This window comes from Mustela lutreola, chromosome 8, assembly GCF_030435805.1.
Source record: "Mustela lutreola isolate mMusLut2 chromosome 8, mMusLut2.pri, whole genome shotgun sequence".
NCBI classification, from domain to species: Eukaryota; Metazoa; Chordata; class Mammalia; order Carnivora; family Mustelidae; genus Mustela; species Mustela lutreola.
Genome location: NC_081297.1, coordinates 36,147,883 through 36,219,971, shown reverse-complemented (window position 1 = coordinate 36,219,971; position 72,089 = coordinate 36,147,883). Strand labels below are relative to the sequence as shown.

At 43.1% G+C, this 72,089-nt stretch overlaps 1 long non-coding RNA gene across 1 annotated transcript; it reads left to right on the top strand.

The window, feature by feature from the left end:
- The first annotated feature begins 50,619 nt into the window (after window positions 1-50,619).
- LOC131839907 (uncharacterized) lies at window positions 50,620-56,491 on the top strand. The gene is made up of 3 exons (XR_009357070.1): window positions 50,620-50,698; window positions 53,129-53,248; window positions 56,067-56,491. It is a non-coding gene; the product is annotated as an uncharacterized LOC131839907 (long non-coding RNA).
- Window positions 56,492-72,089: the final 15,598 nt, after the last annotated feature.

Below are 72,089 nucleotides of genomic sequence, written 5' to 3'. Positions count from 1 at the left end.
TAAGATATAGAAAATCAATCTATTTCTTTAATTCATTGAAGACATTTTTGGCTTGTTTCCAGTACTTTCTTACTGGTTAAAAAATGAATTTGAAGTACTCTGAATTTCATTATTATATGGCACTTTCCCTTTGATGAATACAAAGATGATATTCTATATTAGCTATCTGAGAAGAATTTATTTTTTTAATTTTATTTATTTGTAAGAGAGAGAGTGAGAGAGAGCACAAGCAGGGGGAGCTGCAGGGTGAGGGAGAAGCAAACTCCCGGATAAGCAGGGAATCTGTTGCAGAACTGAGTCCCAGGACCCTAAGATCATGACCAGAGCTAAAGGCTCAGGCGTTTAACTGACTGAGCCACCCAGGTGTCCCAATCTGAGAAGAGTTCTGTATGCTATTCCTATTAATATGCAGTTTAAAGTCTAGGTAATTAACTTAATATTTTAGTGGCTATTACGTAGATAGCACTATGTTCCAGGCAGAGAGTAAGAAAGAAATATTAAATCAACCATATTCTATGCATTCTAAATGAAAATAATTAATCAATCATAATAAATCCTTCTATTTATGGAATATCAACTTATAAGCTTTCCTCCATATGAACAATGCCAAATACCAGAAAAAAGGGTCATCTAATACAAATAAAGGATAGAATTAAAGAATTCTGGTAAGCCATTTAATTTTGAAAAATGGTGTTCTATTGTTGCTGAGTTGTGGTTTTCAGTTACATAATATCTGATAAGTGTAGAAGTAACATGAGTGTTACGTGAGATGAGAAATGGTATATAATTAAGATATCTTTAAAAGTACAGATAAATACAAATTTGTAAACATAGCATTATGGAGGAGTAAAAAGAAATGATAGCTACACACTCTAAAGTGAATAAAACTTGGAAAGGTAATAGAGAAGTAAAACAAGGACAGTGCAAAATGTATGGTACATTTTTACGAAGTTCAAACAAATTCTGTGAAACCATAGATGGACTTAAAGATACTATTATGTATCAAATATTGTAAAAATTAAGCAAGGAAATAGCAAACATAAAATAACCAAAGCATACAAACTTGGGTAGATACAATAGGTGTGATCATGTTCTACTTCATAAAGAGATGAGTTAATAGATAAATAGAAGTAACTAGACTTTTTAGAAGTTAATAAAACTTTGCCTGTTATTTCTTAGTAATATAAAATATATGGTTTTCTAACAAAAACGTTTATCTTAAAAATATTTAAAAATAAATTTCAGGCTACTCCTAAGGTTCTATTTACTTTTCCACTGAAGGAAAAGCTGGATGTTGTAGTTGTAGTTGTATTTGTTTGTTTGTTTTAGTCTCCTCCTAGTTTTTATTATTATAATGTGGAATGAGGAATGTTAGATTGAAAAGTGAATTATTTTATAGACAAAAATCATTACATGATTCACCTCCTGGTACAGCAGATGGAACTCCTGAAAATATGCCCTTATGCCTTATGGAAGAGTAACAGTTATGCTTACTTCTGAAACATACTTGGTGGTGGCCCTAAATAGTGACACCATAGTAAACATTTTGAATATTTGCAATTAATTTTTATAGTCATAGGGCTCCAAAAGGCACTGCTGGTGTCTTAGCAGGTATTTCAATAAAGCGAAAAGTTGCCTGACTGTTTAAAAATATTAACAAGGCACAAAACATGGCAGAAGTATTGTCCTCAGATATTATTTTTTTCCATATGCTCCTGATTCCAGACAGGACAAGTTATTTTTTTAAATATTTTTTATAAAAGATTTTATTTATTTATTTGACGGAGATCACAATTAGGCAGAGTCAGGCAGAGAGAGAGAGGAGGAAGCAGGCTCCCTGCTGAGCTGATAGCCCGATGTGGGACTCGATCCAAGGATCCTGGGATCATGACCTGAGCCGAAGGCAGAGGCTTTAACCCACTGAGCCACCCAGGCGCCCCCATGACAAGTTATTTTTGATAGATATATATACAATGTATTTTCCAGTTATAAGAAAAATGGTTCTGCTATTTTTAACCTTTTTTAAAAATTACATTATTTATTTAATTAAAATTTTATTTTTTATTATTTACTTGTCTTTTCTTTTTATTTTTTTAGGATTTTATATATTTATTTGACAGACAGAGATAACAAGTAGGCAGAGAGGCAAGCAGAGAGAGAGAGAGGCGGAGCAGAGAGCCCCATGCAGGGCTCAATCCCAGGACCCTGAGATCATGACCCGAGCCGAAGGCAGCAGCCCAACCCACTGAGCCACCCAGGTGCCCCAATGTTTTACTTTTCAATATACTACTTAGAATATAAAACCTATTCCATTTTGTAAGAAGTTTACCATTTAAAAAATGGTAATTTTCTCATTGTGTCTTCCCCTCACACTGCTTTATTTTGAATAAAAAATTTCACAATAAACATAACTGATGCTTTCCTTCTGATGGTCCCTCTGTTGGTCATATTGTATATGAGCCATGACAATTAGTTTTACAAAATTTATTGATGTTTGTTGATATGTTTTATCATAACTAATTTTCCCTCCCTTATCTAGATTCCCCAGCTTTCAGACAGGTGGACACTTCAATAAACCATACCCAAGGGATGTATCAAGTACTTCTTAGACATTCTCTCAGATCCTTGAGGTCTCATTTTGCCTAGGGATTTGCAATAGGTTCTGCCAGAGGCACCACTGTGACAACTGATGTCCATGGTCTATCTCCTGCTAAGCTCAAGAGATCACTGGTTTCCAAGTTTATCTATACAATTAATGCATTCCAGCAAGTTCTTTTTTTTTAATATTAACAAACTTATTTTAAAGTTTATATGGAGAGGCAAAGACTCACAATAGTCAACATAGTGTTGAAGGAGAACAAAGACTGAGGACTGACTTCAAAGTTTACCATAACGATGGGGCGCCTGGGTGGCTCAGTGGGTTAAGCCTCTGCCTTTGGCTCAGGTCATGATCCCAGGGGCCTGGGATCGAGTCCCGCATTGGGCTCTCTGCTCAGCAGGGAGCCTGCTTCTCCTCATCTCTCTCTCTGGCTGTCTCTCTGCCTATTTGTGATCTCTCTCTCTGTCAAATAAATAAATGAAATCTTTAAAAAAGTTTACCATAATGATAATTGTAAGCAAGATATTGTAATACCACAGAAAGACTAGATTAAAGCAACAGAATATATATTATCAATTATATTTTATATTTAATAGAAAAGCAAAAGCAATACAAGAGAGCAAAATACAATCTTTTAAACAAATGGTTCTGGAGTAATGGTGAAGCTAAATGTAAAAATATAAAATAAAATAAAATAATAAAATAAATCCAGGAAGATATCATACACTCTTCACAAAAATTAACTCAGATTGGATTATAAACCTAAACATGAAACATGTAGAAGGTAATATAGAAGAAAATTTAAATGACCTTGGTTTTGACAAGAACTTTAGCTACAAAAGCACAAGCACTGAATTTAAAAATGTCTACTCTGTGAAACACAATGCCAAGAGAATGAAAAGGTAAAGCACAGACTATGAGAAAAAATTTGTAAAATACACATCTGGCAAAGGACTGTTAATCAAAAATACACAAAGACCCCTTAAAACTCAACAATGGGGGAAAAACCTGATTAAAAATGAGCCAAAGACCTTAGCAGATACCTCACAAAAGAAAATATTACAGATGGCATATAAGCATATAAAAAGATGCTTCACATCATATGTCATCAGGAAAATGCAAATTAAAACAAAAAAGAGACACCAGTACATACCCAGAATCCAGAGCACTGACAACAGAACACGAAATGTTGGTGAGGATGTGGAGCAACAGGAATGTTCTTCCATGTCTATAGAGAATAAAGAATGGAAAACAACTTGGCAGTTTCTTACAAAACTAAACATATTTTTGGCAGATGATTCAGCAGTAGCAGTTCTTGGTATTTATCCAAAGAAGATGAAATCCATACCCACAAAGATGTCTATAGTAGTTTTATTTATAACTGACAAAAGCTTGGAAGCAACCAAGATATCCTTCCATAGGTGAAAGGTCAAATAAAGTGTAGTACATGCAAACAACGGAATATTATTTAATGCTAGAGAAATGAATTACCAAGCCATGAAAAGGTATGGATATAAATATTTAATAAATATTTGATTTTAGGCTTCTACCAGTCTATCAATAGTATTAGTATATTTTAACAGTGAATGCTCAGCATTCATGAATTTACCTAATAAAATATTTTGGGCTCATTTATTCATTCTTCTACCCACTTAAGCCTCATTGGGAGGGAGACAAACCATAAGTGACTCTTAATCTCACAAAACAAACTGAGGGTTGCCGGGGGGAGGGGGTTGGGGAGAAGGGGGTGGGATTATGGACATTGGGGAGGGTATGTGATTTGGTGAGTGCTGTGAAGTGTGTAAACCTGGTGATTCACAGACCTGGGGATAAAAATATATGTATATAAAAAATATATGTTTATAAAAAATAAAAAATTAAAAAAAAAATAAATACATTATAGAGCTTTAAAAAAAAATATTTTGGGCTCAATATTTTAAATACTTCAACCTCTATGATTATATTCCTAATAATTTTGAATTGGGGTAAATAAACCTTAATTTTTTGTAACTTGTTTCTTATTGCAAAAGTGCTCAATGAAATTTTAGAAAATAAAAATTTACAGAAAAAAAGTTTAGTTTACTATTGCCAAATAATTTAAAACTTTATCTTATATTCAAATACATATATTTTTCTAAATTGATTTATATGCTACTAAAACCAAAAACTTTTAGTTATACTAGATTTCATATCATGCAATCAATGCCAGAAATCCATCTGGCAATGATTTGTCTTAAATAGAGTTAAGATGGGTGTTATTACAATGCAAGATGGAAACAAAGATAGTATAACAATTGGTGTTACATAACTTTTCCGTTTTGATCAAGTTACTAATCTACAAAAGGCTTTTATCAGTGACAGACTTGGGAATTTAACAAAACTTTTAAACTAGCATGTGTGACTCATTCCTAGAAAACAACACAATCAATAACACTTTATTTAGATTAAATCATGACTATTTCTCCATTTGAATAAAAAAGGTAGCAACCCCAATAAGTTTATTGAACATGAAAAGTTGAAATGCTATAATGCTCCTAAGGAATTAAATGATCCAGTCATGAATTACAAAAAAGGATATAAATTACCAAAGTGTTTGTATAATTGTAATGTACAACTGCCCATTATCGTTCCATAGTGTAGTCTTGTACAAGAACTCTATAAAAGAACTGCACTTCTAAACTGTGGAAAATATGTTCCCTTTCCCCCTATATACAACTATTAAGCCATTCATTTAGCTTTTAAAATATCCACTTAATACAGGCTTTTTACACATTTGAACAGGCAGCAGGGCTCTATTCTTATTGCTTACATCTGAAGGATAGACTTCTAGTGTAAGAGGAAAGCCCATAAAGGAGCCCAATAATAACAACAAAATACAGTTTAGTGAGCCCTTACAATCTGCCAGCTACCTTTCTGAGAATACTTCAATTAATAAAACATATAAAATACCTGACCACAAAGAGCTTACATTCTTTTGAAATATAATAGTGAAATAAACCAATAATAGAGGGGCACCTCGGTGGCTCAGTCCATTGAGTGACTGCCTTTGGCTTGGGTCATGATCTCAGGGTCCTGGGATGTAACTCCCCAGCAGGCTTTCTAGGCAGTGGGGTGTTTTCTTCCTCTGCGCACCCTCCCAATTCTCTCTCTCTCTGTCTCAAATAAGAAAATAAACCAGTAATAGAATAATGATTGATGGTTGATGGTGATAAGAGTTACAAAGAAATACAAAAAAGGTAAAAGCCATTGGAGAATGCTGGGATGAAAGTTAATTTTATTTTGTGTTGGGTGGTTATATCTCATTTATGAGATGTTATTTGCACAAAGACCCAGGAAGTGAAGGAGAGTGTTATACAAATATTAAAGGAAAAGATTGCTCTAGGCAGAGCAAGTAAGTATATAGACTTTGTGTGAACAGCTTGTCTGTTACTTTTGAGGAAAAGCAAGGAGGCCAATGAGGAATTCATAGTGGTGGAGAGAGGAAGAACGTATTGATGTATGACCTTCTAGTACATTGAAACGCCTTCAGTTTTTATTTAATATGAAAGGGGAAGATACCAAAAGACTTTCAACAGCAGAATAAAATCATCTGACTTGATTTTTAGGTTAAATTGCTGTACCAGAATAACTTTGCAGGGAGAAAGGAGTGCAGTATGTGTGGAAGTGGGGGGTTATCAATCAAGTCAATAATTCAGGAACATATGATGGTGTTTTTAGCATGCTGGGTGGTAATAGAAGTGGTGAGGTATGGTTTTCATTTTGTATATATTTTGATGGTGAATATTCTGGTGAACAGGATGGGGTATGTGCAGGACAGACAATATCAACATTTATTTTACCTGCACAAACAGAAGGGTGGAGTCTTCATTCCTTGATATGGAGAGAACTCTGAGTTCAAATGTTCTTTCTCATTAAATGGCATAGTGATGATGAGGATTTAGTCAGACAGTGAAAGAGAGCAGTAAGCATAGTGTTAAGCGGTAAGACATTATAATACATTTGAACAACAAAAAACGTTGTGTTGGATCATCTGTTTATGTGAGTAAATAAATAAATAAAGCTTCCTGGGGTTCTGATAGAGGTAAAGAAGACTGCTATATGATTCAAAGGGGCACGTGCACCAAATGTTTATAGTAGTAATATCCACAATAGCCAATCTGTGGAAAGAACCTAGATGTCCATCAACAAATGAAATATATATATATATATATATATATATATATATATATATATATATGATGGAATACTATGAGGCCATCAAAAGAAATGAAATCTTGCCATTTGCGTTGACATGGATGGAACTGGAGGGTATTTTCTTAGCAAAATAAGTCAACCAGAGAAAGACACTATCATATGATCTCCCTGATATGAGGAAATGGAGGTGCAATATGGGGGGTTTGGGGGACAGGAAAAGAGTAAATGAAACAAGATGGGATCGGGAGGGAGACAAACAATAAGATACTCTTAATCTCACAAAACAAACTGAGAGTTGCCGGGGGGGTGGGGAGGGTAGGGAGAGGGTGGTGGGGTTATGAACATTGGGGAGGGTATGTGCTGTGGTGAGTGCTGTGAAGTGTGTAAACCTGGCGATTCACAGACCTGTACCCCTGGGGCTAATAATGCATTATATGTTAATAAAAAGAAGAAGAAGAAGAAGAAGACTACTATATATCAAATGCTATCGTTCTCAGCAAAGAGTGTGTAATCAGGCATATTTTATTAAAGTAACCAAGTAAAATGATGGTCGAAAATTGGAATAACAGAAAACATAAAAATCAGAGATTTTAAAAAGAGATATGGGACAGTGTAGAGAATAGAGTGAATGATATTATAATAGTGTTATATGGTGACATATGGTGGCTATGGTGGCTATATGTGTAGTGATCATAGAATAATGTATGGAGATATTGAAAACCTGAAACCAATGTAACACTGAATATCAACTATACTCAAATAAAAAAATAGTAAAAAGAAAACATTTTAATTTAAAAAGATAAAAAGAGGTACAAGAATTTGAAAAGTGAATTTCAAAAAGAGTAAAGATGAGGCTAAGACATACTCTTTACCTTGAGGAAAACACCATTTTGAAAATTCTTCCCATTTTGAGAAAACTCAAATGAATCCATACCATAAAAGAACCCATTTTAACTGAGAGATGTAATGAATGCTCAAGAAATAATTTTATGACAGGATAATTCTTCCCTATGAAACAGCATACAGAAACCAGGGGAAACACCTGGAAGCAAAATAAACTATACTGACAATAAGAATTAGGAAAAAGATAAATGATGAAAGATAAGAAAATTAGACTTGCGACAGAGACCTAGTGAAGAGAATTTTTAGCTTGTGGTTTAATGTTTTTGAGGATAATCTAGAGTTCATAACTGCCTTGAGGCAGGCTGGTTGTAGGCAGTTTAGGCAGACCCCTAAGACAGGCCTACTTTGGGCAGGTGGTGTTGGAGGAGGCCATTGGGCTGGACAAAGACAAATCCAACCATTTGACTAAAGTGTCTGTGTAGATGTTGAAATCAGATGGAACAGAGAAAGACCTGTCAAACCTAATATCAGAAATGGAGATGATGAAGATGATTGGACAGCACAAGGACACCATCAACTTGCTGGGTCCTGCACACAGGACGGTCCTTCGTACACTATCATGGAATATGCCTCCAAAGACAACATACAGGAGTACCTGCAGGCCCAGAGGCCTCCTGACCTGGAGTACTGTTACAATATCAGCCACAATGCAGCAGAGCAACTCTCCTCCAAGGACCTGGTATCCTGTGCCTACCAGGTAGCCTGAGGCATGGAGTACCTTGCCTCCAAGAAGTGCATACACCAAGACATGGCCACCAGGGAAGTGCTGGTGACAAAGGACAACATGATGAAGATCTCAGACTTCAGCCTTGCCAGAGATATCACCACATCAGTTACTATAAAAAGACAACCAACAGTGGACTGCCTGTGAAGTGGATGGTCTCTAATGCCATGTTTGACCAGATGTACATCCACCAGAGTGACTTCTGGTCTTTTGGGGTGATCCTGTGCAAAATTTTCACTCTGGAAGCCTCCCATATCCTGGAGTGCCTGTGGAGGTGGTTTTCAAGGTGCTGAAGGAGTCATTTGATGGATAAGCCAATAAGTGCACCAGAGAGTTATATACAATAATGAGGGGTGGCTGGCATGTGGTACCTTCAAGCTGCTGGTAGAACACCTGGATCATACTGTGGCCTTGACCGCCAACCAGGAGTACCCGGACCTGTCCTTGGCCCTGGAACAATACTGTCTATGCTTTCCCAACACCCAAAGCTCCACCTGCTCCTCAGAGAAGAATTCCACCTTCTCTCATGTGCCGTTGCCCAGGGAGGCCTATCTGCCCTGACACCCAGCCCAGCTTGCCAATGGTGGACTCAAATGACTAGTATCCCTATTACTCCTGTCCAGATTCCGTCATAAGCTGTAACCCTTACCCCCCACCCTCCCTGCAAGACTCACTACCTTGTCCCTTTCCTACTGGCAGGAGCCAGCTGCCTACCTAAGGCCTTCACCCCTTGAAGTTCACCTCTCTTCCCCTTCCTCTTCCTCCTCCTTACAACCTGCTCATGAAAGAAAGGAACAGAGAGGCAGGTACTTGCTCGTGGCTACTTCCTTCCCTCCCATATCTTGGACCGAGACCCCTCCCTGTCATCTGGTACTGCCTGGACGTTGAGGGAGTTGGAGATGAGGCATGCCAGTGAAAGCTGTCGGAGCTTTCCTGTTTTGGTTTTGTCTGCTTAGCATAACATGTAAGACTGAGTTCTGGTGCAGGGACCTAGTCCTTGGGGCTATAGCACTAGCGAGGGGAGGTCAACTGCTCTGGGCCTTGGCTAAGAGCAAGCCCTGCTCCAGAGATATGGTGCCAAGGGATTATTAATTTTGATACTAATTTGCTTTGCTGACCAAATACCTGGTATCAAAAGATGGGAAGGCAAAGACTGGAAGCAGTGTTGTGACCATGGGGTCCAGCCCCAAACTATGAAGAAAACACAACTTATATAAATCTGAGTAAGTATATATTTACACACCTTTTTAAATAGGTTGTTATCAAATATTTAATCAATGGGTAATATGCTCCTTATGGCTGGGAAGCATCAGTTGCCATATATTAAAAACAAAGAAAAGAGGTGTCTGGGTGGCTTCCTCCATAAGTGTCCCTTCTTTTCAGGTCATGATCCCAGGGTCCTGGAATGGAGCCCAACATCAGGCTCTCTGCTCAGTGGGAAACCTGCTTCTCCTTTTCCCTCTGCCCTGCTTATAGTTCCTCTTCCTGTCTCTCTGTCTGTCAAATAAATAAAATATTAAAAAAAGAGAAAGAAACAAAATGTTTCTAAAAGGTCTTTTTTTTTTTTTTTAACTTTGTAGGGGTGCCTGGATGACTCAGTTGTTTAAGCAGATGTTTGCCTTTGGCTGAGGTCATGATTCCAGTGTACAGGGATCCAGCCCTGCATGGGACTACTTGCACCACAAGGAGCTTGCTTCTTCCTCTCCCTTTGCACGTGATTTCCCCTGCTTGTGTGCTTCTTCTCTCTCTCTCTCTCTCTTTCTCTCTCTCTCTCTCTCGCAGTCAATAAACAAAATAAAATCTTTTACTAAATAAATAAATAAATAAATAAATAAATAAGTTTCTAAACCTACTTTCAGTTTAGGTCCCTTAACAAAAATTGCTACTGCTTCATTTAAAAAAAAAAAAAAAAAAGATAATTTAGAAAGATGCTTCCAGAGTTAAAAAGCTGTTTTGTTTCTTTGTCAGGATTAAATATAGAAGTGCTTTAAAAAGTAAAGGAAAAAATATGCTATATTAACTCTAATCACACTATAACGTTGGTGGTTATATCAAGATAATGAAAAGTGATTTTAAAGCAAATTTCATTATCAGACATAAAGATCAAGTCAAAATTACAGAAGAGTAAAAGGATGAATTCATCAGGGAGTATAATAATTCTTGACTTTTAATACTTAATAACAGATTTGGGGATATATAGGGAAAAACTAAGAACAAAAATATAACTTCTACCTTGGAAGAGAAATGGAAAAAAATTTCAACACCCTTAATTTAAGATTATATAGACAAATGGTCATCACATTGGTAAGATATGTAAGACTTGAACAAAATGATCAACTAACTAGATATGCTTGATATTGCATTACAGTAACTGAACTAACAGAGGCCAGTCTTTGGTGAATCACAGAAACAGGTGGAGTTGTCAAACAAAGGAATCTTTGTTTACAACATACAAGGAGATCACAGGGAATAAGTTCCAAAGCCTTGACTGTTTGAACAGGAGAGAGATTTTTATTTAGTATTTAAGATGAATACTCAGAAGGGAGAGTTTTCTTATCCCGTGTATGGTTGGTCATAAGGTTGTGGATGCATGCACATCCACATATGTATTTTTGCAATATGTATTGCATGTTCACCTGAATGAAGCTTGTATTCCACCGAGGGCAGAAACTCCAACTTTAGAATAAAGCAGAGGTAACTGTTGGACAAGGGAAAGGGACTCTGCAGGCTTCAAGAGCAGATATAAACTAGATGGGGTCTTGGGCTCATTTTCTGGGACAAGGAATGCAAGGCCTTGATTACTTTTGAAATAGCACTAGGAGTTTTACCACTGATTTATTGTTTCTATAGCTTAGGCTATTTCCTGGTCTGGTGGTGACTGTTAGTTTTCCCATTGCCTTGTGCCCTCAAAATCCTTAATGAGTGAGGTTTTTGCATTTCTTTGTAAGAACCTCCCAGGAAGATTTGGAAGAAGTGTGCTTGGGCAAGTACACAGGTGGGGTATAGATCATTGAAAATAGCTGGGGAAAAAAATGACTTTTCTTATGTCAGGGAAACTATATCTCATCTTTAATTTTCTGGGAAACTCTAACTCTTTCTGCTGATGTTACCAGCAGGCATCTGAGATATTACTGATTGTTCTCTTGAACCTAAGGAAAAGGAAATGTAGAAAGCAAAAGACAAAACTTTAAAATCTACCCTGCAACTCATCAATTCACTGCAGCCACCTCTCTGTCTTTCCCTTTCTCTTTTCCTCTCTTTCTCTTTCTCTCTCACTTTCTCTCTCAAATAAGCACAACACACGCAAATCAACTTAAAACAATTTTTAATTTTCCCTATTCCATTTTAATATACTTGAGGCATGATCATTTTCTTAGTAAATACAAGAAAAAAAAATCTAGGATTCCATCATTCTGTATGATTAACATATTGAGGAATTTACTTCCAATAGCACTTATAAAAACATATTTTATTTAAGTTATATTATATAATCAGGTGCCTGCATTTTTCTTATTATCCAACTAGTGTTATTTGGCATTTAATATTTTGTCAATCAATATTCCCCTATACCTGAATGTGTGGGCAGTGAGAGATGAGTTAGAGGCAAGGATGGTTAACACTCCCAACAACTGCAGACTACATATATCTTAAGCCATGATTTTCTTTGCAAAGGTCAACATTGAGAATGTTCTAGTCATACATCCGTGTACCAGGAAAGAAGTAGCATATTTCTTGAAAGACACAGCTATCAAAGCTCCATTGAGAAACCGTAAACATGGAGAAGGGATTTGCAAATTATATATCTGATAATGGACATCTACACTGATTATTTAAAAATGAATAAAAATTAAAAACCTTACTAATAACCAAACAGAGTATCCAATTTTACATGTGAAGGAAATAATGGAAGAGACATGTCACCAAAAGTATATGGATGGCTTATAAGCACATGACAAATTTCTCAACATTTAGACATTAAAGAAATACAAATTAAAATCATAATGAGACATGCTTACATATCTATTAGAATGGCTAAAATTATAAAGGCTAATTGTACTTGGTCTGAGCTATATTGAGAAGCAACAAAAAATCTAAACTCTTGTTGGCATATATCATGATACAACCACTTTGGAAAATAGTTTGAAAATTTTTTTAAATGCAAAATATGTTGCAGTTACACACATAGCCATTTTACTTCTAGGCATTTCACCAAGAGAAACAAACCCTATGTTCATACAAGGACTTGTATATGAATTTCATATCAGCTTTATTTTTGAGAATTGAAAACAGTGGAAATGTTCATAAATGTCCATCAATAGAGAAAAGACAAATTATGATCTATTCATTAAAGAGATTACGATTCAACATCAAAATGAACTATTTACAATTGGAGATTCTCAAAGTAATGATGCTGAGAAAAGAAAAGCCAGGCAATGAATAGTATATACTGTGTGATTCCATGACTATAAAAAATCTAGAAAATACAAATTTATATATAGTCACAGTCATCAAATATATTGGTGAGATTTTAGTGCCTTCTTCTGTGCTCCCTTAGCTTCCTACACTTGGATCTCTGAGCATTTGTTACACCATGTGAAAATATGAACTCTTTATCTTTATTCTGTCTTACTAGAACAAGAATCCTTGAAATTTTATGGATATCTGAACTCTCAGTTATTAGCAGAAAATCTATCACACAGTAAGTTTCCAAATATAAAAGCCAGAGTTTTACAATGACTTCTAAGCTTTTACATGATCTAGCCACTCCTTTAACCTCTGTGACCTCTTTCCCTGCTATTCTTCAGTCACTCACAGTGGCCTCCTTGCTATTCCTCAGATATGCCAGGCATGATCCAACCTTATGGCCTTCAAGATAGCCAATTCCTTTGTCTGGAGTGACCTTATTGCTGATAGTTCTGGGCAAATTCATCACCTTTCCATACATTTGTTAAATTGTCAGCTTCATTGAAACTACCCTGATCTTCCTATTACAAATTTTAACTCCCCATCCCCTGCCTAGCAACCTTGATTTTTCTCACCCTGATCGAATTTTTCTTTTTCCCAATTGTACTCATCCTTTTTGAATGCACTATGCAATTTTTACTAAGGTTTATAGCTTTTAATTGTCTCACCCATTAAAATAAAAGTTCTACAAAGCCAAGTATTTCCTTTACCAGTGTAGTCTGAAGTAATATCTGCCATATAATAGGTTCAGTAGACAACTGGTAAATTTCAGAATAAATTAATGTTGAGTGTATATTGAATTTCAAAATTCATTACAATAATTTTTTCCAAAAAATAAACTATGTAAAACATACCTTAAATTTACTTTCAAAATATTTTATAGCAAAGAATGGACAATATATATAAGCCTTAAAGAAACAATCCTATAAATAACCATTTCATACCTACTTAAAAACTGCATAATACCACACTCCTAGATCCTCTCTGAACGCTCTAAAATAACCCTTCAAAGGAAATACATTTTTAAAAATAACAGATTTTTTGTCAAATAATTTAATAAAATAAAAGTTTCATTCATCTATGTAGAGAATAATAAATGTTTTTAATAAGCATGAAATTATAACTCTGAAGTGTGCTAAAATGAAACCACCTGCTAAGGGTGAGAGAACAAAAATAAACATCATTTTTCCAAATAAGAGGTATTTATAACCTTTGAATCAAAGCATGTGGATTTTTTCAAACTGGCAATAAAGGAATATGGAGACACAAACCATAGAAAGTCATATTTTAGATTTCTAAAAGACTTCGAAGTGAAGACTATACATTCATTTCTCACTTATTGCTCCTACATATTCATGAATTTGAGAGAAAAAATAGGCCCTGTGTGTCTGAGCAACTAATGGGATATATTTTGATATTTACATGCTTACACATATTATGTGTTATAGTCTTCTCTTTTACATGCTTTAAAAAGGTTAACCCCTTTTCTGCAGAGATCTGAAAATATGAAACAGTGCCTGAGTAGCTGAATTCATCTAATTCGAATTTCTTGCAGGTCTAAGACCTATTGTTTTTCACTTGACTGCCTCCTTTTTCATCTGTCAATTGGTTACAAATTCTGGTACTGAAGAGAATACATTGGGGCTGGTGGCTCAGTGGGTTAAAGCCTCTGCCTTCAGTTCAGGTCATGATCTCAGGATCCTGGGATCGAGCTCCACATCGGGACATAATGTAACGACAGATAGTTTATATGGGAGCCCTTTGGGTACTCTGGTGGATGAATGTTTTTAAATTAGTTTTTCATGGACATGGGGAGTTAGAGACGAGAAGGGAGGTGGGGGAAATTGGAAGGGGAGCTGAACCATGAGAGACTATGGACTCTGAAAAACAATCTGAGGGTTTTGAAGGGGCGGAGGATTTGGAGGTTGGGGTACCAGGTGGTTGGTATTATAGAGGGCACTGCTTGCATGGAGCACTGGGTGTGGTGCAAAAAGAATGAATACTGTTATGCTGAAAATAAATAAAATATAAATTAAAAAATATTAGTTTTTTGTAAACTACAAAAAAAAAGAAAAGCTCTCCCATTTAGAGCGTACACTTCATGGTTCACAAAGCACGTGCCAACAATAAAAATAATGATGGGTTACCGTTACACTTCATAGAAAAGGAGGTACAGGGAAATTGAATGAAAGGGAATAACAAAGTAGGTTCATAAGTCAATCTTCCTTGTAAAAAAATTAACCTGAATGTGCGTTTCTGCCACCTCTCTCCTGTGTGATATGATAAAGAATGAGCATGATACATGAATTATAGTTCGGGGTTTTGAAAAGCATAATAGCTTTATACCAACATTTGAGCTTTTATTTATTTATTTATTTATTGCTAACAAGATAGCTCGATTTGATATGCGGTTCCTGACAACCAACCTCAGGAATAATTCCATCTTCAAGAGAAGTCAGAAAGAACCACAAACCAAACCTCAAAATAGATTCAAAGAGAAGATACTCTTTAAAAAATTTCCCTTCCTGGGGCACTGGTGTGGCTCAGTGAGTTAAAGCCTCTGCGTTTGGCTCAGGTCATGATCCTAGTGTCCTGGGATTGAGCCCCATGTCTGGCTCTCTGTTCAGTGGGGAGCCTGCTTCCACCTCTCTCTCTCTCTCTCTCTCTCTCTCTGCCTGCTCTCTGCCTACTTGTGATCTGTCTGTCAAATAAATAAATAAATAAAATCTTAAAAAAAATTTCCCTTCCTATCAGAAGCAGATCAAACCACTAACAAACTCCCCAGAAAGCTTCATCTAAAAGGTTGTACTTTCTTCAGACACCCAGCAGGACCTTCTTCTCTGGGCCTGGTATTTCTTCAATGGCCTATTCCAGAGAATAAGACACTAAACTACTGAGCGCCATGGGCCTCAGAACCACGAAAGAGATGATGAGGGGCACAAAGCATGCCTCTGGTCAACAAGAGGGTATGGAAACGTTTGCTGCTTTTCTGCATTTTTCAAAGCTGAGTTTTTAGCTGGAGGCCACTCCTTTATGATAAATTGCTGATACCATATAGTAAAAGCTATTATATTATCTTTTACAAACCATTTCCTATCTTTGCATTCTCAAGTGCCAAGACAGACACGGATTATTTAAAACCCTGAAGAGAGTTCTCTTGCCTGTAACCTCGTGTAATAGATTTATGATTGATGATAGATTTAGTTAAAATATAACTATTTAAAATATTTACTCTCAGTAAACAATTTCAACCTATGCTCATTTAAGTAACTTGGTGCATAATCCCTTTTCTATTAAACCATAGTGCAAGGACCAATGCCATGTATCTGAGAGAACCCCAAGCTATTTTTCTAGAATGGCCGTATGCGTATATATCAGGTGTCCTGTTTTCACTCCCTTTGTGGAGCACCTATCCTGGAGGTCATGTAATAACCAATGACCAAAAAACAATAAAAAAACCCAAACGTCCAGGTCGAAGTGCCATCCATGCCTGGAGATGAGTACACTGCTCAAACAGATCCTGGGCAGGCATCTCAACCCAGGCCTGTGCTGGGGAAGCTGGTTCCTGGCTTTGGGCGCAATTAGTAAGTCAGCAAACTGACCCAAGTGTGCAGCCGGCATTTAGGACTGATGATCTTTTCTCAGCCAGGCCGCGCGCGGACACCCGCTCAGGGAGCCAGGCTAGGAGACTGTCCAGCGCCAGCGCTGGCAAAGCTCGCAGCCCACCTGGGCTTCGCCCCGCACCCCAGCCTGGCCCGGGCCTCAGGAGGGAGTGGGGCGGGGGCGGCGCAGAGAAGGGGCTTTACTAATTTCCAAAGCGGGAATTGAGATCTTGGAGGACTCAGGAGGGAGGGGTTCGGGGGCGGGTCGGGGGCGGCCCGGAGTACGGGCTTTGCTAATTGCAGAGGCGGGAAGTGAGCTCGGAGAGGACGCGGCAGAGAGTTTGGGAGGAGGTGGAGGGGCTGGCGGACGAAGGGCGCTCAGCGCCAGGGTGCAGTGCTGTGGCCCATTCCGGACTGCAGGACCCATGGTAATCCCTGCCCGTGCGCTTCAGCGCTCCAGCCTAGCCCCCCCGAGGCCGCGCCCTTACCTGGAGCAGAAAACGCGGGCCTCGAGCGGGGGGGGGGGGGTAGGGTGGATGGGGGGAGGGTGGGTGGGGGGGGAGGGTGTCGGGGCCCAGCCTCCCGCGAACCCCAGGGCACCGGGACCACCCTGGACGCCGCGCCGCACCCTGCCTGCAAGGGGTTGAGCCAGGGACAGCACCGCAGGAGGTACCCCCCCCCCGCCAGCAGGCGGGCTAGCCCCCATCCTTCGGCACCCACACGCGCGTGTCAGAGCCTCCTGCCATTCCCAGGGCACCCAGAACCCAGAGAGTGAGACCTTGGGTGCTTTCGAGTGACAGATTCAAGGCAATTCTTCGACTTTGGGACTTCAGAGTTAACATAGATTTCATTTGTGATTATTATTTTTGTGTGGGGGCCATAGCTTTTTTTTGACCTATGGTTGTTTTCACTCCTGGTTCTGAAGAAGCCCCTAAATCCTAACACTGTTGAGGACTCCGAAAGCTCTCAGAGCAGCAGTGCTGGGGGACACTGTGGACACATGGTTTGGTTTCTCCTCTGGCCTGCTTCTGTGGCAGCCCCGCTCTGTCCTCCTCAGACTTCATAGCAATATCTGAACAAGTGGAGAAGGGACCAGGGGGTCAGGAAAGTGGCCACCTAAGAGTGACTTCTCTGGAGGGTGGCTGAGCTAGCAAGTGAGCATGTTAGTCCAGCTCTGCCTGCATTCAGGATGGAGCTGAACAGGGGCCAGGGAAGGGGAGGAGGAGCAGAGAGCAGGGACAAAGGGAACAAAGAGGAGATTCAGATGAAGGGAAGTAATGGGGAGGAAAGAGAAGAACCTCTAGAAGACAGGCATGTAGAAAGGAAAAGGGATGAAGTGGGCATTGGGAAAGGGCACCACCAGGGAAGGAGAGAGAGGAAGGGAAGTGGGAGGAAGAGAGGAAAGGGGAAAGGGAGAAGGGAGGAGTCAGCATGCCAGGGCTCCCCCTGCATCTGAAGAAGAGGTGGCTGGTCCAGCTTGTCAAACAGGGTGCTCACTCTTTGGTCCAAGTTTCTGCTCCCAGTGCTACTGGGCTTTGCAAGGAAGGCAGGCTGTCCCCTGGGACCTATTGGAGCCCACTGGAGCCCACAGGAGGGTGGGAGAGGTAAGATGCCACCTGGTCCTGTCCTGAGCTGCTCCCAGCCACCAGCCTCACCACATGGTGCAAGAGGGACCCCAGAACAAAGGAAGGACACAGGCCCGCATGTCTGACGGTGGCCCTGGGCACTTAGCTCATCGCAGTGAACCACACCACCTCCTCAACCCAGGCTTTCAAAGCCTCCTTCTTCGTTCCTGGCTTTCATGTCTGTAGGAACATGAGCCAGATCTAACTCATCTCCGACAGACAATACTTACTCACCCCGTGTCAGATTTTTATGAGTGGCTGTGATAGAGTAAGATAGCAATGCTCCAACAAACGGACTGTTTCCTCCCACTTGACCTCAACAGTCTTATACATTTTCTTAGCGAAAACATCTTGTCTCCTTCCATTAAGCTCATAACGTGGTCTAATAGAATATATGTGCCTTCGTTAAATGCGAAGCGATACAGAGGTCCTTTTTTTTTTTTTTAATTTTACAAGGTAAAATCAGTTAACACATCCAACTTGACGAATACGTCTCTAAAATGTCAATCCAGGCAAAGCTTTTTCTGCCTACAGTTTGGAGCCTACGTGGTGACATTTTTAAAATGCTTTCAGTCCCTCAGTGAGGCTCTTAGAAGCTAGCCAGGGCTTACTATGTGCCAGGCACTGTGTCAGGTGTTGGAGCTAAAGGGAAGGAGAGCTTGGAGGCTGGCTGGGGAGGGACATCCATGACACAACCACAGCTAGAAACGGAGGCCAGTGCTAGAAAAGGGAGAGCAGGCTGCATGGAGAGTGTGTACCATGGGGCTTGTGAGCTCACGAATAAGTCCGAGTAACTGGAGTGGGGAGATGGGGGAGAGGAGAGGGTCTTCCCATCAATGGGAATCACCTGTGCTTGGAGGCAGGCGCCATGAGGGGTCTCCACAGGAAGATGGAGGCAGTGTGGTTGAAGGGCAGAGAGATGGGGCAGAACAGGCATCAGTCAGTTGGAGGGGTAGGAAGAGACTGATGGGAGGATTATGGATGCCTTTGGAGGATTGAGAATTTGTTAGAAGATCAGTACAGACTTCTATGGAGACAAATGCCAGGAACTGATAGGTCTTTGAAAGGTCACTCTGGCTGCCTTTTGGCAAAGGGGTTGGTAAAAGGCACTTGCAGGTGTGAACACACCAGGTGGGAGGTGAGTGAAGGAAATCAGGTGAGGGAGCATGGGAACTTGGTCTGGTGGTATATAAGGGAAAATAGCCTTTAACGAGTTCCACAAATTGGCACTAGCTGTGGCTTCATTACAGAGCTGGAAGGGGGAGGTGGGTGTGTCCTGGAGGTTACAGAAATTACATGAGAAAGGGAAGTCATTTTAGATCTTTTTTTCAACTAGAGGAACTCTCACCTTATTGATAGAATTCCAGAGTGGGAACAGATGGACATGAGGACATCTTTGAAATGTCTGAATATGTTCTTCAACATCTTTGCAAGTGACAAGGAGACCTTGACCTTAGGAGGCCTTGGCCCTCTTTGTAGCCAAAAAGATTTAACCTACAGATTTGGGTTCTCCCTTTCAAAGTCAAGGAGACAGTCGTTCCAAAGGACACCTCCTATCATTTTATCCTCTCATCATACCTCACGTGCTGGGATCTCCAAGACCCTCTGTTCCAGGTTGTGAGTATCCACTTTGGCCGGGCTGGTCTTGCCAAGAACACCACCACAGGAAATCTAGAGCCTATAGTGCTATTAATAACATCATCTAAGACTGTCTTTGCTGCCCTCATGGCCTCTTCCCACCATGACTCACTGAAGCTTTTTACACGTTGTATCCATTAAGCTATAGTTCCCAAAGCTCATCTTCTCTAGTGCCATTAATTTTTAGGGGACCAGGCAAACCTTACACTTGTCCCCCTTAATTGGATCCTGTCGCGCTTGCCCCGCAAGGACGACAAGAACCCTGGTTCTGATGCATCTTCTCTCTAATTCCGCAAGTCTACACACTTATATAGGCTTACATGACCAATCAGTGAGCAGGGTACAGGAGGAAGCGAATCAGGCTGTGCACCCAAACGAACAACTACGCTAGCAACCAATGCTGTTTACTTCCTCTTTGGGCGTTCTGCTTAGTCTCACGAGGCAATCCTAACCTGGCAACTAGCCAGGTGCCATCTTTTCATGGCGGAAGCCGCCCTGGCCAGGGGTCTGCCTCCGACATCTCCCCCTTTTTTCTTTTATGGCAGGGATCGTGCCTGTCTTAGGTTGTCAGTGGCGGGGAATATCCTTACCCGTCATCAGACGTCAGATATCAATGATCTGCGTCCTGTCTTAGGTTGGTATATTTCCCCCAACAATCTTACCCGTCGTTGACTACCGATCCAGCATACTTAGCCACACTTGGGGGGATGTTCCAACCTCGATGGCTAACAAGGCCTGCACCATGGCTTGCTGTTGCCTATGTTCCTGTTGCCTCCAAATTTGCAGTTTCCTTACTAGCAGAATCAAGCCCACTACGAGGATTGTCATCAGACCAATTACACTAGCCCATTGTTTCGTAAAGGTTAACACATCTTGCAATGTTTTGATTATCTCTGGGAGGGTTGGAAGCTCACCTCTGGTATTATTTATCCTTGTTATGCCTAGTAGCAGGTGCTGAATATAGTTTTGGAATTCTGCGGACTAATTCCCCCCGCAAGTATTGGGAGAGCGGTCGGGAGACATTCTGTAAGTCACTCATATTAGTATAGGCTATGGGAGTTACACAAATTGCCGGGAAGGGTACTATACATCCCAGTCCCAATAGGGCCCCCCATATGTCCACTTGTTCTTGAACCAAATCCACTCTCTGATTGACTATAAGGATTCCTGCTTGCAGATGTGTATTGATCTGAGTCTGTGTTTGAAGGGCAGCTGCCGTTCCTTCTGCAAGGTGTTCACAGCTTCCGCAGTGGGTATAATTGTAGCAAGCGAGACTGCTGCTGCTGTGGCAGCTGCTGTACATATAGCCAAGGCTGTCACAACGGCGGCTATGATACCAAAATCTCTCTTCTTTCTGGATAGCACCACCGGTAACTTGTCCTCTGGAATGGAAACTGGGATAGGAACATGGGTAGGGATACACATAATCACAGCCAGCTTGAAGGCCGTGACATTCCAGCACTGGGAAAGACAGCAATATCTTAACTTTCCAAATTCTGAAACATGTGTGACATCCATATGCCATATATGATTAGGTAACAAACCCTTAGGATTAACCCCCAAGGACGATGCAGGTAGTAAGATCACACAATTTCTGTAGGAGACTACTATGTCCCGTGCCTGTGCTTTTGTTATGTTAAATTTGAGGCGAAGAGTTAAAGCACCCTGTTTCTTCAAATCCTCCCCTAAATGGTCCCATTGAGGTATGTTTAGCAAGCTTTCATCTAGGAACCATGGAGCCGCCTTTTCCACTGTATTCAAAAAGGCCCGAGCAGTTTTTGCTTTTAGTGGAGTTCCATTGGCTTTCAGCAGGTCTTCTAAAGACCCTTCCAACCTCACTTTAGATACTTCAGATCCCATTATGAACACACAGACAACAGACAACAGACGCGGACATTAAAGACTCACCGCTAAATTCCGGCTCTAAGGCCGCCCCGCTTCTTATTGCAGACTTGTAAAATCCCAGCTCTAAGGCCGCCCCGCTTCTTATTGCGGACTCGCTAAATCCCGGCTCTAAGGCCGCCTTGCTTCTTATTGCGGACTTGCTAAATCCCGGCTCTAAGGTATATTCGTTCATGAAGTAGCTGTGCGGGTCAACGTGCAGAACAAAACCATTTAATAATAGTGAAAATGAGGAGAGGAAAGGGACGCAAGAAGGCATGTGAGTGGGGAGAGAGGAAGAGCCAGGGAGGAGAATCCTCGCTGTGCTCCTTGCTGCCAGGGAGGTCTGAGGGACTAGTTTCCACCTGGGATCCCAAGTCCAGAGCAAAAGCGGCGGGGCCAGGGTGCGGGACCAGGGAAGGGGGTCCTCCGCATGCGCGCGTGGGGGTGCCGAAGGATGGGGGCTAGCGCGCCCGCTGGCGGGGGGCACCTCGCGCAGCGCTGTTCCCCGCGCTGTTCCTGGCCCAACCCCGTGCGGACCCGGGTGCGGCCCGGCGTCCGGGGTGGTCCCAGTGCCCCGGGGGTCGCAGGAGGCTGGGCCCCGACACACCCGCGAGCTCGAGGCCCGCGCTTCCTGCTCCAGGTGAGGGCGCGGCGCGGTGTCACTTTACCTGCATGCAGAGGGTGGTCCAGAGAAGCCATGGGGAGGGGAGGCGCAGCCGGCCCCCTGAGCGGGAGGTGCGGGCTCCGGGGCTGGGCTGGAGCGCCAGAGCGCAGGGACTGCGAGTTGGGAGGGTCCTGCAGTCCAGACTGGGTGGCAGCACAGCACTGGGGCGCTGCGCGCCCCTCCTCCGCCAGCCCCTCCACCTCCTCCCAGACTCTCCCCCGCATCCTCCGTCAGCTCACTTCCTGCTTCGGCAATTAGCAAAACCCTTTTCTGCACCGCCCCGGCCCCCCCTGTCCGCGCGACCGGCCTGGCTGCGAAAAGATCATCAGCCCTAAACCCCGGCTGCACTCTGGGGTCAATTCCTGGCTTCCTGATTGCGCCGGAAGTTGGGAACCAGCTTCCCCAGCACAGGCCTGGGCTGAGATGCCTGCCCAGGATCTGTTTGAGCAGTCTCCTCGTCTCCAGGCAGGGTCCGCTGTTGCATGATGGCACACGCGAATAACTTCGACCTAGGTGTTTGGGTTTTTTGTTTGTTTTTTGGTCATTGGTTATTACATGACCTCCAGGGTAGGTGCTCCACAAAGGGAGTGAAAACAGGACGCCTGATATATACACATACGGCCATTCTAGAAAAATAGCTTGGGGTTCTCCCGGAATCACGGCATTGGTCCTTGCACTATGGTTTAATAGAAAAGGGATTATGCACCAAGTTACTTAAATGAGCATAGGTTGAAATCATTTACTGAGAGTAAATATGTAAAATAGTTATATTTTAACTAAATATCATCAATCATAAATCTATTACACGAAGGTTACAGGCAATTTAAATGCAATAGCGCTCTCGTCAGGGTTTTAAATTATCCGTGTCTGTCTTGGCACATGAGAATGCAGAGATAGGAAATGGTTTGTAAAAGATCATATAATAGCTTTTACTATATTGTATCAGCAATTTATCATAAAGGAGTGGCCTCCAGCTAAAAACTCAGCTTTGAAAAATGCTGAAAAGCAGCAAACGTCCACATACCCTCTTGGTGAGCAGAGGCGTGCTTTGTGCCCCTCATCATCTCTTTCCTGGTTCTGAGGCTCATGGGGCTCAGTAGTTTAGTGTCTTATTCTCTGGAATAGGCCCTTAAAGAAATACCAGGCCCAGAGAAGAAGGTCCTGCTGGGTGTATGAAGAAAGTACAACCTTTTAGATGAAGCTTTCTGGGGAATTTGTTAGTGGGAGGATACACTTGTCTTTGGTCTGCTTCTGATAGGGAGGGAAATTTTTTTTTAAAGATTTTATTTATTTATTTGACAGACAGATCACAAGTAGGCAGAGAGCAGGCAGAGAGAGATGTGGAAGCAGGCTCCCCGCTGAGCAGAGAACCTGACATGGGGCTCAATCCCAGGACCCTAGGATCATGACCTGAGCCAAACGCAGAGGCTTTAACTCACTGAGCCACTTGGGTGCTGCAGGAAGGGAAATTTTTTAAAGAGTATTTTCTCTTTGAATCTATTTTGAGGTTTGGTTTGTGGTTCTTTCTGACTTCTCTTGAAGATGGAATTATTTCTGAGGTTAGTTGTCAGGAACCGCATATCAAATCGAGCTATCTTGTTAGCAAGAAAATAAATAAATAAATAAATAAAAGCTCAAGTGTTGGTATAAAGCTATTATGCTTTTCAAACCCCGCACTATAATTCATATATCGTGGTCATTCTTTATCATATCAAACAGGGGAGAGGTGGCAGAAATGCACTTTCAGGTTAATTTTTTTACAAGGAAGATTGACTTATGAACCTACTTTGTTATTCCTTTCATTCAATTTCCCTGTACCTCCTATTCTATGAATTGTAACGGTAACCCATCATTATTTTTATTCTTGCCACGTGCTTTGTGAACCATAAAGTGTACGCTATAAATGGGAGTGCTTTTCTTTTGTTGCAGTTTACGAAAAACTAACTTTTTAAGATTTATTTTTTATTTATTTTCAGCATAACAGTATTCATTCTTTTTGCACCACACCCAGTGCTCCATGCAAGCAGTGCCCTCTATAATACCCACCACGTGGTAACCCAACCTCCCAACCCCCCACCCCTTCAAAACCCTCAGATTGTTTCTCAGAGTCCATAGTCTCTCATGGCTCAGCTCCCCTTCCAATTTCCCCCACCTCCCTTCTCCTCTCTAACTCCCCATGTCCACGAAAAACTATTGCTCTTTGAAGATGATATGATACTATATGTGGAAAAGCCAAAAGACTCCACTCCAAAACTGCTAGAACTTGTACAGGAATTTAGTAAAGTATCAGGTTATAAAATCAATGCACAGAAATCAGCTGCATTTCTCTACACAACAAGAAGACAGAAGAAAGAGAAATTAAGGAATCAATCCCATTTACAGTTGCACCCAAAACTATAAGATACCTAGGAATAAACCTAACCGTAAAGGGTAAGAATCTATACTCGGAAAACTATAACATACCCATGAAGAAATTGAGGAAGACACAAAGAAATGGAAAAATGTTCCATGCTCCTGGATGGGAAGAATAAATATTGTGAAAATGTCTATGCTACCTAAAACAATCTACACATTTAATGCAATTCCTATCAAAATACCATCCATTTTCTTCAAAGAAATGGAACAAATAATCCTAAAGTTTATAGGGAACCAAAAAAGACATCGAATAGCCAAAGGAATATTGGAAAAGAAAGCCAAAGTTGGTGGCATCACAATTCCAGACTTCAGCTCTATTACATAGCTGTCATCATCAAGACAGCATGGTACTGGCACAAAAACAGATACATAGATCAATGGAACTGAATAGAGAGCCAGAAATAGATCCTCAACTCTATGGTCAACTAATCTTCGACAAAGCAAGAAAGAATGTCCAATGGAAAAAAGACAGCCTCCTCAATAAATGGTGTTTCGAAAATTGGACAGCCACATGCAGAAAAATGAAATTGGACCATTTCCTTACACCACACACAAAAATAGACTCAAAATGGATGAAGGACCTCAATGTGAGAAAGGAATCCATCCAAATCCTTGAGGAGAACACAGGCAGCAACCTCTTTGACCTCAGCCACATCAACGTCTTCCTAGGAACATCACCAAAGGCAAGGGAAGCAAGGGCAAAAATGAACTATTGGGATTTCATCAAGATCAAAAGCTTTTGCACAGCAAAGGAAACAGTTAACAAAATCCAAAGACAACTGACAGAATGGGAGAAGATATTCGCAAATGACACATCAGATAAAGGGCTAGTGTCCAAAATTTATAAAGAACTTAGCAAACTCAACACCCAAAGAACAAATAATCCAATCAAGAAATGGGCAGAAGACATGAACAGACATTTCTGCAAAGAAGACATCCAGATGGCCAACAGACACATGAAAAAGTGCTCCACATCACTCGGCATCAGGAAATACAGATCAAAACCACAGTGAGATACCACCTCACACCAGTCAGAATGGCTAAAATGAACAAGTCAGGAAATGACAGATGCTGGCAAGGATGCGGAGAAAGGGGAACCCTCCTACATTGTTGGTGGGAATGCAGACTGGTGCAACCACTCGAAAACAGTATGGAGGTTCCTCAAAATGTTGAAAATAGAACTGCCCTATGACCCAGGAATTGCACCACTGGGTATTTACCCTAAAGATACAAACGTAGTGATCCAAAGGGGCACGTGCACCCGAATGTTTATAGCAGCAATGTCCACAATAGCCAAACTATGGAAAGAACCTAGATGTCCATCAACAGATGAATGGATAAAGAAGATGTGGTATATATACAGAATGGAATACTATGCAGCCATCAAAAGAAATGGAATCTTGCCATTTGTGACGACGTGGATGGAACTAGAGCGTATCATGCTTAGCGAAACAAGTCAAGTGGAGAAAGACAACTATCATATGGTGTCCCTGATATGAGGAAGTGGAGATGCAACATGGGGGTTAAGGGTCTAGGGGAAGAATAAATGAAACAAGATGGGATTGGGAGGGAGACAAACCATAAGTGACTCTTAATATCACAAAACAAACTGAGGGTTTCCGGGGGGAGGAGGGTTGGGAGAAGGGGGGTGGAGTTATGAACTTTGGGAAGGGTATGTGCTATGGTGAGTGCTGTGAAGTGTGTAAACCTGGCGATTCACATACCTGTACCCCTGGGGATAAAAATATATGTTTATAAAAAATAAAAATGATTAAATATATATATATATATATATATATATATATATATATATATATATATATAATACTAAAACTCAAACACAAGAAAATGAACGACCTGATTGAATAATTGGCAAGGACTGGAACAGACACCTCACTGAAGAAGATATAGATATGGCAATAATGACATGAAAAGATGCTGTGATGATCTACAGCATGTATAATTAAGGAATTGTAAATTAAAAGAACAGTGAGGGGCGCCTGGGTGGCTCAGTGGGTTAAGCCACTGCCTTCGGCTCAGGTCATGATCTCAGGGTCCTGGGATCGAGTTCCACGTTGGGCTCTCTGCTCAGCAGGAGCCTGCTTCCCTTTCTCTCTCTCTCTCTCTCTGCCTGCATCTCTGTCTTCTTGTGATCTCTCTCTGTCAAATAAATAAATAAAATCATTTTTAAAAATAAATAAATAAATAAAACAATGATATATCACTACACATCTATTAGAATGGCTAAAATCCAAAATACTGACAACATAAGGCTTTTGACGATGAGGAACAAGAGAAACTCTCATTCATTCTGGTGAGAACACCAAAATGGTGCTACCACTTTGGAAGACAGTTGGGCAGTTTCTTACAAAACTAAACATATTCTTACCATATGATCCAGCAGTCGTGCTCCTTGATACTCACCCAAAAGAGCTGAAAACTTTGTGTACACAGAAACCTGCATATAAACCTGTATTTGTAACAACTTTACCCATAAGTGCCAAGAGTTGGAAGTAACCAAGATGTCCTTCAGGAGGAGAATGGATAAATAAACTGTGGTCCATTGAGACAATGGGATATGATTCAGCGATAAAGAGAAATGGCTATCAAGCAATGAAAAGACATGGAACAAATTTAACATTCGTCATAATAAGTGAAAGAAGTCAATTTGAAAAAGCTTCATGTTGCAAGGTTCCAACTATATGACCTTCTAGAAAAGGCAGAACTATGCAAATGGTATAAAGGTCCGCGGTTTGTAGCAGTTAGGAGAGGAGGAGGAGGAACAGGCAGAGCACAGAGGATTTTTAGGCCAGTGAAAATGTTCTGTATGATATGTATGATATTTTAGATATATATCGCTACACAGTTGTCAAAATGCAGAAGGTAATATACCAAGAGTGAACTCTATGAGAAAAGGTTTTTTTTAAGATTTTATTTATTTATTTGACAGGCATCAAAGCAGGCAGAGAGGCAGGCGGGGAAAGCAGGGGTTGGGGGAAAGCAGGCTCCCTGCCAGGCAGAGAGTCTGGTCTGGGGCTCGATCCCAGGACCATGAGATTATGACCTGAGCCGAAGTCAGAAGCCTTAACCCACTGAGCCACCCTGGTGCCCCACCAAGAGTGAACTCTAATGTAAACTGTGGACTTTGGGGTGATAATGATGTGTCATTGTAGGGTCAGTGAGGGTGACAAATTATCACCGTGGTACAGGATGTTGATAATGGGGAAGGCTGTGTGTATGTGGGGAAAAGGAATTTCATTTTGATCCCCAAACAACTCTAAAAAATGCAGTCTGTTAAAAAAAAAAAAACCTTTATAATGCAATACAATACAAAACAAGAATGCATATCAAGAGAGAAATAATGTTTAAAGGGAACGAAGAACTTCAGTAATGTGTACCTAGGGATTTTGATTGCACATTTGTAGGAAGTTCACATTGTCATTAGCAATTGTTTATCTGTGAAGTAGAAGTAACATAAATAGTGATGAAAACTCAAAAACGCAACATTAAAAAATGCCATCTATGGGCTCTTAAAAAATGGAACAAAATTTGCTTGGCTTTTTAAGCGTTGTGGGGAATGAACGGACAGAATTTAAATTCAGCTTTATGATTTTTAAAAGATTGGATAATATGTTTCTACAAAGACGGCTCCTCTGAGTGACATAGAAATGAACATGGTAGCAGAAAGTGGAAAAAAGGCTACATCTTTTGTGAGCTCACGTTCTCTGAAACCCTGTCACGTAGTGGCGACAGTAACTATTCGATGAATAGCAAATGGTAGTCTTTCAGATTCCTGAGATTTTCACTAAGGATCGTCAATGGATTTTTTAAAAAATATGTAATAATGTCTATAGTGCAAGTACCTGCAAATAACTGACATTTTGGAGAGAATATTTTAATCAGTAGAGGTCAAAATGACAAAGTTCCAGGATCAGAGTAAACATATGGGATTAAAAAATAAAAAATAAAAAAAAAGATTTTTTTAAAAGGACTTTTTTTTTAAAGGACTTTAAACAAAAGTCCTTTTTAAGAGACAGTTGGCTGTTTAAACCAAAAATACAACTCACTGAGAGAATCACCGCATTATTTATTGGGGGTTGAAAGGACCTGGAATATAGAAAGGCCCATTCTGCAGAGGAAAAAATAGAATCACTAACAGGCCTCATGCCTTGCACAGCCAGTGGCTAGAATCCCTGCCTCATGAGACCCTGTGCTAGAACGCCACTAGAACGATCTAGAACTATGTTAGTCTTTCTTGGAAGCCAACAAGTGTTTGCCAAGTTAAGAGCAGAGTAACAATAAGTCACGTTAAGTTATAATGATTATCGATATCTTTAAAAGCCTTGTCAAGTTCCTTTTTGAGTAACCCTCTCCCCACCCTTAGAGAAATTTATCTGTGCTTCACCTCTTTGAAATACCTCATTGTTGTTCCACATTTACCATATCAAAAAAAAAAAAAAAAAAAAAAAAAAAAAAAAAAAAAGCTTTTTATTAACAAAAGTGTTCAGAAGGGGGCGCCACTGAAAACAATGAGAGTTTTGGCTGCTGGGACAATTTTGTTGCAGAAACAGCTGAAAGCAATCAGGTCAGACAGAGCCAAGGGCTGGAGGGATTTTTAAAATTACAAAAACCGAACCAAATCAAACCAAAACAAAAATCAAAACCAATGGCCAAGATTTCAAGTTTGCTACTAAAGGTATGACATTCTCCTAAGACATCGAGTGACTTGATCAATATATTTATATATTTATATTTGAAGAAGAAGGAACTATTTGATGCAGCAAATCCACGTTGATTAAAAATTACCAGATATGGGGGCTCCTGGGTGGCTCAGTGGTTTAGGCCTCTGCCTTCGGCTCAGGTCATGATTTCAGGGTCCTGGGATGGAGCCCCATATCGGGCTCTCTGCTCAGCGGGGAGCCTGCTTCCCCCCTTCTCTCTCTGCCTGCCTCTCTACCTACTTGTGATCTGTCTGTCAAATAGGTAAATAAGATCTTTAAAAAAAAATTACTAGGTGTGAAATACATCGAGGGTATGGAAGGAAAATGATTTCACCTGATTTGACTAGGAAGTGGTTGAAGCCTGAATTAAAGTGATATAAAAAGAGTAAAGACCTGGGAAATATATGGGGAAAAATCCCTAGAAAAACAGCAATAATAACTGGCTGTTCTTTATTGATCCAGATCCTGCGGTAGGCAAAGAAGAGCTGGTTTTAGCCAGAGGATGATCTCCGTTTGTCTTCATGATCCGGCATTTCCTGCAAGCCAGGCATGGGGCTCTGCACTAGAGCTGCAAATGCTGGGGGGCCCTCACTGTCCCTTTTCTCTTCTCAGGGGGACAACGGGCATGTCCATGGTGCAGTGTGACAGGCTTTACCACAGGGAGATAAGACTGCCAAGGGTAGGTTGGAGCTGGTGATGAAGTCCCAGAACCTAAGTCAGGTTCGGTGGGGAGAGGTTCGGAGCTGACGACTAAAGAAAGAATTCTTAAGACATCTTTGGTGCAAAATGGTGGTTTATTAAAGCACGGGGACAGGACCCGTGGGCAGACGGAGATGCTGCTGCCCCGGGTTGTGAGGAGTGGCTGGTTATATACACAGGAGTTGGGTAGGTGAGGACAAAGGGTTGTTCAGAAGGGCTATTGGGATAAAGAAGACTGTCAGGATATGGAAGGCCTGGTTACTATCAAGCCAAGGCCACTTTCCCTCTAATGAGGCACTAACATAAAGACAATTGGGAGTCTCCTGGTGGAATGTTACATTCCTGCTATCAAACGTCCTTGTTAGTGAGATTTAGGTCTTAAAAGAAATTTAACTTTATTTACTTTTCCTTCTACCTCCGTCTCCTTCAGTTTTTTATGGAGGGGAGGGTGACGTTAGGGCTTGAGAAACTGAGTTATGTATCTTTGGAAATTGGGCTATTGATAAGGTAACTTCTTTGTTGTAAATCTCAAGGACATTTATAAACCAAGAGAGACTCCTGCCTTGCAGGACTATGATCTCTGCAAGTTAACTATTTGTTCTTCTTTTAGGGCAGTCAGGGGTGCCTGTGGAATGTCACACATATTACCAAGGGGAGTGGGTGGAGAGGGGGTGCAAGGTGCCAGCCCCTGCTCCATCCTCAGCCAGCCTCCTGTTCCCTCATCATTCCCCCCTGAACAATTTTGACCCTTAAATCTTTAAGGTGGTTGAAGGTGGAAGGTCTCATCTTCTGTAACTTCTTCCTGCTGAATAGGGGCGTAGAGCTGTCCCTACCTATTCAGGTCAACATTGATCAGTGGAGGAATGTATAGGGGAGTTATGAAAGGCGGAGGCAGCTGAATCCAGCGCTGACAGTGAAGGAGTGTCTTTGCGCGTGGTAAGGATCATCTGTCGTGGTGAAGTCATTGCAGCAATGGAGTCTCGGCGCCAAGTAGAGAAACACTGAACAGAGCAACGTATTAAGGTTAATGAGGCGATAAGAATGAGAAGCCCGAAAAGGAGATTTGGCCATAGCCCTCCTTCAAGCTAGGAACTTAACTAATCACTAAAAGAGAGAGAGAGACCTTGTAGAGCCTTAATCTGGGCATTCATATCCTTTATATAAAAGTATCCTGTGATACTTTTGTGATAGTCTGGGATGTACACACAACATTCTGTCTTGATAATTGCACATGTGCCACCCTGGGCTGCTGTCAGGACATCTAAGGCCATCCTTAGTATAGCGATAAGGAGGGTTTTGTAACTTAGGCCCATATTTGATTGGGGTGTTATGGCTTGATAGCATCCCCTTTCCTTCCAAATAGCTCCCTGGGCATATTTGGAGTCAGTATAAATGTTAATTCTTAGGCTTTGACAATTTGGCTACTAAGACAAATTTGGACCTGATGTGACATCATTACAGTCAGGGACTGTCCCATAGTGAGCTTTGAGGCTCCTTTTATGAGAGCTGTTCTATGCTTAGCTAAAGCATCTGTTTGTAATTGCACCTCAACAGAGGTGGCCTCTAGGATAAATATGACTAAGGGATGAAACCAATAAGATGACCTCTGAGTGGTCCAACCTTAACAATATCCTGATTACAGAGGATCATTGTCAAGTGGGAGAAAACTTATTAAGAGATAAGGAGAGTTCCCCATGCATCATCCAATCCAATCATAAAGAAAGTGGGGTCATCCACGGTGCCTCCACAAGTCCATAGTTAATCCTATGGAGTGCAATAGGCTGGCTTTTAGGCAATTTCATTATCCCAGCCACACATAAGGTGTTAGTTAAGTTATACAATTGTAGAGGAATCAATCCCATTTTTCAGTTGTTTAATCATGTGCCGTGGGGTCTGCGAATATCCCCACAAAACAGTAAGATCAACTAAAGAAGCTATTGTACAACTTCTCAGAAGTTTACCTCAAATTGTTTAGCTTAGGTAAACATTTAAAGACAATCAAATCTAGAATTTAACATCCATAAAGGTGTGTTACTAAAACAATTTTTTTCTCTAAAATAACCCTCATTTACAGAGATAGCCAAATCAGGACTAATTCACTTGTGAAACAAATCCAGTTTTTACAAACTTGGCCCATTATTTACAAAAGCTCAGCAAGAACAGTTGAGTGTGATCATATAGATCTTTTAGAATCTGCTTTGCTGGAACTTCTTATAAGGAATCTCTAGGTTGAACTTTTAGTAGCCTCTCCGGGCCAGAAGCCAAGCTCTGTACTTGCCATCAGGCATGCCTGCAATACCTGTTGATTTGTGCGAGTTCCTCTTCTGAGTCTCCGCACCTACCAAGGAGTGACATTCTTTACTCACCTGGTGAGGCTGCTGGGAACTCTGTAAGCAAGGTATCAGGCCAACAGTCCTAAGAGGCTTTATGGCTCCAGGTTTCATAAAGTCAACCTTAGTTTCTTAAAGCTGTCTGGTCATAGCTGAGTTTATGCATATCTTTCTCAAATATGACATTCCAGTCAAAGCCTTGGTAAAATAACCAGTTTCCAATGGTATCCTGTTACAAGGAGAACAGATTCTTATTGAACTTATGCAAATGACTGATTGCCATAGAAGAATGCTTACTGAGACCTTTTGGTTTCAGAGGGTTCATATAGAGAGAAAAGCTTGAATGCTTTGAGCACTTTTACAAATGAGCACTTATACATCTCTATAAGTTACAGATAACTTAAGAAAAAGTATCCCTAGTCTGGAAGAGCAAACATTAGAGAGAACTGGCAATGTTTAAAATAAGACAAAACATTAAGAGACACAACATTATAATCTTTTAGTTCATTTAGTCCCATGTTACTAAATCTGGTGAATGCGGCTTTAATCAGTTTTGGAAATTCTTACCCATTTCAGTTTTAGGATTTTCAAGTATATCAAATATCTGTATTTGTCTTGAAAGTCCTTTATAGGAATCTCCTTGAAGATAAAACTCATTTTACAAGAGAATTAAAACAATTATAAATGACAAAAACTCAGAATGGATATGGTTAGAGCTAAAGAGACATGGGAATTTACAATTTAGCTGCAAGAAAATCAGGTTACAATTTCTGTGACATATAACATTCCCATAATTACAATATCAAGTGATGATCTCTCAAAACATTAAAACTTTAGGAAGTGCATAGAATCTCTAGAATAGTTATAGCATTTTCCCAAATGTAACCCAAGGTTTATCATTGGTTTAAATCTTGTCAACAATTGCTAAAACCTTAGAAAGTTTAAAAACACATGCCTAAATATAATTAGGGATGTTAAACACCTGATAAAACAAAACATAGGAACTGAATTTTTCAGGCAGGCAAAGAGAAAACCATTTACACTTTTTAACAGATCAATTAGCTAAGAAAACTTTGCCCCTTTTAAACAGAAAGAAAACCAGCTTTTTATACCAGTGTCTTTCCCTTTTTTTATTTTACTTCTAAGTGTGCAGTCTTAAGATAGGAGTTTTCTGGGTTTCCCTCCTATCATGAATGATGTCGCAGACAAGGGAGAGGGGGGGATCTTTCCCCTGCTGTCCTGTTTGCATCCCTCACGGGAATTTAGGAGCGTCTTAGCTAAGGCCTGTCCGCATAAACCCCGGACCAGGCTACTCCGTGGAGTAGATGACCGTTATGCCATATGACGCCCCGCGAGACTCAAGGTGCAGCCCACTCAGACTTGGTAGCCGAAGTGGTGGATCCATACAGACACATTCACACAGTCAGGCACTCTTCAGATTCAAACAGGTTGGATACCCTCCCCTTCTGGGCATCTCTGGCTAATGGGAGGTGATCAGTCTCCCCTCTCATTCTTTACAGATTAGAGTGAGTTTCTATGGTTACAGGCAATGGAGGATGGTAACAGGGTGTTTTCGCAGTCCCTCAAGGTTGGGCTGCTTCCTTAATCTCTCAAGGCCAAATGGCCCTTATACTTGGAAGTATAATCTGTGTGGAGGCAGGCCAGGAGAGTGCTAAATCACCTTGGAGGCTGTTTTTCTTTCTTTTTTTAGTCTGTCCTGACCATATCTAAAATTTCTTTTGTGAAGATTTCCGTTCACAAACCTTCTACAACTTTCCTTTGCATTCAGGTTTTGTCCCAAGCCATTTCCTTCCAAACAACCATCTCATTTAGGACAAAATTACCTTCCCTTACCTTCAACAAAATGTATTCCCATTCCTTAAATCTTTCTTACTTATCATCTACTTTCCTACAGAGTTTCCCTTATTTCCATCAGTCTTAGTTACACTAAGCAGAACTTTGTATTCTTAGAAACACCTTTAGTTATTAACGAATTGTAAACTGTTACACAACAGAAATCTTCAGGTGGCAAATTTATGAATCAGTTAAGTGGCAAACAAGTTTACCAGCAGATTTAAATACTCTTAGTTTCTTTGCAGTAAGAAGTCAAAAGCACAAACCTACATCCAGTAATTAACGACTTAGCTTTTTATCCTGTCTGGTTAAGATATAGATGTCCACAATTCAATTCCATTTGTCATCCAAGCAAAACTTTAAAACTTTCAGGTTACCAAAGACTTTGAAAGCTATTTCAGCAATTAGCCATTAGAACTTTGAGACAGACAATTAACCATCAGTTTAGTCATTTCTCCGCTAACAAATTTTAACAAGTAACATAAGCTTATTTGACCTTTAGTAAACTTTGATAGAATAAAAGTTTCATATTTACTGCTGTAACTTCAAAGACAGGTCTTATCTTAATTAAACCAACAAACTTAACTTAGTTTCAACATTGATTTACTTTTCACCTGGACCCATTCCACTTTGAATGTTTACCTGAGACATGCGTGGGAAGATCTGGAGTGGGGGTGTTCTTCTTGCTCCTTGACAGTGAAGAGAGAAGGAGCCGTGGTGCATGATCTAGAAGCTAGTCATGCAGGCTGCACGCACCTTGGTGCAGAAACACGTAAGGGGGAAACAGAAGAAACAAAGTGCTGCCAGGAGGCAGAGAAAGGATTCCCGGTTTTGGAGCTCCTAAGCCCCAACAGAGGAACAGACGCCATGCTTTCCCACCAGCAAGGCGGGAGGGGTTAAGCAGTCCAAGTCGGCCAGAGAACACAGGGAAACTTCCCCGAAACAAAGAGAGTTTCGGCAGCTGCTTGGGAATATTCCTTATGGTCTCTGTCTCGAGTTAGACTAACCCCAGTTGGCTCCAGTTATAGCCATTAACACGGGAAGTGAGTGAGGGAGAAGCCCCCACATCTATTAGGAGAAACAGGAATAACGCCAGAGTCCCCTTTGCTAGGGATGGCCCAGCAACCTGGGTTTACTAGAAGAAGGCTTATTTACGTAATTACCATCCAATATGTCAGGAGAAAGTTTACTAGCTGACTCATTTGGGCAAACACATTCCGCAAAAGCCCCTTACTTGGGGTCCTGGTGCAGAGCAATGAAGGCCTAGGTATGAGCGGTGAAGGTATCTTAGGTCCATTTGCCCTGCTTCCTGCAGAGGAGATCTAACTGATAGATCCCACTGAGGCCATGCAGTGTTACAGGAGCTCAGTCCTTTCCTAAGTTTTGCAATCCAAATTATTTCCAGTGGGTTAAAAGGCACCCCAAGGTAGAGTCCTTGGGAACTGAGGAAGCCTACTGAGGCCATGCTTCCAGAAAAGTAAAGAAGGTCCATTACCAAATCCCCCCTGACTCCTGGGTAGCGTCCCACGCAGGATATGTCAGAGGTTCCTGTGTGTCAAAAGCGACCAGAGGCGTCCCTCAAGATATCACTATTGATCACCATCCTGCCTTCCCTGGGAAGACATTCCTGCCATAAAAGGCCCTGGAGGGGTGCCGGCGTCCCTCCACTTCCCCATTGCATCCTAGGCTGCTGATGGGTGCCTGGTGAATGGACCAAAATGCTGTGCCATGCCATGCTCATTGTCTGTCCTGAAGACTGGATAGTGTTTTGCCATTTTAACCCATGGAAATACTAGAAAAGTTTGGCAAGGGGAAATTACCCAATTTCATAGCTTTAAGCAGTTTGCAGACGACACTGACGAGAAACAGTAAAGACTGAAATCCATCATGGTCTAAGCGACATTCCAGCACATGTGGTCCTTACAGCCAACTTCCCTAGGAAACGGTCTCCAGTTGCGTTTTAATTCAATCGGGTACTGGTTTCGGCCGGCTCCCAGTGGAGGTCTCGCGGCCAGAAGTGGCTAGACCAGGATGTGGAGGGGATCACATTAGATCAATCAGGAGGAAACCTCACACGGGAGTCTTGAGATTGGCAGCCGTCCTGGTGACTTAGGTGGCTGTCCCGTGCCCAAGAGAGACAACTTTCTATAAGAACAGGAACAAAGAGAGGCCATCAAGTTTCTGGGTCTAAAAGGCAGAGGAGATCTAACTGATAGATCCCACTGAGGCCATGCAGTGTTACAGGAGCTCAGTAGAGTAGCCACGGGCTAGAGGATTACAGCCTGAGCAATTGACATGCAAGTGTTCCAATAAGACCATACTCCTTGAAAAGCCCTGGAATGAGCGTAAAGGAAAAGGAGAGAAAGTACTCACCAATTTTGCACCGAAGCTCAGAGTCCAAATGTAAAGACTCATGAATCTCCTGGCTGGCTCGCCAAAAATGATGAAGTCCCAGAACCTAAGTCAGGTTCGGTGGGGAGAGGTTCGGAGCTGACGACTAAAGAAAGAATTCTTAAGACATCTTTGGTGCAAAATGGTGGTTTATTAAAGCACGGGGACAGGACCCGTGGGCAGACGGAGATGCTGCTGCCCCGGGTTGTGAGGAGTGGCTGGTTATATACACAGGAGTTGGGTAGGTGAGGACAAAGGGTTGTTCAGAAGGGCTATTGGGATAAAGAAGACTGTCAGGATATGGAAGGCCTGGTTACTATCAAGCCAAGGCCACTTTCCCTCTAATGAGGCACTAACATAAAGACAATTGGGAGTCTCCTGGTGGAATGTTACATTCCTGCTATCAAACGTCCTTGTTAGTGAGATTTAGGTCTTAAAAGAAATTTAACTTTATTTACTTTTCCTTCTACCTCCGTCTCCTTCAGTTTTTTATGGAGGGGAGGGTGACGTTAGGGCTTGAGAAACTGAGTTATGTATCTTTGGAAATTGGGCTATTGATAAGGTAACTTCTTTGTTGTAAATCTCAAGGACATTTATAAACCAAGAGAGACTCCTGCCTTGCAGGACTATGATCTCTGCAAGTTAACTATTTGTTCTTCTTTTAGGGCAGTCAGGGGTGCCTGTGGAATGTCACACATATAACCAAGGGGAGTGGGTGGAGAGGGGGTGCAAGGTGCCAGCCCCTGCTCCATCCTCAGCCAGCCTCCTGTTCCCTCATCACTGGGAAAAGCCAATTAGGAACAGATTTTCAGGGGAGGTGATAGACAAGGGCAAAGCGAAGAAAGAGGATGAGTGTGTCAAGTTTCAAAGTGCCAGGAGGCAGCACAGTGCATTTGGGAAACTACAACAAGTTCATGACAACCGACAACTGATCTGGCAGCATCACCTGGGGATGGAGGCTGAGCCCCGGGGTTAACATTGGGGTAGAAGGTTTGTTTACTATGCCGATGAGGTGAGGTACTACACTGTGGGGGCACAGGGAGCTACCGGAGGATTTAAAATATCAGAATCGTAACCATAATAGAGTATTTAATTGCATCCTAGCTTTCATCCAGGGTAAGATGCACTATAGTTTATGTTCAACTAAGAAAGAGAAATGCTGTCAGTTAAACTAGGATATGTCATCAAGTGCAAGGTGAGTGCCACCTTAAGAGATATTAAAATGGGGGGGGGACAAATCTTAGAACAAGTAAATTGTGGTACTAGAATAATTAAGAAAGGCCGAACACTTGGATCAACAAAAAAAGTGATTATTGCTTACCATGTGCCCCAAACTATATTAAGTCTTAGATCAAGAGACGTTCTCATCTTGATGCCCCGCAGCTGTTAGACCCAAGGTATAGAGGGCAGTAGCCAACAACCAGCAGGCCCCAAGTGCCATGTGCAGACTCTAAGAGCAACTGCCTTTGAGAGAGGAAACGGTTGAGAGTGGGCTTTCTGAGGTAGAGAATTACTAGCTGGGAAAGTAGGAAAATTGACACAGAATCGGAATTGATGCCACTACATGACAGAGTTGGTGAAACTTCCCTTCTCAGAGATCTTGAGGCTCCTCAGAAATGTATTTTTCATTTTGGACAGAACATTCAGGATAAATATGATCTGTTCGAGTTCTTGGTTCTCTCATCAGGACTGTTTCTTAGGCTTCACTGGCACAAGAAAAGGGTTTTGATAGTCCAGGGTAAATCCTGACCAAAGCAAAGCACGGTATCTATGAAAAACTAACCACTCAGAAGAGAACAACAGATAAAAAGCCAGGCCGACCTGACCCTGCAGCATAGGTAAGGTTGGTCCGGCAACAGGGGTAGAGGGGAAGTGCCCATCTCCTGCTAGAAGAGCTAGAGAAGACCCCTTCCGGAGAGACCACCAGGAGAGGGGAGCAGTAGGTGCTGATGATGAAGTCCCAGAACCTAAGTCAGGTTCGGTGGGGTGAGGTTCGGAGCCAACGGCTAAGAAAGAATTCTTAAGACGTCTCTGGTGCAAAAAGGTTGTTTATTAAAGCAGGGGGACAAGGACACGTGGTCAGGCGGAGATGCAGCTGCCCCTGGTTGTGAGGGAAGGCAGGTTATGTACCCTGGGGTTGGGGGAAGGTAAGGGGAAAGAAGGTTTCAATGGCGTTTTCATATGCTAAAGAGGGCCTACAAGGTGCCAGGAGGTCCCAGGCCTACCTGAGGTCCTTGCCCTTGAGGCTTGATCAATGTTGTCTTTAGACCAGCCATTAACATTTAGCTACTTGGGAGACTTTTTGGTGGGATGTCACAATCCTGCTATCAATCGTCTTTGTTAGTGAAATTTAGGACATTTGTAAGCCAAGGGAGACTCTTGTCTAGCAGGATTGTGAGCTCTGCAAGTTAACTATTTGCTTTTTGTTCCTGGCAGTCAGGGCTGCCTGAGGGATGCTACACAGAGGACTGAGTGGGAGCAGATGGAGAGGGGAGTGAGGGGGGTGCAAGGCGCCAGCTTTTGCTTTGTCTTCTGCCAGCCTCATGATCCCTAATCACTGAGACATTAAGGACTTTGCTTGAAGGACCTGGGCCTGAAGCTGGCACCAGAGAGTTGCAAGGGAGTTGAGCAACCTTTAGCTCTTGAGAACTGGGCTGGAGGGAAAGTTCCTTGAAGGAGAAGATCCAAAACTTGTGTAGGGGCTACAAGAAAATCAGCTGGGACAGTGGTGAAACCTGGCATCTTACCGTAAGGAGTTCCCTGTTTGAAGCTTGACAGACCAGTGAGGAACCATGGCCAGGCATTCCACCTCCAGAATGACCTTGTTATTGTCCCCCATCAAAGGCAGTGAATCTTCTTTGGGAATGAGGAACCATGATGGATTTTTGGTATCACCTGAGTAGCTGTTAGACTCATTAGCTCACACTCAGTGGTGATGAGGGAGCAGGAGGCTGGCTGAGGACAGAGCAAAAGCTGGTGTCTTGCACCCCCTCTCCACCTGCTCCCCCTCTCTATGTGTGACATTCCTCATGCACCCCTGACTGCCATAAAACGATAAATGGTTGACTTGCAGGGATCGCAATCCTGCTGAACAGGAATCTCCCTTGCTCTACAGATGTCCTACAGACCTAAACAGGGAGGTTACCTTATCAATAGCACAAATTTCCAGAGGCAAATAACTCTCGGTTCCTGAAGCCCTAATGTCTCCCTCCCACCATAAACTGGAGGAGACTGAGGTAGAAGGGAATGTAAATGACAGCAGGATCATAATACCCCACCAAGAATCTCCCAATTATCTTGATGTTAATGCCTGACCTAAAGACGACATTGATCAGGCCATAAGGGAAAGGCCTCCCCACAGCACCTTGTAGGCCCTCCCTAACATGTGAAAACTCTGTTGAAACCTCCCATCCCTTCACCACCTCCCCTCAACCGCGAGGTATATAACATGCCGACCCTCACAACCCGGGGCAGCAGCTCTTCCTGCCCACGGGTCCTGTCCCCGTGCTTTAATAAACCACCATTTTGCACCAACGACGTCTTAAGAATTCTTTCTTTAGTCGTTGGCTCTGAACCTCCTCACCCCACCGAACCTGACTTAGGTTCTGGGACTTCATCAGTGGGAGACAGCTTTTTTTTTTTTTTCCTTAACAATATGTGTTCTATTAATATAAAAGTAACCTGAACTTGTAGTGAAATATTATTGATGTGAAGGACAGGATTCTAAAAAGAAAATAACATCTTAGTATATTTAATTTTAAAAACATATGGACTGATGAGGGAGCAGGAGGCTGGCTGAGGACAAAGCAAAAGCTGGCGCCTTGCACCCCCTCTTCACCCACTCCCCTCCATATGTGTAGCATTCCTCAGGCACCCCTGACTGCCATAAAATAAATAGTTAACTTGCTGAGATCACAATCCTACAAGACAGGAGTCTCCCTTGGTTTGCAAATGTCCTTGAGATTACAACAAAGAAGTTACCTTATCAATAGCCCAATTTCCAAAGACACAGAACTCAGTTCCTCAAGCCTAATGTTACCCTCCCCTCCATAAAAACCGAAGGAGGTGGAGGTAGAAGGAAAAGTAAGTAAAGTTAAATTTCTTCTAAACCTAAATCTCATTAACAAGGATGCTTGATAGCAGGAATGTAACATTCCACCAGGAGACTCTCAATTGTCTTTACTTGATAGTAACTAAGCCTTCAATATTCTGATAGTATTCTTTGCCCCAATAGCCCTTCTGAACACCCCTTTGTCCTCACCTACCCAACTCCTGTGTATATAACCAACCACTCCTAACAACCCGGGGCGGCCGCATCTCTGCCTGCCCACGGGCCCTGTCCCCGTGCTTTAATAAACCACCATTTTGCACCAAAGATGTCTCAAGAATTCTTTCTTGGTCATCGGCTCCGGACCTCAGCCCACCAAACCTCACCTAGGTTCTAGAACTTCATCATGGACCATCAATTTTTAAGGGAAAGAGTTGATGAAGTTCTAGAACCTAGGTGAGGTTCAGTGGGCTGAGGTCCGGAGCCGATGACCAAGAAAGAATTCTTGAGACATATTTGCTGCAAAATGGTGGTTTATTAAAGCAAGGGGACAGGACCTGTGGGCAGGAAGAGCTGCTGCCCGGGGTTGTCAGAGATGGCAGGTTAAGTACCTGTGGTTGGGGAAGGTAAGGGAAAGGGAGGTTTCAAAGGAGTTTTCATATGCTAAAGAGGAGTTGTCTTTTACCAAGCCATTAACATCAAGATAGTTGGGAGATGCCTGTCTTGCAGGATTGTGATCTCTGCAAGTTAACTCTTTGTTTCTGGTTTATGGCGGTCAGGGCTGCCTGAGGAATGTTACACATATTACCGAGGGGAGCAGGTGGAGAGGGGGTGCAAGGTGCCAGCTTTTGCTTTGTCCTCATTCAGCCTCCTGCTCCCTCATCAAGTTCCAAACCTGAGAAGGGGGTTCGTGGGAGTGAGGGAGTGGGAGAGAGCGGGAGGGCGGGAAGGGCGGCGGGCCTAGGGGAAGGCACCCAGCCTGCTCCTGCTCTTGTTTTGGAGACTCACGTGGTCCTGCCTAATTGGCCGCCATAGAGCCCGAGTTCCCAGGGAGGCAGAGGTGTCCTTCGCAGCTGTGGTTCCCGGGTTCTTCCAGCTGCCAGCCCCACCTTCCCACAGGAGGCTGGAGGCCCTGGGGGGACCACAACTCCCGCAAGGCCCTGCACTCCAACAGAGCCTGGCTGATAAAGGGGCGGGGTCTGCGTGGAGGGTCAGGACCATGATGCAGGGGCCTTGGGGCTCAGCGTCCCCTTGCAGCTTTCTGGAGCTCAGGAGCTTTCTCATTGCTGGATTGGCATCTGGCAGCTGGACTCATTGGAGTACTGGGGCATCGCCTCGGACCGGCTCTCGATGGGTAGAGTGTAACGAAGTGTTAGCTTAGGAGGTGCAGTGCTAGGGACTGGGTAGCGCTGAAGCTGCTGGTTGTCCTGGGCTTCCTGAGGAGGCTGTCTGAAAAACTCACAGGTGCTGGTAGGGGAATCCTGGGAGAAAACTGGGGCCCAAACCAGCACTTTGAGACTCTGAGCCAGAAGCCAACAATAACTGGGAAAAAGCCCAATGGCGCTGAGGTGCTTTACTTTTGACTGAGAAGATAAACAGGAAAGATGACAAACCAATGGGATGTCTGTACACCTCTACTGGAACTTTTAGGTCTGTCTTCTGTAATTCCTTACCTGTCATTCAGAGCTTTTGTCTTTTTCTTCCTTGGGTTGCCTTCTTAGAGAATTCCTTAGCTTGATATTCCATCTCTCTGGTTTGGTTTTAAGCAGTGCTCATTCTGCTATTCAACCCATCTCTTTGAAAGGTTTCTTTTTACTTCTGTTGCTATTTGTATTTCCAAGATACCGGTTAATTATTTTTATAACTGCCTGCTCTCATTTCATAAGATATTCTGACTTATCCATATGATTAATTTAATTACATTGATGTTAATGTCTAACACTTTTTTTCTCCTCTTAGGTGCATATTCTCTCTTGAAAGAAATGATAAAACATATTAAAGCTGTTCTTTTTTTCCGTGGCTTGATTTTTCTGAAAAGTTTTGTGATTGGTGGTTTATGTCACACTCATTTTTATGTACCTCAAGAGTCACTGCTTTGTCCTCTCTTTGCAGGAGGGAGAGGCATGAAGAGGATGAACTGCAGGTTATTTTTTTTTTCTTTTTAATGAAAATGGGTAGAATCAGGGTGTGTAACCTACTGGTCACCTGGTTACCCCACCCCATTCCTCCAGAGCCTCGTAATCATTGGGATTTTGCTTGTTTCTTTTACCCAAGCTCCCATACTCTCCAAGCTGGAAGCAAACATCCCATTTTCTACCTACTGGAAGGCTATACTTTGGTGAAGCTTCGGTTCTAGTCTCTCAGCCAGTTCCCCTTTCATTTTCTTTCTTTTTCATTTTCTTTCTTTCATTTTCATTCTGGGCTCCTCCCTCCAGGTTTGCACTGCCTTTCCTTATGTACAAATGGGGATAGTAGGAAAGAGTGACTGAGGAGCCCTTCCAATTTTTTATAAAGATTTTATTTATTTATTTGACAGAGAGAGCAAAGTAGGCAGAGCTTCAGGCAAAGGGAGAGGTATAAGCAGGCTCTCTGCTGAGCAGAGAGACTGTAGATGGACTCGATCCCAGCATCCTGGGATCATGACCTGAGCCCAAGGCAGCCACTCAACCGATTGAACAACCCAGTCACCCCCAAATATTTTTTAGTATCTTCTTTTCAGTACTTCAAGGGGGAACCACACGTGTGGTCTTCACCAGGACTCTCAAAGATGAATGAAAAACCAGTAATAATTTGCTACTAAAATGACAAACATCTGTTTTTTGTACTGCATCTAAACAAGTCAATTCTAAAAATTAACATTATGGTAAACATAAGAATTTGCTGGAGGTAATCCTTTGAAAGCTGATTCTTGTATACTTTTATATCTCGGTCAAGCAAGGCACTATAGAATCATGGTGACCATCCATATTCTGTAAAAAAACTCTCAGTCTATTAAGAACATGAAACAAGTGGTGCCTGAGTGGCTCAACTGTTAAGCATCTGTCTTAGGCTCAGGTTATAATCCCATAGTCCTGGGATTGAGACCCACATTGGGCTCCCTGTTTGGTGGGAAACCTGCTTCTCCCTCTCCCACTCTTTCTGCTTCTGTTCCCTCTCTTGCAGTGTCTCTCTGTCAAATATATAAATAAAATCTTTTTTAAAAAGGACTTGAAAGAAATTCTCCAGGGAGAGGGAAGACAATAAAGTTCAAAATTAGAATAAGTTCAAATTTAAATTTGTACATCCAAAGCTCTTTCGAACTGTCACTCTTACACATAATTCTACTAAAATAGCAAACCCAATAGAGGACAAAATTGTTTGTTTCAAAATACATAGCCTTGGACTTTTGTTATGTCGATAGAAAATTACCCAGTTGCCTCCATTAATTGGTTAGAATTTTGAGAGGAAGCTTGTGTATAGAAACGGGGATTTCTAGCACCGAGGGGCCAACAAACTGGAGGACGCTAACACTGCCTGCAATCTAGCAGCAACTCTCTGAGGTCACAGGCGGATTTTGGATGGTCGTCTTTTCCCTTGGGGAGGGTACGACTGTTGAAAGTGAATGTGTGTAGGGGGGGACAAGATGGCAGGGGGAGTAGGAGGAGGCGCCTTTTCAGCTGGTACCCCAAAGTGAGCTGATTATCTACCAAAGAACTCCGATCATGCATGAAATCAGCCTGAGATCAGAATTATACACGACTGGATCTCTATAGGGGCAGAAGATGCCAGTGGGCAGATAAAGCGAAATGGGAACGGCGGTGGACTGTGATCATTAGATAAACAAAATGGGGAGGGAGCCACCAGAGGCGACCGGTTGGAAAGTAATACCCCATTACGAGCGAGAGTGCCCTGCGTCTGGAGACCAGCATTAACTTGGAGACTGGTTGAAAGCACTCTAAAAGAGCAAAGGATTGTGGGGGGAAATTGTGGGAATCGGGGCGGCTAGGGACAGGGGCTTAAGTCCCCGGTCCCAGGACAGCCTCCCCGGCGCTGAAGTGAAATGCCAATTGAGACTCAGGGTGCAGCCCACTCAGACTCCGTAGCCGAAGCGGTGGAGCCACACAAACACATTCATACAGTCAGGCATTCCCCAGATTCAAACGGGTTAGACACCCTCCCCTTAAACAGAATGTAACCTTCATGACCAGTACAAGGAACATATATCCACATTTAAAGACATGACATGGAGACATACATGAAGACGTACATTGTTGGCTTCCGAGGTGGGACTCGAACCCACGATCTCTGAGAGGCTCTCCTGGCCCCCGAGGTGGGACTCGAACCCACGATCTCTGAGAAGCCGCCTCAGCCCCCGAGGTGGGACTCGAACCTATGATCTCTGAGAAGCCGTTCCCGCTGGGCACAAGGACGTCTCCGTCGGCCCACTGGCAACCCTATAGCGCGTCCGCCAGGGCGTATTTGCCAGTCACCCCCCTGGGACTCTAACCCAGGTCCTCCTGGGACTCTAACCCAGGAAAAATTACAGAAAGGACAAGACAAACAAGACAGGACATACACAGCCAGGACATAAGAACAAAGTATACAAAAAACATAGAGACAAAAGACAAAGCCGGCTTTCTTACCGATTGGTTGCAGCGACCCGTTGACCAGTTGTCTGGTGGGCTTGAAGGGGAGATCTCAGTGGAACCTCCAAATGAAATGCCAATTGAGTATTACCCCCACCTTAAAAGACCACCAGAGACGTGAGTCAGAGCCAATCAGCAAGGGTCCTTTATTGCAGGTTCAAACCTGGACCTCTGCGCCGCTCATTGCCGATAACCCTGAGAGGTCCAGAGCTGGGTTAGTGCAGGGTTTTTATAGACAGGTACAAACAAGTTTTGGGTAGGGCTGAGCTTATTGATTGATAGTTTGAACACAATTGGGAGTCTCCTGGTGGAATGTTACATTCCTGCTATCAAGCATCCCTGTTAATGAGATTTAAGTTTAGAAGTCTTTACTTTTCCTTCTACCTCAGCCTCCTTCGGTTTTTCATGGAGGGGAGGGTGATATTAGGGCTATTGATAAGGTAACTTCTTTGTTGTAAATCTCAAGGATATTTGCAAACCAGGGGAGACTCCTACCTTGCAGGACTGTGATCTCTGCAAGTTAACTATTTATAGTTTTATGGCAGTCAGGGGTGCCTGAGGAATGCTACACATATGGAGGGGAGCGGGTAAAGGGGGGGTGTAAGGCGCCAGCTTTTGCTTTGTCCTCAGCCAGCCTCCTGCTCCTTCAGAGGCAGAGCAAGTGCAGCGGAAAAACCAGCTCTTGGTCCCTAAGCTGCCAGCGCGCCCAGGAATGCGTGGGTTCTAGTTCCTGTGAGGGGATGGGAGCCATGCCGGTTGGCAGATAATGCGAGCCCTACCACAAAGCTTGAGATATGCGCACACGTCCCTCATGCTCCCCTGAGTTACAAAGGCCCGGCGGGCGCTCTGTGACCGGCGCCATTGTTTCAAAGCCTAAGCCGGGAGCCCCAAACTCTCCCGACAGAGGTGCACAAAAGCCCAGCCTGGTGCTTAGGGACCAGCGCCCCGTTCTCAGTGCCCGAGACACACGCCACCTCTGAAAGAGGTGCGCGCAAGCCAGGCCACTCCCAGCCCAGGCCAGCGGCAAAATCTCAGTGTGCGATCGCTGCTTGGAACCTCTCTGGCGGTCGGGAGCTCCCAGACAGCTGCCACTGCCTTGGCTTTGGGTACAAGCAAAAGATCCTGTGCCCCCAGGGTCTGCAACTTGGAACCTGCTCTGCCAGCGGCCAAGGGGGAACTTATTTAGGCTCTGCACCCAGATTGAGGCTTCTCTCTGAGAGGGAGATCAGGGTGTGGTTTGTTTTCCTCTAAAATTACAAAAACCATCAAAGGCGGTCAAGGTGAGAGGAAAAAAAAAGTGAACAAGCATAAAAACCGCCAGAGAAAAAATGCCTGGAAAAAACCAGTTTCCTCAGAGCCTACCCCCTTGAGGGGGGCAGGAGGACTTAACTCAGGAAACATCAGTGACTGACAACCCAAGTGGCAGGCCCCTCCCCCAGAAAACAAACCAAGAAAGAAAATTTAAAAAAAAGAGGGAAAAAAAAGGACTACAAGAGAACAAATACTACCTCATAGGAAAACTTGTATTGTTCACTTGTTCCCACCATTCCGGTTCATTTTTATTTTTATTTTTTTTACACATAAGTAATTTTTTTTAACCTATTTACCATCACAGCGAGTTGTGCAGTACATCAAATTCCATAATACCTTTCTCACCTGAATTTTTTGATACATACACCTATGTTTTTCTTTCGCATTTTTACTTTTTGAATTCCTTTTTGTTTAAATTTTAGTTGTTTAGTCTAGTTCATTCCTTTTTATTTTTATCCTCTAATATTCATATAGAGTTAAACTCCCCTTTCCCCAATCAATACTACCCCTATAGGTAAACCAATTTTTAATCCCCTTTCTCTTAGGAAATTTGAGTCCTTTAACAAAGATATCAAGATACATCTAGGAAGAATCAAAACAACCTTCCTCGCACACACTGAGAATTTATAAGAACTCTCCCATCTTCTTCCACCAGTGTTTCTGTGTTTTTTGTGTTTGTCCTGATAGCATATAAATTTTAAACTTGTGGTTCTTTTTGACGAGGTTCTTTCTTTATTTGCATATATATATTTTTTCTCTTGTCATATACTTGTATCAGTCTTTTTATCTCTTTTTGTTTGTCTACTTCATAAATATTACCTTGGGGCCCATCTGGGCTGAACCTTCTTTTCCATCTTCCCTTTCTTTCCTCTCTCTCTCTCCCTCTCTCTCTTTTTTCTTCTTTTCTTTTTTTTTCTTTTTCTTTTCTTTTGTCTCTCGTTTGGGTGGGAATCCTGATTGCTCAAAGTGAATGTGTATATTTGAAGAGAGGACCTCAAGACCTCTGGAAGTCTGCATGCCTCATTCACTGGGCAGGGGACTTCCTGCTTCAGGTATTTGCTCAATAGACTCCAGTTAAAGTCCACCTTCAGCTACGATTCAAAGCCATGATTTTTAAGAACACAGAATAGGGTCCTACGTAGCATACACGATGTGAACAATAGGCATTAACGGTCACTCAAGGGTTCTGGTACATTGTTATCTTCCAGTAGATTATAGAGGTAAAAAACACCTGAAAGAAGGATGAATACCCAATTTTTGTAGCACCATGGACGGGACTGGAAGAGATTATGCTGAGTGAAATAAGTCAAACAGAGAGAGTCAATGATCATATGGTTTCACTTATTTGTGGAGCATAACAAATAGCATGGAGGACAAGGGGAGATTGAGAGGAGAAGGGAGTTGAGGGAAATTGGAAGGGGAGGTGAAACATGAGACTATGGACTCTGAAAAACAATCTGAGGTTTAGAAGGGGTGGGGTGGAGGTAGGGGGAACGAGGTGGTGGGTATTGGGGAGGGCACGTATTGCATGGAGCACTGGGTGTGGTGCAAAAACAATGGATACTGTTACGCTGAAAAGAAATACAAAATTAAAGGGATGCCTGGGTGGCTCAGTTGGTTGAGCAGCTGCCTTTGGCTCGGGTCATGATCCCAGCATCCTGGGATGGAGTACCAAATCAGGCCCCCTGCTCAGCGGGGATCCTGCTTCTCCCTCTGCCTCTGCCTGCCACTCTGTCTACCTGTGCTCACTCTCTCTGACAAATAAATAAATAAAATCTTTGAAAATAATAATAAAATAAAATAAAAAATATTTTAAAAAGGAAATAAAAAAATTAAAAAAAATTAAAAAATAATCTGAAAGTTTCCCAGGAAGCAGTGGGTTTTGTTTTGTTTTGTTTTTTAGAAAGAGGAGGAGGGTGGGTCACTAGACTTTAATAGGTCATGAATAAAGCAGGAGAGGTAGGAACTGAATCATAAACTTTTGTCATTAGCTTGGCAGGAGTTGAGGTATAAGGTCCTAGGTCTGCATGGAGGTGAGTAGGTCACAGGGAGATAGTGAGGTTAGTACTCAGAAGGGGAGCTGGCATGTGGGCTTGGGTATCAAGAAATCACCAATGTAATTAAATGGGATAACCATGTTTGTAGTGTGTGTGTGTGTGTGTGTGTGTGTGTGTGTGTGTGTTAATTCTTCATAGCTGGGGATACTGAGTTAGATTGTTATTGATCTCCTATCCAATTCCAACATTCCTAGTATTTATGACTTCTCTGGCTCAAATATTAGCAATGATTATGGAGAGAAGGGTTAGACCCCAAAGCATGGAGCACAGTGTATAGAAAGTTTCTCCAAAGCTTGAAAGAAGGCTTTATCAGTATATTTTTGTCTACTTAGGCTGCTATACCAAACACAGCCTGGGGGCTTAAATGACAGAAATGTATTTTCTCTTAGATATGGAGGCCAGAAGTTCCAGATCAAGGTGCCAGCAAGGTTGGTCTCCAGTGAGTCTTTTCTTGGTCTATAGATCACTATCTTTTCAACTGTGCCCTCAGATGACCTCTTCTCTGTGGGCCCCCAGAGGGGAGGTAGGGGGAGTGCTTTCATGTGTTTCCCCCTTATGAGGACACCAGTCCTAGCAGAATAGGACTCCCGTGACCTCACCAAGCCTTCAGTACCTCCTTCTCGGTAGGCCCTATCTCCAGATGCAGTCACACTGGAGATTAGGAATTCTACATATGACTTTTGTGGGGACACAATTCAGTCCATAATAATCAGTACAGGAGAAAAACCATGGAGATAATTCTAGAGGAGTCACACGTTGATGTTATACGGTAAGTGGGTATAAAAGAGCACCTCTGAAGTCCAATAGGTCATTAGAGCTAGAGGCCGACAGGAAAGTCCCGTACGTGCCACAGTTTTGAGTTTGATGCAAGCGCAACTCTGAAGGGAAGATATTTGGGAGCCTTGGCCAACCACTACTTCCAGCCAGGGGTGATTCTGGAGGGAATATCTCTCGGAGTGCTGCCTAGAATCAAGACTTTGGGGTTGGAAAAGTGCCACTCCCAAAGCTGGAGAAGGATGGTGCTGTAAGTTACTTGAAGAGTACTGTTCTGGGAGATAGGAGATCTGGGGTGTCCTCTTTGTTCTGCTGCTGACCAGATGTGAAAATGCAGATTAACTCCCTAAGCATCTCAGTTCTACCACCATGTGCTGCTGTCATGTGTCCCAAGCCCCAGAGTTAGTTTTATCCATAACCAGAAGCCGGTCTTTTAGTTCCCAAACTCTTAATCGGGCTGATCATCACAATATATAGTGGACACGTGACAGACACAGAGGAGAAGTAAGGGTTCTATTCCCTCAGGGAGAGTGGAAAGGCTCTAGGAGAGGGCATACCAGTAGGCCAAAGGCAGCCAGTGCCGGGGAGTGGAGCAATGGGGAAGAGTGTGCTGATGACAGCCTTGTGGAGGGAGGGCATAAAGAGCCACCACCATGACACTTGAGTTCTAGATCGAGCTTGGGGACAGAGAAGGGATCAGGGCATGGTACAGCAGCAGCTGGCAAAGTGATTCTGTTGAGCTTAAGCTCATAGTGCCTTAGCTAGTTAGCATGGGAAATACCTTGCTATTGTCTGTGACTTTGTGATTGTGTGAGTATGAGTGACAGAGTGGAGACAAAGAGAGAGGGAGAGAGAATACATTAAATTTTAAAGAAGGACAATAAGAGATGCCTGGGTAGCTTACTCAGTTAAGCATCTACCTTTGGTTCAGGTCATGATCTCAGGGTCCTGGGAATGGATCCCATACCCAGCTCTAGTGGGGGGCCTGCCTTCCCCCTGCCTGCTGCTCCTCTTGCTTGTGATCCCTCTCTTCCTCTGTAACAAATAATAGTAAAAAATAAACAAGGGCAATAAGTTATGTTTACTTTTGTTTCTGATGCCAGACATAGGTTCAGAGGATTGAAGAGGGAGATCCAAAGAGCTATCCTCTTAAGAGGAGTGAATACCTAGTCACTGGTAAGACCCCTGGTCCTGCAAGACAATATAGCTCCTGTGATCTGGGTCCTGTTAAACACCTCTCGCCATCCTTAACCCGATAGTTTGATTCTTCATTGCGTTCAGTGTGGGGAACTGGGAGAAGCTATGACACTTGGCCCTTTGTGGGGGTATTTTAGTAGTATAAATAGCAATATTTATCAGTTCTGGAGCACTTCCATGACATGACTCTGCTACAGGCACTGTGCTGTGTCCTGGGTTTAGAGCAGTGAGATAAACATAGATATAGATGTGAGCTCTGTTTCCAAGAAACTGAAACCCACTATTCTCCTTGTCCCCTTCCCATTCTGTCTTCTTCAGCCCTTGTGCAATCCCACCAAGCAGGAAGCTTGCTTCTCCCCCTCCCTCTGCTGCTCCCCCTGCTTGTGCTCTCATTCTCTTTCTCTGTGTATCAAGTAAATAAATCAAATGTTTTAAAAAATGATTTTAAAAAAAGGCAAAACAAATAACCATTTTTGTAGAGTGATTTTCTTAATGCAGTTATGGGCAGTGCTGGGTACTGAAGAAGACGCTCTGCTGACCAGAGGAGTGGGGAAATTACAGAAAAAATTCCACAGGTCATTGAATATATCACTTTCATCACCCCATCCATAGCACTCATTAATCTCTAGCCCAGCCAATCTGTTGGTTATAAAAATGAGCTTTCTCCAAACTGACAGGCAGTTCTCGTTTTAGCAATGTAAATCATTCTGATCTTTATTACTAAGGTGATCTAATCCTGTCTAGTAAAGAAAGCTTGAGAGTTCTATAGCTCTGTAAACATTTAAGAAAAACAATGGACTCAACACCAATTACTTTTTAACTAACTTGACTTGCCAAGGGAAGTAGAAAGTAAATATCAGAAATCTTACCACTAAGCACAAGTTGCAAGTTATACGTGCCAAGATATGGTTCAAAATATACATAACCAGTCTCCTTAGAAGACTTTTACCTTCTTGTATCTGTTATGTTGGGTAAATGGGTAGTTACTAGAACATAGCTGGCTCAGTGATCACAATTCAGCTTACCCTCAGAAGTATAAATAAATTACATGTTTAGCCCAGTAACTGGACACTGATATAGAATTATTCACTGGCTGATTCCTAGATCAGAAACCACAAAAAATTTTTCTTTTTTATGGAAGTATGGCTGTTATAATAGTTTCACCTGTACCACATAGTGATTGACTTAACTACTCTATACATTACAGCTCTAGATGTAACATTTTAATAAAACAACATTATCCTTGATGGTATCATGGAAATGTAAGTGCCTTGTGCACTTTTCTTAATGTGTGTAATTATCTAAACATCATAGTAAGTGAATCAAAGCCATTGTCAAGCTTCCATCAAGGACAGTCCTTAACTAGAGGGATTTCCCATTGCTCTCAGGATGATAACCTCTGAGTTACAGGTTCCATTAGTTGGCCACACACATTTGGAGCCTTGTGGACTTTCTGACAGCTGAGCAGCATATCTCTGTTTCAAGCATTGTGATCCCTGTTCTTACTGCAAGAGTGACAGTTGTCACTTTTTTTGTGACCCCTGTCTTTAGGAAAGTGTCTGACTCAGAAAGTCAAATCAGTACCCCCCAAAGGGATTTTCAGGAGAACCACCTCAAAGATGACCACCTGAGATACTGTCAAGAAAAAAAAAAACTGAAATTCTAAGCAACATCCATAATAAGTCTTTTCATGTTGATAAGGAAAGATTTTCCCCTAAATACCAGATAGGCTCCATGTAAGTGGGATCTTTACCTGTTTCGTTCACCGTGTCACCAGTCCCTAGAAGACCGCCTAAGACATCACTCAAGATTAGGTTGCTTTGAATAAATCAAATGAATGAATGAACTGTGGCCTTTGATAGTGAGGTAGTTTATGGTCCTTAGGCAAGAGATGGGATTTGTGTTGGGATTTCAAGACTGGGAGGGGCCGAAGAGAAAATTGAGAAGTTAAATGTGAAAGTATGCAATTTACTGACTGGAGTTGTTCTGAATACATTTCAAACATAATTAAACTATGGCTGTGGGTCTATATTCACTTTCATATTTTTCCCTTGAAAATGTGAGGCATACAGATGTCATCTCCAGTGAATTCTCCTTGTCCATATACAGAATCACCAGAAAAAAAAAAAAATAAAAAAGGGAAAAAAAGAAAAAAAAAAAAAAGGGAAAAAAAGAAAAAAAAAAAAAAGTCATTCTGACAGTCCTCAGCCCATCCACTCCAGGATTGTAACTTTTTCTTCCCCATGTTCTTTCTGCCATAATGGACTTTCAGGTAGACCTCTCCCATCTTGGGTCCCACTCTCATTAGCTGTAGAAGTCATTCGATGTTTGCGACGTGAGGGTGGCAATACTCTCTGACATTTGGTTACCATATGTCTTTGAAATCCAGTGTTTATTCTGCTTTTACAGCATTTCTCCATTTGAACTGGCCACCTTTTAAGTGGTCATTAGCCACATGTGGCTACTAGCCATTGGGCTTGGACAGCAGAGGTGTGGAAAGTCTGCACATTCTTCCACTCAAAGGATATTGTGAGTTATGCTACATCTTTTTTTTTTTTTTAAGTGTCTTTTTTAGGTACTTAAATTCAATTAGCCATTAGATAGTACATCATAGGTTTTAGAGAATTTAGTAACTCATCAGTTGTGGATAACGCCTGGTGCTCATCACATCACGTGTCCTCCTTAATGCCTATCACCCAGTTACTCCATGTCTCCCACTCCCCTCACCCCAGCAACCCTCAGTTTGTTTCCTATAGTTAAAGGTGCCTCATGGTTTGTCTCCTTTTCTGATGACTCCCATTCAGTTTTCCCTCCCTTCCCTCTGATCCTCTATACTACATCTTAATCTCAACAGTAAAGTCAAGCAGTGGTAGTAATTCGGTCATGGAGTCATGCATATTCTAAATCTGATGAAGTGGATTCCTATACTGCCTTTGTCTCTGCTAGAGCGCTTACATTTGTTATATTATTGCTGCTGTGTTCATGTTTCTCGTTCACTGAATGTCTGATAAAAGAATTAGTAAAATGTGTGACTGCAGAAAATACAATGGTCATGGATGATGAAGATTTTCTCCTTGACCAGACTGGAGTCAAGTTCCTCTGAGTCCTCTTTCTGTCCAGCCTTGACCTCAGGCTCCGCCCACTTAGCCCCGTTTTAGCAAGAAATCTGCTTCGTCAATTTTTCAGCAATCTCCTATCCTACTCTTGATATCTGATCAAATTCCTTATCTCTCACCCCTGGTATCTTACCACTCTTTTTTTTTAAAGATTTTTTTATTTTGTCAGAGAGAGAGCATGAGCAGGGGGAGGGAGTAGCGAGGGAGAGATAGAACCAGACTCCCCACTGAGCAGCAAGCCCAATGCCAGACTTGATCCTGGGATCAGATCATGACCTAAGCCAAAGCCAGAGAGTTAACCAACTGAGCCACCCAGGTGCTTCAGTATCTACAACGCTTAATATCTGATCAAATCCCTTATTCCCAGGGCACCTGGTTGGTGCAGTTGGTTGAACGTTTAACTCTTGGTTTCTGCTCTGGTCATGATCTCACGGTCCTGAGATTAAGCCTCACCTCAGGCTCTATGCTCAGTGAAGAGTCTGATTAAAATTCTCTTTCCCTCTCCCTCTACCCCTACCCCTGCTCCCTCTCTCTAAAATGTATTAATAAGTCTTTTAAAAAATTCCTTATGCCCTGCTCTCAATAATTTATGACCCTAGCCTTCCTTCAACAATATTACTGTCCAGATGGTTTAGCCAGAATCCCTTCATCCCTACCCTTGATGTTCCATCTTAATTTTACATTCAGTGACCCCCACCATGCTCTTTAGCTATAAATCTCCATTTGTCTGAGCTGAGCCAGATTTCTCTCCCATACTATAAAATAAAATCCCATCATAGTAGTATCCCTTGAATAAAATCTTCCTTACTCTCTTTAATGGGTGTCACAAAATTTTTTTTTTCTTTAACAGTCAGGAGGGTGCTAATGGAGTACCATGACAAAAGGCCTAACTTCCTATAATGGACATTTTCTGGGTTTACCTGACAAATACTCTTTTTCTCTTCTAAGGAAAGTTTCTAGTTCTCAGTATAACTGCCAACTGGCCCAGGGGTGGACAAGTGAGTCAATGAGACCAAAATGAAAATTATGTTGAGACACTGGACCTTGAGGATTCAAGCCAAGGACGAAAAAGTGTTGGTACTCCATTATTCTGATGGTCCATTAACTTTTGCTTTTTTGGTTCCTGTGTCTATCACAGCCACTGCCTTTTTGAAGATAATGACCACTCATCTGAGTACACAGTTCGCAGAATCCCTTTGCAGTGGCCCATGCGGGCCAAGATAGTAGAGCATAATAGATCTCTGTAAGTTTTTTAAAAATGTCTTTGTCCCTGTTGCCCATGGCCATTAAAAACAAAAGGTCGGGGGTAGGGGGATATTGGAAAAGGTGAAGTTATAGCTACTCACTGATTTTATGATTGGTAGAGAGAAAGCAATACCTACATACAGGGCCAGTGAGTGAGTGGAGGAAACATCTTTGGCTCTAGGAGGAATGGGGGAAGGAGAAATATTAATAATCTTTGTCTTTGGAACTGCCCCTGAAGACTTCCCCACACAGGAAAATGACCTAGCGTGACTCTCCTAAACTTCGGCAAGCCCCTTAAATTTAACTGACATCTAGATCTGATACTCCCTGCTGGATAACTCTGATCATTATTTGATTGTTACTTACTTTATTTTAAAATTATTTTTAAAGAAAATTTTAATCTAAATACAATTAATTAACATATAATACTAGTTTCAGACATACAGGTTAGTGATTCATCAGTCTGTGCTCACTGTATCACATGCCTTCCTTAATGTCCATCACCCAGTTACGCCATCCACCTATCCCCCTTCCCTCCAAGAACGCTCAGTTTGTTTCCTGTGATTAAGAGTCTCTTCTGAGGGGTACCTGGCTGGCTCAGTGGGTTAAAGCCTCTGCCTTCAACTCAGGTTATGATCTCAGGGTCCTGGGATCGAGCCCCGCATCATGCTTTCTGCTCCCTGGGGAGTCTGCGTCCTCCTCTCTCTCTCTCTTCCTGCCTATCTTCCTACTTGTGATCTCTGTTTCTCAAATAAGTAAATAAAAATCTCTTTTTTTAAAGCCTCTTCTTGTCTCCCTCTTTGACTTCATCTTGTTTTATTTTTTTCCTTTCTTCCGCTATGATTCTGTTTTGTTTCTTAAACTCTACATATGAGTGAGATCATATGATAATTGTCTTTCTCTGACTGACTTATTTCGCTTGGCATAATATCCTCTACTTTCATCCCTGTCGTTGCAAATAATTGCTATTTATTTTAACTCGACAGAGAAGGCCACTAGAAACAGCAGGTGATGTCCCCAGCTCCTGTCCATCCATGCAGAACATCTGTCAACACCTGTGGACATATTTTCCCCCCCCATTCCTATGAATGTTGCTCAGTTGTTACATGGCATGGACAAATGCTGTTGGCTGGTGGCATGGACACACTGGACAAGCTTGGCCTTCGGTAAAACAAAGACTGGATTCAATTACTCAAACTGAAACAGGAATGCTTGGATGAACAAGCCTCCCAGGAAGTCCCACTGGAGGTACTCAACCTGTGCCCCTTCCCTCTTTGGACCAAGAACCTGAACTTGAGAGATGAATGGCTTATCCAAGGTTATGGCAAGGTTACACAGAGCTGAAACTAGACACAGGTGTACATGCTTATTGATCAAGGCTGGCTGTGAAATCTAACTCCCTCAAATCTTGATTCTTTTTGCCACTTCTTATTCCTGACCCTGTTTTTCATAATTTAGGATGTAGGGATAATAAAAATATCATCTAATGGGGTATCCTGACTCTGATGTTTTAGTTCTTGTCAGACATTTACCATAATGCTTAGCACATGGATATGTGTGTGCACACATATGCACATGCTTGACACTCAAAAAATTGTTCCCTGATATTAACTTTATCAGTGCACTTTGCATCCACCACCAATTGGCTGTTTTGTCACAAACTGATTAAAGCAGAACTGTCAAGTGAGGAACTTCAAAGCCTAAGCATTAAATGCTTTGAAAAACCAGCACCTGGGAGGATTTGTCTCAGTATCTGTGATTAGAAGGCATCAGAAAGAGACTTTGGGGACACAGTTCACCCCTTCATGAAGCAGCCATTCAGAACTTTTACAGAAGGGCTAATGCCTAATCTTCCAAAGACCAGCAAGAACAAGCTTATGGTCTGTTAAAATCAGATTTTTAAAAGACTTTTATTTATTTATTTGAGAGAGAGAGAGAGTGAGAGAGCATGAGAGGTGAGAAGGACAGAGGGAGAAGTGGACTCCCCATGAAGCTGGGAGCCTGATGCAGGACTTTATCCTGGGACTCCAGAATCAAAATCAGATTGATTGACTCAAGACAGTCAGGGAGGACATTCCTCAGGAGTCACAGAATGCTGGTTGCCATGAGGGAGGAGTCTTTTACAAAGTCTGGGCTCTCACAGAAGGAGTCTGAAGCACGTGTATGGAAAGCAGAGGTCAGTTCTGGATTAGAAGCTCTTTCTCAGGGGAAATGAGTAGAAGCAGGGATTAACCAGGACTTGGACTCTGCCGTATTCAGTTCAGGCTGCTTCAAAAAATGATGACAGACTGGGTGGCTGAAACAACAAAACATGTACTATTCCTTGCAGTTCTAGAGGCTGAGAAGTCCAAAGCAAGATCCTGGGAAATCTGATATCTAGCAAGAGACTGCTTCATTATCTATAGATGCCCATATTCCTGTTGTAGCCTTGCATGGCTGACAGCTGGCAGAACAATCTCTCAGGTCTTTTCTCGGAGGGGTTTTATCTCATTCACAAGTGTTCCAATCTCATGACCTCATCACCTCTCAAAGCCCATACCTCCTGACGGCACTCCCTCATCTTAATTGGGACAAGACACAAACATTCAGTACATTAGCAAGTGTTGTCCTGAGGACAGCATAGCTTATCAACTGGGTATCCCCAGGAATCCATGGGACTAGCAAAGCAGAATCTGGGGGCGTCACTGGTAGGAAAGCAGGAGTTCCCCAAGAGAGAGTCCTCATAGCATTTTACGGAGACAGCATGACCCTTGAGAAACAATAGTTTCCGTGACTCATACACCAGCCTTTATCTATGCCTGTCCTCCCTGCTGGATTCACAGCAAGCCTACTTCTTTCTTTTCCAGTACAAATGGATTTCCACTCTCTGAATCCTGATGAATTTTTGCTCTTTTGCAGTTAGTAGGTTGTCCTTCAGGATTCTGCATGTCTGGATTTGCAATCGTGGAAACTGCCAAAGGTCTAGGGACCTGCGTGGCAGAACCCGGCCTCTATCACTATTGCCAAGGTGGGGACTCTGGTCCCTTGAGCGTCCTGTGCTGCTGTCAAAGGTCTGTGTGCATTGGCTTGTTGTTTTTTTGAAAAAATGTAATTGCTTATACGTGTGCTTGATCACGCTCAAGTGGCCTTTCTGTGGAAACAGTGGCCAAGCTACACCTAGAAGTCACTGAAGAAAGTCCTAAGAACACCTGGTTTGTATGAGGCTAGAGAGAGAGAGAGAAAGAGAGAAAAGAAATCTGCCTCTCTGCATTTTGCAAGTCCCTGGGCAAAATCCATTGGCTGTGCACTCCCCACACGGAGATTCCAGGCAGGGAGGCCCTCCTGAGCCTCATCTCCCTGGGTTCCTCCACCAGGAACAATCCCTAGTTTGAGACCAGGGTTAGGGAAGGAAGAGCAGCAAAGCAGTGTCCAGAAGGAAGGACTGCCACAGAACACGGAGTACCAGAGGGCCAGGCTGGTACCTGCTCACTTTTGGGGTACAAATGGGCTCAGCTCAGCAGGTACAGGGGTGCCCTTGGCCCCTCTGATAATCTTTGCAGTGCCCCAAACTCAGGAAGAAAAATGGCTGGCTCAAGTGTCTTATTTTTGGCTTGGAAGGAGCTGATAGCAATGGAAATAAACAAGTTGGCAATGATGTTGGAAAGTTGGAGGGTTTGTCTTTTATATCTCAGCTTTCTCTCCTATCTTCCCTTCCTCTGTAGTGTGTTCTCAAAGAAGTTTTTGGCATGATATTCCTGTTCACTGATTTACTCCTGAGCTATGTCTTTTCTGCTGTTCAGCTCATCTGGTGAATTCTTTTACTGTAAAAAGTATCTTGCCCTTGCAAGGACAAGGGTAAGACCTGAGAAATCCTAGAGATTTCAGCTTGCCACCCAGAAGGTAACCAAGCTGTTTGGAATGCTGGAAATGATTCAGAGTAGGGGAAATCGTCTTGGACATTTGAGACCACCCCCACACTCAGCGGTCCCCTGGACACAAACCCAGACCTTGATACTGATCCTGAACCATGCTCTCAACTCAGACCTCTGTGATCCTCGCCACAGTGCTTTCAGATCAGTGCAGCCATGCCCATAAGCACAACCTCTTAAGCCTAGATTCTGTCCTGAGAGGTCTCTCCCCAACGGCCTGGCTCCAAAGCCTCAGATATTGGGGACAGTGAGGAACACCATAGGACTCACCCTGCCTCCCCGAAAGAAACCATGCCATTTGGAACTCTAGAAAGGATTCAGAGGAACTGAAATCTGCATTCCCACCTATGGACACCCCCATATTCAGCAGGCCCCTGGATGCAAACCTGGAGCTTGACACTCATCCTGAACCAATTCCTCGACTGCCCCCTCCCCCCAGGGCTTGCCATGTGGTGGTCCCTAACCATAACCTTTTGTTTGGTTCTCAGGGTTCTGACCCCAAAGGTCTTGTGGTGGTCCCTAACCATAACCTTTTGTTTGGTTCTCAGGGTTCTGACCCCAAAGGTCTTGCAGTAGATGCCCTATAATTTGGGGACTCCTCGGCAATCCCAGAGGACTCAGCCTGCCGCCCAGAAGGAAAACTCTGCCATTTGGAACTGCGGAATGGATTCAGAGGAGCAGAAATCTGCATGCCCAGCTGAGGACACACCCATTTAGAGCTGACTCCTGGACACAAAGCCAGAGCCAGACACTCACTCTACCTACACTGTCAACTCAGCCACCCAGACAGCTCTCCATGGGGTCTTCAGGTCAGTTCTGCCATGTCCCTGGTCCCTAACACTAACCCTTGGATGGGTTCTGTAATGATCTCCTCATTTCAGGTTATGTGGTGGTTCTGCAGGACATTGTCCTGGTGTGGGATCAAACACACTGAAGCATCCCGTGTGAAGTGGCAAACGTGGTAAAGAAATGACGGCTGGGGAATCTGAGTGTGGAGACAGTACGTATTTGTGCTGCTATAACAAGCTGACTACACTTTGAAATCATTGCAGAGGAAATGATTGCAATTTGAAATCACCGCAGAGGAAATGACTCTTCCAAACATCCATGTTAGCACGACAACACAGAAGCAGAGAGGACATCAGACTTTGGGATGGAGGCCAAGCCCTCCCAGTTCCAGGTCACCCGACATGGAGAGGACACATGTTAGCAAGAGACTCGTGGGAGGATTAAATCATGGGCCCCTGTATCTCAGGTGCAGTAGAAGCAGTGGATTTGGAATTCCAGTTTTCCACAACGTTTCACCACAAGCTGGTTAGAACTGTGCAAAAATCAGGAAGGGAAGCCCCAGTAAAGTGGACTGGGGATGCCAGAAGGGGAGGCTGGAAGGGGGCGCCTGGTGCTCAGTGCCCATTACAGACCCCATATTGCAATCCCCCACAGGAGAGACTCACCAATTCCAGGCCCCACAGGGGAAGCTGGAGGTTCATCTCCTCACTTTTTGTAGGAGTATTGCAGCTCAGCTTGTAAGAATTCTCCATCACCCTGCCTTTCTCCAGGGGAATTTCCTTCCAAGCACCCCTCCCAACTTCTTCCTCCTCCATGAAATAATGTTCCTCACCTTTGTTTCTCACACTTGCCTGTGATGGGACCATAGCTTGCTCAGCCCAGATTGCCATTCTCTGCTATTCCCAAATAAACCCATGCTGCTGGTCAAATAACTGGCAGATTGAGCTTAAGGCAAATCGAACTAATAAATTCAAGAAGTTGCAAGGAACAAAATCAATATGCACAAATTAGTGGCACTCCTACGTGCTCGGAAGGAACCATCAGAAAGAGACTAGGGAGAACAGTCTTATTTACACCTGCATCCAGGAGAGCACGATACCCGGGAGGCCCGTGAACCAAGAAGGTGACAGACCTGTCCTCTGACAGCCCTGCAACAATGACCACAGACAGGGAGGAGCACACATGGAGATGGGGAGGCACTGTGCTCAGGGAAGAGCCCACACTGGGAAAATACCTACTCTCCCCAAAACCGTCTACAGAGTGCTCACTCTGGCTCCCGAACTTCCGGACTCGGCGCCAGCCAGGAGTGGGTGTGGACACGGGAAGGACCCCGCAGGGCTGAGGTGGGGGGAGCACAAGCACCGAAGCAGGCGGACGCTCCCTGACTGCAGACCATCTGAGGAGCCCCAAGAACCGAATCCTTGAGCACACAAACACAGACGAGGACCGAGGAGCACCCAAGCCCAGAAAGGTGGGACCCCACAGCCCCGCGGACAGCACAGCAGGAGGCCACGTCTCCTCACACAAAACGACGGAAGCCCCAGTGTCTACACAGGGCGCCCATCCTCTGTGGGGTCCTGAGACCACGAACCCCTTGGCAGTCCACTCAGGCGGCTTCTCCTCACCTCCTCCAGCGTCTGGTCCTTAGGAGGTTGGACTGCTGTCAGTGTGGGCGCGTCCTCCACAACGGGTCCGGTCAGTGTGGATGCAGAGCCACACCCTCCTCAGCTTGTCCTGTCTGGATGGGAGGCGCCCCACATTCTCCAGAAGTCTCCACAGTGGGTCCTGAAGAGGTGGGGCTCTGGTCCCAGCTGCGGCTGCTCAGCCTGTGCTCAGGGCGGGAGCTGGGGTCTGGCGCCCTCTGCAGGCGGTGCAAGGCAGTGCAGGACTGTGGGAGCTCACCCTTCAGTGGAAGGTCCTGCTCCCTCCCGGGGTCCAGCTGACGCCATTTCATTCTGGAAATTCAAGCTGCATGGAGTCCAATATCCCCCAACTTCCCCAAAGTAGCTAAGGAACAATGAATTGGAAACAATGTGGAATTACAACAGTCCTTGACCCAAACAGTAGCACTGAACATGGCCCTGATGCAGACCCACATGCTGACCTCAACTTGGTCTCAAGCCTGGACCCTACCCTAATCCAAGACCCTAACCCTAGCCCCAACCCAAACAATGTTCACAAGAATCAAAAGGTAGAAACTGCACATATCCATCAATGGCAAGTGCATAAGCAAAGTGTGGTGAAGGGTTTGAATTTGGGTTCAGGTTCAGGTTTCAGTCAGAGTTCTAGATCAGGCTTTGGGTTTAGTGTTAGGGTGAGGATTTAGAGTGAAGGACAAGGGAACAGAGTTATAGTTTAGGGCTTTAAGTTTATGATTTAGGCTTTAAGACTCAGGGCCTATGGGATAAAGTTCAAGGTCAAATTTGGGGTTTGGCTTCATGCTGAGATTTGGGTTCAGGGTTCATGTCTTGGAGGTCTGGTTTAGGGTTTTGGTTAGTGGTTCAGGGCTTGGATCCAGGGCTAAGGTACACGCTTTGGGTTCCATTACAGGTTTGAGATTCAGGGTTCTAGTTTGGGCTTTAAGGTCAGCTTAGGTTTCAGCGTTGGTAGGGGTTAAGGTTAGGTTTAGGGATGACACATTTTCTTCAGTTGTCATCATGGAAAAAAAAATTCTATCTGAAGTTTCTAAGTCAGAAATGTATTTCATCTAGGGGCGCCTGGGTGGCTCTGCGTGTTAAGCCTCTGCCTTGGGCTCAGGTCATGATCTCAGGATCCTGGGATCGAGCACTTCATCAGGCTCTCTGATTGGCGGGGAGCCTGCTTTCCCTATCTTTCTCTCTGCCTGCCTCTCTGCCTACTTGTGATCTCTGTCTGTCAAATAAATAGAATCTTAAAAAAAAGAAAAAGAAATGTATTTCAGCTGGGTGTCAGGAGCTGGTTTGGAATTTAGGTTCCCATTAACTCCCTACCAACAGCATTCTGATCCTAGAGTCTCCCAGTCACCCAGAAGCAGCTCTTGTCTTGGCTCAAACTAGGCTCTCTGCCCTTGGCAGAGAAGGGCAAGTTGGAGCCAAAGTTGGGATTTCACAATGGTAGAGGTGTGAAACCAGATATTGTGGAACTATCATGGAAAATGAGACAAGACACAAATAACTGGTTGACTCCTGATTCTTCCACAAAAACGAAGACCAAGTTTCCAATAGAATCTGATAATGTTCCCTAGGAAGGCCTATGGTACTCATTACCAGTACCAAAAGAGGACCCCTCCCCTGGTTTAAATTAAGAATCACAGCAGGATATTTCCTCCTTAGTGTCAAAAATAAAATTTTATTTTTTGGCTGTTCCAGTGTACAATTTGTGGAAGCACTGATAACCTTTTCATGCTCAAATTCCCATCAACGCAATGCAGGCAACGGTGTGATGCATTGCTTCTTGGAATACCAAGTACAAGGAGGGCTATTAGAAGTAGTAAAAAGATACCAAATATGAAATTGAGAAAAAGCACCATTTATGGGCACCTAATGTGGATCCCTAACCATAAGATCTAACATATCATCCTATAGATTTCACTTACAAAAATCATCAATAACAGTAGTCTACTGACCACTGTAACTACCCCACCATTGACCTCTAGGCCTGTAATACACACTCCAACCCCTGGAGACACAATTCTCAGCAGCAGAATGGGACTTGCCCAGTCCGGGTGGACCAACTCTTAATGTAAAGCCAAAAAATCCTGCTCCTTGGAAATCCCAGCCATTAGGACACAGTCACAGAAACCATACCCAGAACTCAATAAAGGAGAGACATCCCATGGGGCGGATGCTGCAGATCACCCCGACTCCCATGAAGTAGCTCTACAGCAAACTCCAGGTCTGTCCTCTTCCCGGGATCACACGTGGCACCCCTGCCTCCTCAGAACAAAACCGTGAGCTGTCCTCATCAGGCCTGTGTGCAGGCTCACAGAAAGCCAGACACTTTCTTGGAAGCACTCAGCCTCTCATGCCTATCCCAGCAGATGGAGGGTACTGTCTTCCCGGCTTCCGTACCAACTAGAGAAGACTTGGAACAAGTCTTGCCAGACTCTATGCAAAGGCATATTCTCCATCTGCAAAATGATGGATGGTGAAACACCACGGATTCCCTGCACCTTCTTGAACCTAGGCAAGTTGGAGCTATAGCTTGCCCAGAGCTATTATCCCCAATCCCCTAAACACACACACTTCTCTTGTGCACTCTGGGCCAGTTTCCATCCACTTTGCTCCTCAGCCATTGTCTCTGCAGAGAAGTACATCAGTACTGAGGTGCTGGGACTGAGGTGCTAGGTGCTAAGCCAGCACCTTGGACCCACTTACTATCAGAAATTAATATTCGTTTTATTAACAGATGCATCCCATAAGATCTTGCCACCACAGCCCTTAGAAAAGTCATTACAACGGAGGTCCTAACAACATGTGCCAACCTCCATGGCTCCACTCTCTGGCTCTAGGGATTGGTTCATTCATGGGCATGTGACCTGGTCCCAGCCAATGAGGTGGGAGGAACCTTGGGTCTTAGCCTGCAGGGCCAAGGATGGGGTGAACTGCCCAGGCCAGGGAGATTTTCCATCATGACCACAGAAGTAGCCTCAGCCAGGCCTGTGCCAGTGCCACAGAGAGCTCAGGAAGCCAGATGCTTCATTACATTGCTGAGGGCTGAATCAGACTTGTCCTGAAGGCCACACATGCTACAACCTCTGCTAACTCAGGAGAACCCTAAATGTGCTCATGGTCTTGGCCTGAACAAGATGACCATCTATGTGGTATATAACCTGCAAGATATACCCACCAGGCAAAGGGGACTGTCTCAGCCAAACAATACCCACATGGAATTCAACCACAGACAAACATCTTGTGGCAAACTTGAGGCCTACAGAGAAAGGCAGGAGAATCCCTGAGGCCTTCATTGTTGGCCAGTCTCACTATCATCTTTTTTTCCTTTCAAGTGGAGGGGCCAGGGTCAGGCAGGATATGTCCCAGTGTACTCCCACTCTGCCACTGGAAAAGAAGAGCCCTCTCTCCCATCATCCATCATGTTGCAGATCTGGAGTGTGGGAAACTATCACCCATGGGCCAAATGGGACCTCTCCCTGTATTCTGTCAATAAAGTGTGGCTGGAACATGAGTTATGGATGGTCTGGGGCTGCTCTCAAGCCACAGTGCAAGAGTGGAGTCATTGTCAGAGACACCACATGGACAGCAAACATGACAGAAAATTTTTACAGAGACCTTATGGAAAAGTCTGTGTCGATCCCTGGTCTCAAGAGTCCTAGGATCATGTCACTTCTTTGAACAGAGAATAGCGCATTCTGGGTAAAATTTAATTTCTTCACCCCCAGAGGCAAGGACTTCCATCTTTTTAGCCAGAACTCCATCTCCATCCTCCTTTATTTAAACCTTAAATGACATATCTACATGTCTGCAGCCCAACAGGAATGCACTGTACATGATAGTGATGCGCAGAAACAAAGGTTTAAGTGTGAACTTATGAGGGTGAGCGTGTGCTTCCCCTTTGTTAGCCACAGTGTGCAAGGAGGATATAATACAGTAGTGTGCTTTCTGTCCCACAGGAATGGCAAAAAATTAACCCTAGCACAACCCTAAACCTACTCCTACCTCAACCCCTGACCCTAACTCTACCCCAAACCCCTAACCTTAACCCCTGACCCTAACCCGTGACCCTAAAACCTGACTATAAACTTGACCCCAACCCTGTCCCTAGGTTAGGCTCAGAGGGGTCTGTTCCCAGAGACCTGATGCCAAAGCCCCAGGGACTAAGGACACCTGAGTAAATCCAGAGGATTCCACCTGCCACCCAGAAGGAAACCATGCCATTTGGTTCAGAGCAGGAGAAATATGCATGCCCACCTAAAGCAACCCCCACATTCAGTGCTGGCTGGACTCAAACCTGGAGCCTGAAACTCACCCTGACCATGCCCTGAACTCCGCCCTTCAGTAGTCTTGCCACACAGCTGGCAGATTGAACCTGCCATGATCCTAGGCCCCAACCCTCACCCTAGATTGGCTTTTTAAAGGACCATGCCCAGAGGCCTGGCTCCAGATCCCCAGGGAATGGGGACACCTAAGCAAAGCAGAGGGCTCATCCTACAACAAAGTCAGAAATCATGCCTTTTGGAACTGCAGAAAGGATTTAGAGAAGAAATCTGAATGAAATCTTGAACCAATCCCTGCTTATTTATAGTTCCAAACCATACTGAATGCAAAGCCTGAGCCTGATACTCTCCTTAACTCTAGCCCTCAATTCAGACATCTGTGAAGGTCTCCACACCTAAGCAGATCACACCTTCCATGCTCCTTGGACCACCCCTATCCTAGATTAAGACGTAGGTATAAACATGAACACAACTTTCTACTAAAAGGACATACAAGTGCCACATCACTTAGCATCAGGGAAATACAAATCAAAACCACAGTGAGATACCACCTTACAACAGCTGGCATGGCTAAAATTATCAAGGCAGGGAAAAACAAATGTTGGTGAGGACGTGGTGATAGGGGAATCCTCTTACACTGCTGGTGGAAAAACAAGCTCGTACATCTACTCTTCCAAATGTTACCAAGTTTCTTCAAGAACTTAAAGATAGAGCTACAGTACGACCCAACAATTGCACTAATAGGTATTTACCCCAAAGACACAGATTGAATAAAAACTAGTGGCACCTGCTCCCCAAAGTTCATTGCAACATTATCCTCTCTAGCCAGAGTACGGAAAGAGCTCAGATGTTCATGGACAGATGAATGGGTAAAGAAGATGTGGTTCATATCTACAACAGAATATTATTCAGCCATCAGAGAGGATGAAGACTTAGCATCACATCCACCTGGATGGAATTGGAGGGTGTTATGCTGAGCAAAGTAAGTCTATCAGAGAAAGACAGTTGTACATGGGTTCCCTCCTTTCTGAAATAGAAGAAACACCACAGACGATCAGAGGGGTAGGGAAGGAAAGCTGAATGGGATGTCATCAGAAAAAGAGAAAAACCATGAGAGATTCTTCAGTACAGAATCAAACTGTTGGGATTGTTACAGAAACAAACTTAGGGTTGCTGGAGGGGAGGTGGCTAGGGAATACTGTAACTGGGTGATGGACATTAAGGAGGGCATGGGATGCAAGGAGTACTGGGTGTTGCACACACCTGATCTATTATTGAACACTACATCTGAAACTAATGATGTAGTCTAAGTTGGCTCATTGAATTTAAGTTAAACAAAAAGAACTCAAGCAAACACTCCTAAAAACCTGTATGGAACCAGCAAAGATACTGAACAGTCAAGTCAACACAATGCTGAGAAAGGAAAACAAAGCTGGAGGAGTCACAATTCCAGATTTCAAGTTCTACTACAAAGCTGTAGTCATCCTAACAGGATGGTCCTGGCACAAAAATACACACAGAAACCAAGGGAACAGGACAGAAGCTCAGATATAAACCCGCAGTTGTGTGCCCAATTAATCTTCCACAAAGCAGGCAAGAATATCAAAAAGGAAAAAGACAGTCTTTACCACAAATGGTTTTGGAAAAACTGGACGTCCACAAACAAAAGAATGCAGTTACTCTGCTTCCTTACACCATAGAGACAAACAAACGCAAAACAGTTTCAAGACCTCAGTGAAAGATCAGGAACCATAAAAACTCTACAAGAGGGCTCAGACAGTAACTTCTTGACATGGAACAAGCAGCATTTTTCTAGACTGTCTCCTGAGGAAAAGGAAAGAAAAGCAAAAATAACCTACTGAGACTATATAAAAAAATATAAAAAGTTTCCACGCAGGAGAACAAGGAAGAAGTAATAATAATAAGACAACCTACTGAAAGGGAGAAGGTATTTACAAATATCCTATGCAATAAAGGGATAGTATCCAAAATATATAGAATGGATACAACTCAACACCACAAAAACAAGTAATCTGGTTAAAAAATAGTCTGAAGACACGGACAGACATTTTTCCGAAGAAGAAATAGAGATGGCCAACGGTCCCATGAAAAGCTGCTTTACCATCACCCAAGCTCAGGAAAATACAAACCAGAAGTAAAATGAGATATTACCACATACTGTCAGAATGACTCCCATCAACAACACAAGGAAGAGCAGGTGCTGGGAGGGTGTGGCAAAAGGGGACCTTCTGTACAGTTGGTGGAAAAACAACCTGCTACAGCCACTCTGGAAAACAGTATGGAGAGTCCTCAAGGCGTTAAACATAGAGTTACCCTGGATCCAGCCACAACACTACTGGGTATTTACCTAAAGCACATAAAAACAAGAGCACAAAAGGATACATACACCCCTTTGTCTCTTCCAGCAATATTTAAAAGATCACAATACAGAAGCAACCAAAGTGTCTGTTGATAAAGTGATAAATGAAATGAGATGCATACACACACACAGAGGAATATTACTCAGGCAAAAAAAAAAAAATGATAAAATCTTGCCATTTGCAGCCACATGGATGGAACTAGAGAAGATTATCCTCAGTAAAAACAGTCAGTCAGAGAAACTGACTCTTGTGTAGAATCGAGGAAACAAGCATACATACATAAAGGAGAAAAAAAAGAGACAAACCAAAATACAGATTTTTAAAAAATTTCTTTGCAGTGTAACAGTATGCTTTATTTTTGCAACACATCCAGTGCTCCATGCAATACGTGTCCTCGACCTGGCTCCCCCAACCTCCCCCCCCCCCGCCACTTCAAAACCCTCAGGTTGTTTTTCAGAGTCCATAGTCTCTCATGGTTCACCTCCCCTTCCAATTCCCTCAACTCACTTCGCCTCTCCATCTCCCCTTGTCCTCCAAGCTCTTTGTTATGCTCCACAAATAAGTGAAACCATATGATAATTGACTCTCTCTGCTTGACTATTTCACTCAGCATAATCTCTTCCAGTCCCCTCCATGTTGCTACAAAAGTTGGGTATTCGTCCTTTCTGATGGAGGCATAATACTCCATAGTGTATATGGACGACATCTTCCTTATCCATTTGTCCGTCGAAGGGCATCTTGGTTCTTTCCACAGTTTTGGCGACTGTGGCCATTGCTGCTATAAACATTGGGGTACAGATGGCCCTTCTTTTCACGACATCTGTATCTTTGGCGTAAATACCAAGTAGTGCAATTGCAGGGTCCTAGGGAAGCTCTATTTTTAATTTCTTGAAAAATCTCCACACTGTTTTCCAAAGTGGCTGCACCAACTTGCATTCCCACCAACAGTGGAAGAGGGTTCCCCTTTCTCCACATCCTCTCCAACACATGTTGTTTCCTGTCTTGCTAATTTTGTCCATTCTAACTAGTGTAAGGTGATATCTCAATGTGGTTTTAATTTAATCTCCCTGAGGGCTAGTGATGATGAACATTTTTTCATGTGTCTGAAAGCCATTTGTATGTCTTCATTGGAGAAGTGTCTGTTCATATCTTCTGCCCATTGTTTGATATGATTATCTGTTTTGTGTGTGTTGAGTTTGAGGAGTTCTTTATAGATCCTGGATATCAACCTTTTGTCTGTACTGTCATTTGCAAATATCTTCTCCCATTCCGTGGGTTGCCTCTTTGTTTTCTTGATGGTTTCCTTTGCTGTGCAGAAGCTTTTGATATTGATGAAGTCCCAAAAGTTTATTTTTGTTTTTGTTTCCTTTGCCTTTGGAGACATAGCTTGAAAAAAGTTTCTGTGGCTGATATCGAAGAGGTTACTGCCTCTGTTCTCCTCTAGGATTCTGATGGATTCCTGTCTCATGTTGAGGTCTTTTATCCATTTCAAGTTTATCTTTGTGTACAGTGTAAGAGAATGGTCAAGTTTCATTCTTCTACATATAGCTGTCCAGTTTTCCCAGCACCATTTATTGAAGAGACTGCCTTTTTTCCACTGTATATTTTTTTCTGCTTTGTCAAAGATTATTTCACCATGGAGTTGAGGGTCCATATCTGGGCTCTCTACTCTGTTCCACTGGTCTATGTGTCTGTTTTTATGCCAGTTCCATGCTGTCTTGGTGACCACAGCTTTGTAGTAAAGCTTGATATCAGGTAGCATGATTCCGCCAGTTTTATTTTTGTTTTTCAATATTTCCTTAGCGATTCGGGGTCTCTTCTGATTCCATACAAATTTTTGAATTATTTGCTCCAGCTCTTTGAAAAATACCCGTGGAATTTTGATTGGAATGGCATTAAAAGTATAGATTGCTCTAGGCAGTATAGACATTTTAACAATGTTTATTCTTCCAATCCAAGAATATGGAATGGTCTTCCATCTTTTTGTGTCTTCTTCAGTTTCTTTCATGAGTGCTCTGTAGTGCCTCGAGTACAGTTCCTTTACCTCTTTGGTTAGGTTTATTCTCAGGTATCTTATGTTCCTTGGTGCTAAAGTAAATGGAATCAGTTCTCTAATTTCCCTTTTTGTATTTTCTTGTTAGTGTATAAAAAAGCCACTGTTTCCTGTACATTGACTTGGTATCCTGCCACGTTACTGAATTGCTGTATGAGTTCTAGTAGTTTGGGAGTGGAGTCTTTTGGGCTTTCCATATAAGGAATCATGTCATCTGCGAAGAGAGAGAGTTTGACTTCTTCATTGCCAGTTTGGATACCATTCATTTCTCTTTGTTGTCTGATTGCAGTTGCTAGGACTTCTAATACTATGTTGAACAAGAGTGGTGAGAGTGGACATCTTTGTCATGTTCCTGATCTCAACCGGAAGGCTGCGAACTTGGAGGAGGATCGAGGATGGAGGATGATATTTGCTGTGGGTCTTTCATAGATAGATTTTATGAAGTTCAGGAATGTTCCCTCTATCCCTATACTTTGACGCGTTTTAATAAAGACCAGATGCTGGATATTGTCAAATGTTTTTTCTGCGTCAATGGAGAGGACCATGTGGTTCTTCTCTCTTCTCTTATTGATTTGTTCTATCACTTTGATTGATTTGTGAATGTTGAACCATCCTTGTAACCCAGGGATGAATCCCACCTTGTCATGGTGGATAATTTTTTTTTAAGATTTTATTTATTTATTTGACAGAGAGAGAGATCACAAGTAGGCAGAGAGAGAGAGAGGAGGGAGCAGGCTCCCCGCTGAGCAGAGAGCCCGATGTGGGACTCGATCCCCGGACCCCGAGATCATGACCTGAGCCGAAGGCAGTGGCTTAAACCACTGAGCCACCCAGGCACCAATGGTGGATAATCTTTTTTAATGTGCTTTGGATCCTATTTGCTAGTATCTTGTTAAGAATCTTAGCATCCAGAGGTGCCTGGGTGGCTCAGTGGGTTAAAGCCTCTGCCTTCGGCTCAGGTCATGATCCCAGGGTCCTGGGATCGAGTCCCGCATTGGGCTCTCTGCTCGGCGGGGAGACTGCTTCCTCCTCTCTCTCTGCCTGCCTCTCTGCCTCCATGTGATTTCTGTCTGTCAAATAAATAAAAAAGTCTTTAAAAAAAAAAAGAATCTTAGCATCCATATTCATCAATGATATTGGTCGGAAATTCTCCTATTTGGTGTGATCTTTGCCTGGTTTGAGGATCAGGGTAATGCTGGCTTCATAAAAAGAGTCTGGATGTTTCCCTTCTGCTTCCATTTTTCCATCAGGTCCTGGGCTCTTGTTTTTTGGGAGGTTATGGATCACTGCTTCAATCTCCTCACTAGATACCGGTCTATTCAGGTTGTCAATTTATTCCTGGTGCACTTTTGGGAGTTTACAGGGCGGGGAAAGCCGCCGTTCATCTAGCATCGTTCTGGAAGCCAGAGCCCATGCCCGGTGCCCACGAGGCCCAGGGCCCAAACTGCCGTGAGTGCCAGTCACCCCGAAACCGCATCCACCCAGGCAGAAGACGGCAGCACTCTCCACAGGGTGTGTGGAGGCTCGAGGAACGTGCCGGGCCCTTTCCTGGGAGCGAGAAACAGGTCTGCTGGGAGAGCAGCCCCTCCAACAACACTGTTGAGGAAAGATACCTCCACAAACTCGCTCCTGCCAGAGAACACAGATGCCTTCGGAAGCATGTGTGAGGCAAAAGGGAACAGTGCAGCCATCTCACCTGGGAGGCTGGTGTGTGCGGCCTGCGCCATCCACGAGAACCCTGTTCTAGGTAGACAGACGTGATTTCCAAACCTACTTGAAGAAGCCTCAGCCAAAGGGCCCTACGGACGAGCGCTCAGACACAATCTCGAGTTGGGTTTTGGACCGCGGTTATGGCAGGCCCGAATTACAGACTGAGTGGAACTCCACTGGATATGACAGAAGGGCGAGTGTGTGGCGGTCGCTCAGGATTTTGTTTCTGGATTTTG